Raw genomic sequence first — 56,112 nt, forward strand, 5'->3', positions numbered from 1 at the left:
CCAAATAAAATGTGGCTCACATTTTCAAACAGAGGGGGGGGGGGTTCTCTCCTGAGTAGCCTCGTTTCACTGGCAAAAATTAAACCTAGTGTTCAGCGAAATAACAACACAATGTCAAATACAGGTAGCCTAGTCAAATAATTAACATCCAATCACGTTAACCGTTACTCTCTCGCGGGAATTCCACTAACGGTCCATATGTAGCCAAACGTAGCTGCTGCTCATTCCGTTTGCTCGAAAATTGATGAATGGTTAAAAAAAAGTAAGGCCAAAGAGACACATACCAGCTCTACTACCAGTAGGTGCAGGTGTAGTACTCCTACTACCAACAGTACTACACCTGCACCTGTCGACGACACAAGTTGTTCTGCTTCCACGAGCACATCCAATGCTAGCATCAGTAATTCTACATTTGTTGTTAGCCCAGCTAGCATGGACACTGACAGTTGTGAATCTGATGCAGCCGAAGAGCTACTTACTGCCCCCTTACCCGGGAAAGCACCGAACAACAGACAGAGTTGGACCATCGAAAGGTTCTTATATGATGAGAACTACATTGATTTGGGGTTCACTTACACTACCGTTCAAAAGTTTGAGGTCACTTATGAAGGTCCTTGTTTCTGAAAGAAAAACACTTTTTTTTGTCCATTTTAAAATAACATAAAATTGATCAGAAACTAGCTGTAGCTGGAAACGGCAGATTTTTTATGGAATATCTACATAGGCATACAGAGGCCCATTTATCAGCAACCAGTACTCCTGTGTTCCAATGGCACGTTGCTAATCCAAGTTTATCACAGACAGAGATGCAAAGAAAAAGCCATATGTCAGACTGGCCAATAAAAAGAAAAGATTAAGATGGGCAAAAGAACACAGACACTGGACAGAGGAACTCCCGGAGTCGCCTCTTCACTGTTGACGTTGAGACTGGTGTTTTGCGGGTACTATTTAAGGAAGCTGCCAGTTGAGGACTTGTGAGGCGTCTGTTTCTCAAACTAGACACTCTAATGTACTTGTCCTCTTGCTCAGTTGTGCACCGGGGCCTCCCACTCCTCTTTCTATTCTGGTTAGTGCCAGTTTGCGCTGTTCTGTGAAGGGAGTAGTACACAGCGTTGTATGAGATTTTTTGTTTCTTGCAATTTCTCACATCGAATAGCCTTCATTTCTCAGAACAAGAATAGACTGACGAGTTTCAGAAGATAGTTATTTGTTTTGAGCCTGTAAAAAAACACAAATGCTGATGCTCCAGATCCTCAACTAGTTTAAAGAAGGGCATTTTTATTGCTTCTTTAATCAGGACAACAGTTTTCAGCTGTGCTAACATAATTGCAAAAGGGTTTTCTAATAATCAATTATCCTTTTTAAAATGATTAACTTGGATTAGCTATTACAACGTGGCATCGGAACACAGGAGTGATGGTTGTTAATAATGGGCCTATGTACGCCTATGTAGATATTCCAGCTACAATAGTCATTTACAACATTAACATTGTCTACACTGTGTTGCTGATCAATTTGATGTTATTTTAATGGACCAAAAAAATAGCTTTTCTTTCAAAAACAAGGACATTTCTAAGTGGCCCCAAACTTTTGAAAGGTAGTGTATATTTGGAGTAGTGCCTTTCCTCAGCCACGGTGTGTTTTATGTGCAAAAGTACTATCTCACAAGTCGATGAAACCTTCACTCATGCGCAGACATATAGAAGCAAAACATACCAATTTGAAAAATAAGCCACGGGATTTTTTTTTGCAATAATGAAGATTGCTTTTGAGTAGTAAGACATGTATAAAAGCAACAATAATACCATTAATGAGAAGGGGCTAGAAGCGTCTTGTATGGTGAGTTACCGAGTGGCAAGGACAGGCAAGCCCCAAACTATTGTGGAGGACTTAATTCTTCCTGCTGCCGTGGATATGGCTGGGACAATTCTGGAGGAACTATAGACAATGCCCTCATCAAACCACACTGCTTCACGATACATCAGTGACATGGCAGGAGATGTTTTGAAACAATTACTGCTTCGCTTAAAAGCCAGGGAATTCTATGCGTTACAGCTGGATGAGTCAACAGACGTGGCGGGCCTGGCACAGCTCCTGGTATACGTCTGTTACGTTTATGGGGGGTCAATTAAGCAAACCACTTGAAACCAGGACAATAGGAGAGAATATTTTGGACAGCTTTGTGACATCAAATGGACTTTGGTGGTCAAGATGTGTCGGTATCTGTACTGATGGCACAAAAGCCATGACAGTGAGACATAGTGGAGTGGTAATGCACGTGCAAGCAGTTGCTCCCGACGCCACTTGGGTACACTGTACATCCACAAGAGACTCTTGCTGCCAAGGGAATGTCTGACAGCTTGAAAGACATTTTGGACAATACAAGTGAAAATGGTTAACTGTGTTATTAAAGCAAGGCCCCTGAACACTCATGTATTTTCTGCACTATGCAACTATACGGACAACGACCATGTAATGCTTTTACAACATACAGAATCACGCTGGTTTTCACAGGGCAAAGTATTGACATGTTTTTTCGAATTGAGAGACGAGCTTAAAGTTCTTACTGACCATCATTTTCACTTGTCTGGCAGCTTGCATGATGACAAGTTTCTCACACGACTGGCCTATCTGGGTGATATTTTTTCTCGCTCAATGATCTGAATCTAGGATTACAGGGATTCTCTACAACTATATTCAATGTGCGGGACAAAATTGTGGCTATGATTAAGAAGTTGGAGCTCTTCTCTCTCTGCATTAACAAGGACAACACACAGGTCTTTCCATCATTGTATGATTTTGTGTGCAAATTAACTCAAGTTTACGGACAAGGTCAAATGTGATATAGCGAAGCACCTGAATGAGTTGTTTGCACAATTACGCAGGTACTTTCCTGAAACGGATGACACAAACAACTGGATTTGTTATCCCTTTCATGCCCTGCCTTCAGTCCACTTACCCATATCTGAACAAGAGAGCCTCATCGAAATTGCAACAAGCGGTTCTGTGAAAATTGTAATTTAATCAGAAGCCACTGCCAGATTTCTGGATTGGGCTGCGCTCAGAGTATCCTGCCTTGGCAAATCGCGCTGTTAAGACACTGATGCCCTTTGCAACCACGTACCTATGTGAGAGTGGATTCTCGGCTCTCACTAGCATGAAAACTAAATACAGGCACAGACTGTGTGTGGAAAATTGTTGTGAAATTGTTAAAAAATTTGATTTGAAATGATTTAAGACTGAGACTCTCCAATACAACCCAACATTGCAGAGTTACGTGCATCCTTTCAAGCACACCCTTCTCATTAACTTGTGATGAGTTATTCACAATTTTTGATGAACAAATAAGGTTTTATATGTAAGATGATTCAATAAAGAGCAAAATGATTGATTATTATTATTATTTGTGCCCGGGTCCTATAAGAGCTCTTTGTCACTTCCCACGAGCCAGGTTGTGACAAAAACTCCCACTCATTGTTATGTTTAAATGTATCATATAGTATGTGTGGCAGGCTTACAATTATGGCAAAAAAAAACATCATTTGAGAGTGCGCTGACCTTGACGCTAGAGGGGGTATGCAGCTGGAGGTTGAATGTTTGAAGGGGTACAGGACTATAAAAAGTTTGGGAACCACTGACCTACACCATTGCTTTATGCTATATGAATAACATGACATCTCAATCCTGGTTCCTGTTAAGTCACTGCCCGCTGGGCACAGACGTCAGTTCAACATCTAGTTTTGATATATATTTGGTTGAGTTGTCAACTAATGTGAATTCAATGTGAAACCTTCACTGTCATTGTGTTTAGGTTTGGTGAAAATAATACTACATTTTCTTACAATTGACAACTTTTTTCAAATCCAATCAGTTTTCCCCATTGATTCATTGATAGAATTTTTTTGTTGGAATGACATGGAAACAATGTTGATTGAACCAGTTTTTGCCCAGTGTGTGTGTTACGTGAGAATGCATTTACTTATGTACACTCATTCCCTTTAATGATTATCATTCACATGTCCCCATTTCAACTCAGCAATGTTTTTGGAGGTGAGCATTTTATTCTGATCTACATCAGCAGGGACTCTAGTTCTATCAGATGACTGACTGCTTGAGAAAAGTGAGGGGGAACTCATACGACCACATCCCTGTCAGCACAACTCAGGTAAGTGTAAAGTGCCTCCGCCACAACTCCTCTACCCTTCATCCCAGGGTACTTTCCATTTGGCCAACTTTTAAAAGGCTGCTTCTGATACCACAGCCAGTCAACACTTCGAGGAACTTACAGTTGAATTCTTGCCAGTGAATACAGACTTGAAGACAGTGAGAATGTCCCTCCCCTACAGCCAGATCAAAAGAGATGCACAGTCTGCATGGTAAATGGTAGACCACAGGGCATCGAGGAAACACAGGAAGCACTGCCGTGTAACTTCCTTCACCAACATAACACACAGCACTGTGGGAACTATGGAGTGTCCCTTCTAGTGAACCTGACATGCTATTATTATTTGTTGTATTTCTTGTGACTCCTTACAGTATGCGGTTGTTCTGGTCAATAACACTTTGTCATGTCCTGGTGTATACTGTATATAACGCATATGGTAACAATACAGGAAAGAATCAAATAATTGCACATTCATGCACTGAAATTGGATGCAGGATGTTGATGCAGTCATCATGTTTCAAGAGAATCTCTTTTATTTTGTCTGTGCCACACAGGAAATGCTGCATGGCTTAGTTTAGGAAAGTCCCCTTTATTCTAGCTAAATACATATTTCTTTATAACTGAAGTCCACATAAACACTTTGGTTCATAACAAGTTTAAACCATTTTCAACCAACCCAGAGAAAATAGCATATGGATCATATGGAACCATTTGTCAACAAAAGTTACAATCTGAAAAACCTTCCAAACTCAAAATATTTTGCTTTCAAAGGAGTAATTTACAGCAAATCATTCCAAAAATGAGGCCTACTAAATAACTTTGACACTTGAATTCTTGCAAGGAGCCATAAGTCTGGGTGGTATCAACAATGCCATACTGGGTTGTTCACATTGAAAATATTAGTTGTTTATTCATGTATTTCGAATTCCATAGTTAGTTCTCTTGCATTTGTGTCAGATATTATACCATTCTCAATCTCACTTGCCCAGCCCACCACTATGAAGAGCATGATTTCCATCACTTATCAATGTATAGGGAACAGGAGAGTTTGGAGGCAACTGTCAAAATACCAGGGTTGCATTCAAGAAATCTTTTGAAACTGTTCACCCTGGACACTTTGAAATAGTTTGTAACATCCATAGACAGACATTCAATCTGGTCTTCTGTCTGTGTCACAGGATCACAAAGGCTGATGGTGATAGTAGAAATCAAGTCACTGTAATGGACACATTGTGCAACCTTATGTGAAATAACAACCGTGAACACTGCAAAACATTGTACATCTGGTAGCTAAACAGCTATGACTTGAATGCAACCCAGAACAAAGCAACCACCTGCCAGACATCTTTAAAAAATATGTATTTACAGTAATTCTGTGATAACATTAAACTGTTTTTATACAATCTGATAAGTCTGCAGTGATTCGTTTTCAGTATGTTGATCTACTGTATTACCATGTCAGTTTTATTTGTGACAAAAAAAAAACCATTCCAAATTATAATGTGAAGTTCCTTCATCAAGTAATCGACCAAATCTTCTGTATCTCCTAGTTAGGTTCTCAAATAGAAATATTTATATCAAAAGTTATACAGCACAATTCTCACCATTTCCTTTACAAGACCTTTGATTAGTGAACATTAAATGATTCACAAATTGGAATGGAACAAACAATGGTGTTGGCCGTGCTAAACAAACATGAACGAACGACAAATCAAAACCGCTTCATAGGCACAACTTAAATAAAGGCATTTGTGAAATTGTCATATCTAATATGGCGCTTATGTTCAGTATCAATAGGCATTAAAACATAAATGCTATGACCACTTATTTACAAACGGCTAAAATCTCTTGACAGATTCATGCTTTACTTCACAACCTGAATGTGTCTTTAAAGTGCATGCAACAATAAGCAGTTTTACTGAGTTGAATCATTGTGATAAAATACACACCTTGATCAAACTGATGCCAATAAATCCTAAATACTGAACAATGGAACATAAATATCTTAATTGTTTAAAAAAGTGAAGGACTATATTCTTTAGCTCAATATGGAATTAAGTAAAAGCTCTCCATAAAACTGTGTACATACATCTGACACCGTCCCCATACCCTCGTTTTAGCTCACAGTATTCACATCCAGTATTATTCACATTCTCTGAGAAGAAAGATGAAGCCGCTAAACATCACGGTGTAGTCCGCAGCTCACATTCCACAATGCCCCTCCATGTGACATACGCATTAAGCATTATATGAACATGGTTAATACTTAAACATATCAAAGTGCTCATTTTTACTAAAATTTCCTGAATTTTATACCAAAAGGAGCTGTGATGGCATGGAGGAAAGAGTCAGTTCTTATTTTTGATAAGAATTAGTTTCTTGGTTTGTCTTGGTTTAATCTTGTGTTTTGAATTAATCTTGTTTTATTTTCCCCCTTTTTTAAATTGCACAAAAGTAGTTCCCCTGGCACATGACAGCACTATGCTGTAATGTGGTATCTAAAAGACTAGAGAGAGAAAAAGAGAGAGAGAGAGTTATCCAGCGTTGTCACTGTGGAGGTTGACGATGGTCAAGTCGACAGTGAAACCGTGCAAGCACGTGTCTACACCATACACCAGAAGCGAAGAGTCCTCCACACACACATCCATTTTCATCTGTCGTCCTCCTTGGGGAAGTCCAGTGATCCTAAGCTCCCAAACCCCAGCTTAGCGCTCTCTGCATCGAAAGCGTCCATCTCCCTCTCTTGCCGTTCAAACAGGTGCTTGATCCTTTCAGTGCGTTCCTTCTGAAGTGAGGCCAGCTCCTCTTCAATCTGAATCCACAATTGTTGAATATTAAACAATAAAATAAGTGAAGTGGTCAGTTTAAAGAGTCTGTGTTACTTATAAAATAATCAAAACATACCTTTTGTTCCAGGTGGGCCCTGCGCAAGGAGACTTCCTGCTCCAGCTTCTGCAGCTCCCGCTCGTGTTGGGCTTCTGTCTGGGCCTTGGTCTTGTTCTGGTAGGCATCCAGGAGCTCCATCTCCTGCTGCAGCTGCTGCTTCAATGCCTGGCACTCTCCTTGCTGCTCCTCCTCCAGACGCATCTGGAGGACCACAGAGACGAGAGCGAGAGGGGTTAAAAATACATGTAAATAAAGTAGCCTTGCACGAGCTGGAACAACTCAGAGGAGCAAAAGCTTATCTCCTGTTTCTGAAGCGTGAGGCAGCTTGATGTGCAAATACACCACTGGGCAGGACACTAGTATATCGCAGGGCCTTAACCCAATCCATCTCCTTAATGCTGAGTGACAAGCAGACTCATCAGGTCCAATTTATTTGGTCCTTCGGTATGACTCGGCCGGGGATCGACCTTCCCATCTCAAGTCGGACACTCTAACCACAAGGCCACCGAGTTGGCAAAAAATGTAATGCATGTCCCAGCAGAGATTATGTGACTGTTTGGAGGTTCAGGGTAAGTCCCCTTACCGCTTGTGAGGCCATCATCTCGTTGATGCTCTGCTCGTACTGCTCGGCCAGCACGGCGAGCTTGCGTGTCTGCTCCTCCTTCAGTGACTTTAGGATGGCTTTGTGCTCACTCTTAGGAGAGACCTCAAGCTGATGGTTCCTCAGGGATTTGTACTGCTTGTTCTGCACCTTACACGTGTCCTGGAACTGTTTCTTGATCTGCATCTCCAACATCTCCAGAAGGACAAATGGAAAGAAAAATTGTAAGAAATATACAGTAAGAAACAATCATTTTGCCAGTTTTGGGTGCCGGCTGAGCTTCAGTCTGACCAGGGGTACAACTTTAACTAAAGGGTCTTTGCCTAGATGTACAGGTGTACTAGATGTACCAAATTTACAGTGCAACAGCTGCAGTATAGATTCTATGCACCTTGAGGTTCCGGGGCTGCTGCCTCTGCTCTAGGGCGTGCTTCCTGTGCAGCTCTCTCTGCCGCCGGCCGTTGTACTCCTCCTGGTTCTCCAACTCGGTCTGGTGCTGCAGGCGGATCAGCTCAACACGGAGCCTCTGCAGTGTCTGCAGCTGCCTGCGCTCCAGCTCCTGAGTGGACTCGTCCTGTCGGATCATCAGGGCCTGCTCCATCTCCTTCTGGGTCTTCTTCTTATTCAGCTCCTGGGACGGGACATATTCTTCATCTTTCCATTGCATTTTAAATATACAGTTCTTCAGATTTGTACAGTGCAATTTAGGCCATTTAACAAAAGAGGTTGAGATTATTATTTTACCAGGAACTATGAGGCAAAGTTGAAGAAAGCAATCATACAACAGACTGATAAAGAAGGGATATAAAAGCACACATCTATCAGCATCATGGACCCTGCATGTTCCTGTTAGCTAACTAAATCTCAGAGAGCAACTGTACCTCTCTCATTTGCTCGTGTTCAAATTCGTGCCTCCTGACCAGTGTCCTCCGTTTCATGGCCCGGCAACTTCTGTCATAGACCAGCCTCTGCTGGTCAAGGAGATGGGCCTCATCATCAGCCTGTGAGCGCTGCACCGTCTCCTTGTGCCTGGACAGACGCTCCTGCTTCTCCTCCTTGGGTGTACTGGGGTCCTCATTCATCTCCTGCAACACCCAGACAAGAACCAGGGCTTAGTGGGTCATGGGGCGGCAGGGTAGCCTAGTGGTTCAAATCCCCGAGCTGACAAGGTACAAATCTGTCGTTCTGCCCCTGAACAGGCAGTTAACCCACTGTTCCTAGGCCGTCATTGAAAATATGAATTTGTTCTTAACTGACTTGCCTAGTTATATAAAGGTAAAATTAAAAATTAAATGGAGAAAATGAATGGAATGCATGGAAAATGCAAACAATTTCACACAAACAAAGAGGAAACATTTGTTAATGATTCATACATTTACCTCTTTGATCTTCTCTTTACAGAGCCTGTACTCTCTCTTCTGGTTGTCTAAGAAGGTGGTCAGCTCCTTCTTTTGCTGGGCAATGATCTGTTGCTGGATCCTCTTCTCCTCTGCTGTAGCTGCCTTTAACTGTACGGGAACATATTAAATGTTCCAGAATTAAAGGTTTATCACCTCCCTTCCATGTTCTGTTTAAAATTCTGACATTATGCTGAAATGGCAAAATTCTAAGGATGCTATCTAATCAAGGAGTTTGAACATATTCAGTTTACACCTCATTCATACCAATCAGGACCTACTGTCCTACCAGGCGACAGTACATCATTCACCTCTTTGTCTGTGTGAACGGCGTGACGTTTGGCCAGTCTCTCCAGTTCTATGTAAGTGTTGTTGGCGTGGGTCTCCACTTCTTTCTGCAACCGGAGCCTAAGCTCATCCATCTCCGCCTTCAGCCTGTTCTCCAGGGCGATCAGCTGCTTCTGGTGCTGCCGCCGCATGCGCTTATAACCAGACATCTGCTCCCGCAGCTCAGAGTCCTGCTCATGCTCCTGGATCTACCTGGTGACCTGGACACAGGGGTCAGGGGTCGGAGGCCACAGAGAGAACGGTCAGGGGTGAAAAGCAAGAGGGCCTGTGAAGGAAGACGACTGTAAAATTAAAATGTACTGTATCGTTCAACATGGACGAGTATCCTAGTCATACTCAGTAATAGACCTTAAAATACAGTAGAACAATGTTCTTTGTGAATCTGAAACATAACTTAGCATATTTTAGTCTTTGCAAGAATACCTTAAATGGAATAGAGAGTCCTCACAAGGACTATATACAGTACACCTAAAGCTAACTAGTATTTATTTGGTTCTATGTATTGGTTCTCTGAATTTCACCCTTGATGTAGTATAACTAAATTAATTCCAGAATATACCAAATATAATCTGCGTTCTAGTCCAACACATGTAAACTTCAATCAATTATAACTAAAGATGGCCTCTATGACCACCTATCACAAATCCTGTCATAAATTTGACAATCGCACACCATTGTTAATTGGTGGACATTCCTGGGGATTATTAGCTACAGTATCTGTGGATAGCATTTTCCAGGGCAGGAAATAATGCACACTGTTCCTCTTCACTGATTGATCATTGCTGCTTGGCTCAGATTTCATGCTAGTAACATAGCACATGCATCATCAATTATGGTTGCTACATACATGAACATAAAGAGGGTGCCTTGAACGTCAATGTGGTGTTCCTCATGCTAATATATCTGTCACGTACATACTGTATATGTAGCCACAAATGGAGCGGTATGAGCCTGGTTTGCAGGCCTACTATTGAATGGTAAAGGTACAGCTTGTAAATAAATAACTAAAACACTTGAAATCATGACGAACCGATAGCGAAAGAGATTTGATAGAAATCCAAACGATTACACACATATAAAAGCACAGGCATAGGGGGAAAACGGAGGATTGAAAAAATGGCACTTATTAACGGGATCCGGTTGCCATGACTACAGATGTGCAGCTGAAAGGACGGAGAGCGAGAAACCCCCCCCCCCCCCTTGTTTCTTATGCAAACAACGGGGAGAGGGAGCCTGCCTACCAAAGATGCTGATGATTTGATGGTGGCAAAGCATTCACAGATCTTGCAGTCGAGAGCCCGGCTCTTGTGAGAAGAAGTAGGCCGCAGCTCTGGCCTGGCGTCCCTGTGCACAGCCTCATCCCTCACGCAAGCATGGTCCTGCAGGGGGGGAGGAAAAGGAGGAGAGAGAGGGGGTGGGCGCTTCCCAGGCCCTCTGTGCTCGCTGTTGCTGCTGCTATCGCTGCCGTGTCTCCCAGCATCCAGCACACATCCTGCTTTAAATGCATCCTTCCCCTGCGTGGTCCCTCGCTACTGCCTGCAGCTCCTCGCTAGAAATGAACAGGGCATCGCAGAGTGATAGCGGGCCCCGCCAGGAAGGCAGCAGCTGAAGGCAGTCCTTGTCTCTGGCGTCTCCACTTCCTGAGGAGGAGGAACCAAATGGATCCGGTGGAAAAGGGTGAAATATACAACGCCTATAACATACAATCAGGGCAAAAAGAAGAGGAGGGGAATTATAAAGAGAGATTGTTGCATTCCTCCCGAACTCAAAATCAAATAAAAAGATTATGGGCAGTATTCCTTTTCTTCTATTCCCATGATGACATGAAATGTTAGGTGATCTGTGAAACAATGTAAATCAAACAGAGATCCATCCAAGGCATATTTCCCCTCTGACGATACTAATCAGCTAGATATTTATTATATATTCCAATTAATTTTCAGTCAAAATACATTGTGCTCTTTCTTAGATGGTTGTTTCTAGTGCCTTCTATTGATCTCTCCAGCTCTTTCACGAGCCATCTTTCACACTCCCACTTTTTTTTTTAAAGAGACACTGCAATGTTTCACATACTTGATGGAAGCTGTACAACGATTCTTTAAATTCATTATATGGTGTGGCTTCCTTAATTTAATAGAATGTTGTTGATTCTTGGTACAGATTTGTAAACATTTCTGAATAAACAACAAGGTCATTATAAAAGTCATACAATAGTAGTATTGTAAAAACTACTTCAAACGAATACTAGTTCAAAGGACTGTCTATAGGTAACCTGCTGTACAGAACTTGATTACCCTTTACAATAACTTGAATAAATCAAATCAAATTTTATTTGTCACATACACATGGTTAGCAGATGTTAATGCAAGTGTAGCGAAATGCTTGTGCTTCTAGTTCCGACAATGCAGTAATAACCAACGAGTAATCTAGCTAACAATTCCAAAACTACTACCTTATACACACAAGTGTAAAGGGGATAAAGAATATGTACATAAAGATATATGAATGAGTGATGGTACAGAGCGGCATAGGCAAGATGCAGTAGATGGTATCGAGTACAGTATATACATATGAGATGAGTATGTAAACAAAGTGGCATAGTTTAAAGTGGCTAGTGATACATGTATTACATAAAGATGCAGTAGATGATATAGAGTACAGTATATACGTATACATATGAGATAAATAATGTAGGGTATGTAAACATTATATTAAGTAGCATTGTTTAAAGTGGCTAGTGATATATTATATAGCCATTATAAATGTTTATATGTGTTTTGTAAATTACTATGCATGCCATAATTGCTTCTGAATTGTAATTATGTTTATACATGCTTAAAATGTTTACAAATAATGGCATTGTAATTCATTAATAGGTACGCTGTTTGTAAATATGTATATTATTTGTTAAAGCTGCAATATGTAACCTTTTGGGCAACCTGACCAAATTCACATAGAAATTAGAGTTATACAGTGCATTCGGAAAGTATTCAGATTCCTTGACTTTTTCCACATTGTGTTACGTTAGCCTTATTCTCATCATTCTACACACAATACCCTATAATGACAAACTAAAAACAGTTTTTTTGAAATTGTAGCAAATGTATTAAATGTAAAAAAGCAAATACCACATTTACAGAAGTATTCAGACCCTTTAGTCAGTACCTAGTTGAAGCATCCTTGGCAGCGATTACAGCCTCAAGTCTTCTTGGGTATGAGAGGGAGATTCTCCCATTCTACTCTGCAGATCCTCTCAACCTCTGTCAGGTTGGATGGGGAGCGTCCCTGCACAGTTATTTTCAGGTCTCTCCAGAGATGTTAGATTGGGTTCAAGTCCAGGCTCTGTCTGGGCAACTCAATGACATTCAGAGACTTGTCACGAAGCCACTCCTGTGTTGTCTTGGCTATGTGCTTAGAGTTGTTGTCTGTTGGAAGGTGAACCTTCGCCCCCAGTCTGAGATCCTGAGCGCTCTAGAGCAGGTTTTCATCAAGGAAATCTCTGTGCTTTGCTCCGTTCATCTTCCCCTCGATCCTGACTAGTCTCCCAGTCCCTGCCGCTGAAAAACATCCCCACAGCATGATGCTGTCACCACCATGCTTCACCGTAGGGATGGTGCCAGGTTTCTTCCAGATGTGACGCTTGACATTCAAACCAAATAATTCAATCTCGGCTTCATCAGACCAGAGAATCTTGTTTCTCGTGGTCTGCAAGTCCTTTAGGTGTTTTTTGGCAAACTCCAAGCGGGCTGTCATGTTCCTTTTACTGAGGAGTGGCTTCCGTCTGGCCGCTCTAGCATAAAGGACTGATTTGTGGAGTGCTGGAGAGATGGTTGTCCTTCTGGAAGGTTCTCCCATCTCCATAGAGGAACTCTGGAGCTCTGTCAGAGTGACCATCGGGTTCTTGGTCACCTCGCTGACCAAGGCCCTTCTCCCCCGATTGTTAAGTTTGGCCGGGCGGCCAGCTCAAGGAAGAGTCTTGGTGGTTCCAAACTTCTTCCATTTAAGAATGATGGAGGCCAATGTGTTCTTGGGGATCTTCAATGCTGCAGACATTTGTTGGTACCCTTCCCCAGATCTGTCACACAATCCTGTCTCTGAGCTCTACGGACGATTCCTTCGACCTCATGGCTTGGTTTTTTGCTCTGACATGCATTATCAACTGTGGGACCTCATATAGACAGGTGTGTGTCTTTCCAAATCAAATGTCCAATCATTTTAATTTACCACAGAGGCACTCCAATCAAGTTGTAAAAACATCTCAAGGAGGATCAATGGAAACAGGATGCACCTGAGCTCAATTTCGAGTCTGAATACTTATAAGGTACAGTGGCAAGAAAAGGTATGTGAACCCTTTGTAAATACCTGGATTTTGCCATAAATCGGTCATAAAATGTGTTCTGATCTTTATCTAGATCACAACAATAGACCAACAGTCTGCTTAAAATAACAACACACAAACGCGTATTTTCTTCTGTTGAAGACATTCTGTTGTTGATTTACTTCTGTGTTTTGGGTCGTTGTTCTGTTGCATCACCCAACTTCTGTTACACTTCAATTGGTGGACAGCCTAACATTCTCTTGCAAAATGTCTTGATAAACTTGGGAATTCATTTATCTGTCGATGATAGCAAGCTGTCCAGGCCCTAAGGCAGCAAAGCAGCCCCAATCTATGATGCTCCATCCACCATACATTATAGTTTGGATGAATTTTTGATGTTGGTGTGCTGTGCCTTTTTTTCTCCTCACATAGTGTTATGTGTTCCTTCCAAACGACTCAACTTTAGTTGCATATATCCACAGAATATTTTGCCAGTAATGCTGTGGAACATCCAGGTGCTCTTTTGCGAACATCAGATGTGCAGCAGTGTCCTTCCATGAACAACATTCGTGTTTAGTGTTTTACGTATTGTAGACTCGTCAACAGAGATGTTGGCATGTTCCAGAGATTTCTATGTCTTTAGCTGACACACCAGGATTCTTCTTAACCTCGTTGAGCATTCCCTAGGAGTGGCATTTTGAGCCTGTAATCAAACCCACAAATGCTGATGTTCCAGATACTCAACTAGTCTAAAGAAGGCCAGTGTCATTGCTTCTTTAAATCAGGACAACAGTTTTCAGCTGTTCTAACATAATTGCAACAGGGTTTTCTAATGATCAATTAGCCTTTTTAAAACGATTAACTTGGATTAGCTAGCACAACGTGCCATTGGAACACAGGAGGGATGGTTGCTGATATTGGGCCTCTGTACGCCTATGTAGATATTCCATAAAGAAATCAGCTGTTTCCAGCTACAATAGTCCTTTACAACATTAACAATGTCTACACTGTATTTCTGATGAATTTTATGTTATTTTAATGGACAACAAATGTGCTTTTCTTTCAAAAACAAGTGACCCCAAACTTTTGAATGGTAGTGTGTATATATGTATGTGTATGTGTGTATACAGTGCCTTGCGAAAGTATTCGGCCCTCTTGAACTTTGCGACCTTTTGCCACATTTCAGGCTTCAAACATAAAGATATAAAACTGTATTTTTTTGTGAAGAATCAAGAATAGAATGGCCAAGTCAAAGTCCAGACCTGAATCCAATCGAGAATCTGTGGAAAGAACTGAAAACTGCTGTTCACAAATGCTCTCCATCCAACCTCACTGAGCTCAAGCTGTTTTGCAAGGAGGAATGGGAAAAAATGTCAGTCTCTCGATGTGCAAAACTGATAGAGACATACCCCAAGCGACTTACAGCTGTAATCGCAGCAAAAGGTGGCGCTACAAAGTATTAACTTAAGGGGGCTGAATAATTTTGCACACCCAATTTTTCAGTTTTTGATTTGTTAAAAAAGTTTGAAATATCCAATAAATGTCGTTCCACTTCATGATTGTGTCCCACTTGTTGTTGATTATTCACAAAAAAATACAGTTTTATATCTTTATGTTTGAAGCCTGAAATGTGGCAAAAGGTCGCAAAGTTCAAGGGGGCCGAATACTTTCGCAAGGCACTGTATTTAGCCCAGTGCTTTCTGTGGTGTTGGGGCAGCCAGCAGAAAACACGAAGCGTAGGGGGTGGTAATGTTCTCTAGTCGCACTGTGATTGGCTCAGTGTTCTGTCACTCATGGGGGCACTACGTCACCGCAAAATCTACGGGAAGAACTCCAAAATTCAAGCCCCTTGGGTGCTGCCATAGAGTTACATTAGAAATGCCCATCCATGAATGCTTAGTCATTGACCACTGATAAAATCACATATCTACAGTAGCTTTGATTGGACTGATCGTGTCAACATCATAGTTTGAAAATCTTAGCTAGCAAGCTGTCAGTCATCATCATGAATCAAGTCGACAATCAACTTGCAAATCCTTTTAAGTCCTTGTCATATGAAGAGAAAGTATAGATAAAACATGTCGGTGCTCATCGGCCATTGAACATAAACATTACACAACAAGTTGGAAATCGCAAATTCAACAATGGGTGGTTTGGAAGGAATCAGTGGCTAACTCCAAGCATCGTAAAGCAATCACTAGCAGCACAATTCAGTGGAGTGGATGTGTGGTCCAAGTCTGAGTTTTAAGGGTCTCTTTTCCAAGCTTTAAAGGATAAACATTCAACATTGGCCATTCTGTCAATCCAGCATGACTTCTGCCACTTTCAAAGCAAATGGAAACTTGGAACTGGGAAATCTCAGACTTCAGTGAGTTCAAGACAAGTGTGAATTCCAAGTCGGGAACTCTGTCCTTTTTCAAGAGCTCCTACCTGAAGATCACAAACGTCATGATTCAACCTTATTGTTCCCAGTTGTCTTGAAATCACCATAAATCCACAGAATGCCAGACTTCGATGACAATGCATGATGACAACATTTGCCCTAGAAGGACCACCGCGCCACCTTCCTGTTCAAGTGAGCACAGCACAACAAGGTGAGTCCAATAATGTATTGTATGCTGCTGCATAAATGATGTAATTTGCCAGGGAGATATGTATACTGTAGCTAAGAAATGAATACAAAGTGTATGTTGTGTAGTAAACTGTTAGTAGCCCATATGACTCATCCAAATAATTTGATCCCTTTTCCCCTACTGTTCTGACTTGGTGGTGCACATGTAGCATATAGCCTGTTTTAGAGAAATGTCATCATAAAATATTGTAAAACCTTTCTTTGTCTGCTTTTTTAAATTAATTAATTAAAACTTTATTTAACAAGGCAAGTCAGTTAAGAACAAGTTCTTATTTACAATGACGGCCTACCAAAAGGCTTCCTGCATGGACGGGGGCCTGGAATAAAAAATAAATAAAATATAAATATAGGACAAAACACACATCACAACAAGAGAGACAACTCAGGACTACATAACGAGAGACCTAAGATAACAACATAGCCAGGCAGAGACACATGACCACAGCATGTTAGCAACACAACGTAACAACATGGTAGCAACACAACATGGTAGCAGCACAAAACAAGGAACAAACATTATTGGGCACGGACAACAGCACAAAGGGAAAGAAGGTAGAGACAACAATACATCACACAAAGCAGCCACAACTGTCAGTAAGAGTATGCCCCCTTTATTTATCCTACGGTTCGGACTTGGTGTACAGGGAGAATACAGTAAGAACGATCCATGTTCTGAATTCTGTCACTGTACATTTCAAAAGTGCTGAACAAATAGTTATATTGACTACATCCGTCCTAGCTCGCTCATTAATGTCTTAATCATGTCTTAATGTCTCGTTATCCCCTTATGCCATAGTTTGTACCCCTTATGCCATAGTTTGTACATCTTAATTGTCAGTAGAAACCACATTTGTTTAACGTAAGTTAGCCATATCAGCTATGTTTTTTTAAAAGGCAGTAAATGAGGCTGAATTAACTGTTTCACTGCCAGACCAGGCTCCTCTGATGGCCATGTGTAGCATTGGTAAGGTGTTGGGATTGCTGTTGGGACAGCATTATGTAGGCCCTAACAGTTTGTGGACACCGTTTGTCATCGCTATAGTCCAATAAATGTATTGTTTAGTGTTGTGTAGTGGCTTTGCTGGCATGCCCCACCAAGATTTACATGCTAAAATCGCCACTGCAGCTGTATGACCCAGTGTGGTTGCATAAATCTAGCATGAGATTTAAATGGTTCTTATGGCTCAAATAAAATAAAATGTATTCATATAGCCCTTCTTACATCAGCTGATTTTTTTAAAAATTACCTTTATTTAACTAGGCAAGTCAGTTAAGAACAAATTCTTATTTTCAATGATGGCCTAGGAACAATAGGTTAAGTGTCTGTTCAGGGGCAGAACAACAGATTTGTACCTTGTCAGCTCAGGGGTTTGAACTTGCAACCTTCCAGTTACTAGGTCAACGCGCTAACCACTAGGCTACCCTGCCACTAAGCTACTTTGATATCTCAAAGTGCTGTACATAAACCCGGCTTAAAACCCCAAACAGCAAGCAATGCAGGTGTAGAAGCACGGTGGCTAGGAAAAACTCCCTAGAAAGGCAAAAACCTAGGAAGAAACCTATAGAGGAACCAGACTATATGGGGTGGCCAGTCCACTTCTGGCTGTGCCGGGTGGAGATTATAACAGAACATGGCCAAGCTGTTCAAATGTTCATAAATGACCAGCATGGTCAAATAATAATAATAATAATAATATCACAGTAGTTGTCAAGGGTGCAGCAAGTCAGCACCTCAGGAGTAAATGTCAGTTGGCTTTTCATAGCCGATCATTAAGAGTATCTCTACCGCTCCTGCTATCTCTAGAGAGTTGAAAACAGCAGGTCTGGGACAGGTAGCACGTCCGGTGAACAGGTCAGGGTTCCATAGCCGCAGGCAGAACAATTGAAACTGGAGCAGCAGCATGGCCAGGTGGACTGGGGCCAGCAAGGAGTCATCATGCCAGGTAGTCCTGAGGCATGGTCCTAGGGCTCAGGTCCTCCGAGAGAGAGAAAGAAAGAGAGAATTAGAGAGAGCATACTTAAATTCACACAGGACACCAGATAAGACAGGAGAAGTACTCCAGATTTAACAAACTGACCCTAGCCCCACGACACAAACTACTGCAGCATAAATACTGGAGGCTGAGACAGGAGGGGTCAGGAGACACTGTGGCCCCGGACAGGGCCAAACAGGAAGGATATAACCCCACCCACTTTGCCAAAGCACAGCCCCCACACCACTAGTGGGATATCTTCAACCACCAACGTACCATCCTGAGACAAGGCCGAGTATAGCCCACGAAGATCTCCGCCACGGCACAACCCAAGGGGGGGCGCCAACCCAGTCAGGAAGATCACGTCAGTGACTCAACCCACTCAAGTGACGCACTCCTCCTAGGAACGGCATGAAAGAGCACTAGTAAGCCAGTGACTCAGCCCCTGTAATAGGGTTAGAGGCAGAGAATCCCAGTGGAGAGAGGGGAACTGGCCAGGCAGAGACAGCAAGGGCGGTTCATTGCTCCAGAGCCTTTCCGTTCACCTTCACACTCCTGGGCCAGACTACACTCAATCATATGACCCACTGAAGAGATGAGTCTTCAGTAAAGACTTAAAGGTTGAGACCGAGTCTGTGTCTCTCACATGGGTAGGCAGGCCATTCCATAAAACTTTAGCTCTATAGGAGAAAGCCCTGCCTCCAGCTGTTTGCTTAGAAATTCTAGGGACAATTAGGAGGCCTGCGTCTTGTGACCGTAGCGTACGTGTAGGTATGTATGGCAGGACCAAATCGGAAAGATAGGTAGGAGCAAGCCCATGTAATGCTTTATAGGTTAGCAGTAAAACCTTGAAATCAGCCCTTGCCTTAACAGGAAGCCAGTGTAGGGAGGCTAGCACTGGAGTAATTTGATAAAAAAAATGTGGTTCCAGTCAGGATTCTAGCAGCTGTGTTTAGCACCAACTGAAGTTTATTTAGTGCTTTATCCGGGTAGCCGGAAAGTAGAGCATTGCAGTAGTCTAACCTAGAAGTAACAAAAGCATGGATTAATTTTTCTGCATCATTTTTGGACAGAAAGTTTCTGAATTTTGCAATGTTACGTAGATGGAAAAAAGCTGTCCTTGAAACAGTCTTGATATGTTCGTCAAAAGAGAGATCAGGGTCCAGAGTAACGCTGAGGTCCTTCACAGTTTTATTTGAGACGACTGTACAACCATCAAGATTAATTGTCAGATTCAACAGAAGATCTCTTTGATTCTTGGGACCTAGAACAAGCATCTCTGTTTTGTCCAAGTTTAAAAGTAGAACGTTTGCAGCCATCCACTTCCTTATGTCTGAAACACAGGCTTCTAGTGAGGGCAATTTTGGGGCTTCACCATGTTTCATTGAAATGTACAGTTGTGTGTCATCCACATAGCAGTGAAAGTTAACATTATGTTTTCAAATGACATCCCCAAGAGGTCAAATAATAGTGAAAACAATAGTGGTCCTAAAATGGAACCTTGAGGAACACCGAAATGTACAGCTGATTTGTCAGAGGATCATTGTACCAGAAACTTAGAACCTATCACTGACCATGGATGAAGGTGTACTACAAGATCAAGCATTTTCTGGAGAGTGTTACAACGGTGAAAGAACTGGCTAACATGAAATAAGACTTAGCAAAATGCAAAGCGAATTTTGCCAAGGCTGAGGCGAGGAAGAAGGTGATTGAGGAAAAGACGGTATCTCTTCTGCAAGAGAAGAATGACTTGCAACTCCAAGTAGCATCTTTGAGTGAGCCTTTCTCATAGAACACAATCATTAGCTGAGGCACATTTCAAAATGTTTTAAAGATACCGTTGCATCAATTCATTGATATTGTGTCATTAAATAAACTGTACATGTACTCTTGTTACGACAGCAGGAATCTGAGAATCTCACAGATGCTGAGGAGAGATGTGAGGGACTATTCAAGAGTATGATCCAGCTTGAGGCCAAACTCAAAGAGACAACGGAGAGACTGGAGGATGAGGAGGAAATTAATGTTGAGCTGACTACCAAGAAGAAGAAGCTGGAGGATGAGTGCTCCGAGCTCAAGAAAGACATTGATGACTTAGAGCTCACTCTGGCTAAAGTGGAGAAGAAGAAACATGGAACAGAAAACAAGGTATGACATAATAGATTATATTGTTTCATTGTAAATTTAACCTGCTTATGTGAATGGAATGATGAAAATGACATTTTGATTTGGTATCAACACAGTTCGACTCTCGTTCACTTTAACCTGGTTAAAAATCTGACAGAGGAGATGGCCTCTCAAGATGAGAGCATTGGCAAGCTAACCAATGAGAAAAAGCCCTCCAAGAGGCACATCCGCAGACCCTGGTGGATCTCCAGGCAGAGGACGACAAAGTTAACACTGACTATAAATCCAAGACCAAGCTTGAGCATCAAGTGGATGATGTGAGTTTAGATTTTGATCAAATAACTGTAATAAAACCGTCTCAGAATTACATTTAACAAATATGTTCTCTAATTGTATAGCTTGAGGGTTTTCTGGAGCAAGAGAAGAAGCTCCACATGGAAATTGAGAGAGCCTAGAGGAAGCTTGAGGGTGACCTAAAACTGGCCCAGGAATCCATGATGGATCTAGAGAATGACAAGCAGCAGTCAGAAGAGAAGATCAAAAAATGACATGGACTGCAATTTAATAAATAATCTACTGTATCAACATATACTTTTTATTATGATTCAGACTTAACTGTCAACATTGCCTATGTCTATAACAGGAAGGAATTTGAAACAAGACAGCTTCTAAGCAAGATTGAAGATGAGCAATCTTTGGGGTCTCAGCTACAGAAGAAAATCAAGGCGTTCTAGGTGTGAAGTATGCAGTTTAGAATGTATTTATTTTCATTCATAATTTATATATGTGTGAAAGGTGGACTCAATTGCATTAACCTTTTCATCTTAGGCCTGTATTGAGGAACTGGAAGAAGAGATTGAGGATGTGCTGCCCACGCTAAGGTTGAAAAGCAGAGAGCTGATCTTTCCAGGGAACCTGAAAAGATCGGTGAGAGGTTTGAAGAGGCTGGTGGTGCAACTGCTGCTCAAATTGAGATGAACAAGAAGCGTGAGGATGAGTTCCAGATGCTGCGCTGGGACTTTGAGGAATCCACCCTGAAGCATGAAGATACCGCTGCTGCTCTCCACAAGAAGCAGGCTGACAGCGTAGCAGAGCTGGGAGAGCAGATGTACAACCTTCAGAGCATCAAGCAGAAGCTTGAGAAGGAGAAGAATGAATACAAAATGGAGATTGATGATCTCGCATGTTACAGTGTCATAGAGGCCACCAATTAATATGAATGTAATTTCAATCAAGAACGATGTGCATTTACACCAGGTGAATATAGCCAGCAGCTTGAATAGAAATAAGCTGACCAGAGGGAAGCAGACACACTCAGCCGATTGAGGAGGTGAAGAGACACATTGAGGAGGTGAAGGTAAAAGGACCTGTTATTACAAACAATCAATTCATACATTTTCATTTGTAACTTTATTATAACCAATTACTTGTTTTTCATTCTTAAAGGCTAAACCCTAGCCCATTGTTTGTAATCAGCCAGCCATGACTGTGATATGCTGAGGGAGCAGTTTGAGGATGAACAGGAGGCCAAGGCTGTGCTGCAGTGTGTAATGGCCAAGGCCAACAGTGAGGTAGCTCAGTGGAGAACCAAGTATGACACTGATGCAATCCAGCGTACTGAAGAGCTCGAGGTGGCAAAGTGTGTTCAAAAGTAACAACTAATACAGTATGTACCTCTTTTTCTGATATTTGTTCTCAGTTTCTCATTGCATAAATGTCATGTTAAAAAGGAAAAAGCTTGCCACCCATCTGCAGGAGGCTGAGGAACAAATTGAAGCTCTGTACTCCAAGTGTGCTTCTCTGGAGAAGACCAAACAGAGACTCCGGTGAGAGGTAGAGGACCTCATGGTTGATGTGGAGAGCGCTAATGCCATGGCTGCCAACCTTGATAAGAAGCAGAGGAACTTTGACAAGCTAGAAAGGGAGAAAGCATATCAATACAAAGAGATGAGTGTAATGAGATACAATGACAGATAATTATATTTCTTGATCATAATAGTGTAAGTTAGTCACATTGTACATTTTTGCAGGTTCTGGCAGAGTGGAAACAGGAGTATAAGGAAGTACAGACAGAGCTGGAGTGATCTCAGGAAGAGATTCTCTCTATGAGCAGGCTCTGGATCAGCTGGAGACCCTGAAATGTGAGAACAAGAACTTGCAGTATAGTGGTTCAATTAATGTTCAGGCAAGAGAGCAATTAGCCAAAGAAATCTGTAAAACAGTTCACACATCACATATTTAGAGGAAGTTTTAAAAGCAGAAGTTGAATGACATTAATGCTGTTATAACCCCAGCCTTTTGGACCATTCTGGACAATTCCACTTAATGTAGTATTCACCCTTTTCTAACTGCTAATAAATCCAGAAATATATGGAGCCACATATAATTTGAAAAAGCATAAATGTAAGATTAAATATTAGCCTTTAAAACGTTCCTAGGTCCATCCTACACACAATAATGTACAAGTTATACTTTAAAAAATGTAATCCAAAATAAATGTTTCCTCCGTAGACATCCAGATATATTTTTTATTGAGATATTCTTTCTCTTTCCCCAATAGATCAACAGTGTCAAACATAGCAACACCAAAAGGTTCAGGATTGGGTGAATAGCTCCGATTTTACAGAAATGTATGTGTGCATGTCGCAATTCTGGGTGTTGTTGGCCTGCTTCCTTTTTAGTAGCTAGCTAGACATTGATATTCAAGAAGGCATGTGTAAATGATAACAGGGATGTTTTATACTGTTATAGCTTGAATCCGTGTGATTCCAATTGTGTAAAGATCAGAGGCGTCATGCCAGTAAAGGGCACCAGTGCGCGTGTCCCCTCAGATTTGTCTGGTTTTTCAGACGTTAAATTAATTAAAATGTTTAATTAACTGGATTTTTAATCCCACTTTTTATCATAATTATTTATAATAAGATCTGTCAGCTGTGTTTTGTGGAGGGGGCACATTGACTGGACCAGACAGAGAGCACCCAAAACCCTATTCTACCTATTAGGTGGTTCATTCCAAGGTGCACCACACAGCAAATGCTAGGCAAGACGCTAGATACTCTAGTGCATGCAGACAGTATCGTCAGTGGAGGAGGAGAGAGTGTCGAGTGACACACAGCGTTTTAATAAAGTTAGAGTGGTTTGTCTGACTATTTTAGCTGGCATCCCTGCTAGCATTGTTGCTTTAGAAAATACAAAAATTGCTTTAATTCTTGGGTTATGACACTATATGCCAGTGTGGCAGTTGTACTAAACTCCAAAGGCAAAAGTTCTTAAAGAATAAATGTGCATCATTAATTTAAATTGAACAGGTAAAAAGGTATAGTTAGATAAATAAAATAAAATGTTTGACATGGCATTATGATTATGGCTCCAGATTACAGGAAGTATGTTTCAGGTGTTTGAAAAATGTAAAATTCTACGACCTAAAGACTTATCCCAAAAACTATTTTTTTTCTCCAAAATGTAGGTGGTACAGGGGGTTATAGCAAGTTTTAATGTGTCTAGTTGAATCAATATTTTTGACCAAAATGCCTTTGTCACACCCTGACCAGAGTTTACTTTGTATATTTCTATGTTTTGGTTGGTCAGGGTGTGAGCTGAGTGGGCATTCTATGTTACATGTCTAGTTTGTCTAGTTCTATGTTTGGCCTGATATGGTTCTCAATCAGAGGCAGGTATTCGTCATTGTCTCTGATTGGGAACCATATTTAGGTAGCCTGTTTGGTGTTGGGGTTTTGTGGGTGATTGTCCTTAGTGTCCTTGTTCCTGTCTATGCGTTAGTTTACACAAGTATAGGCTGTTTCGGTTTTCGTTACGTTTTTGTTGTGTTTAGTGTGTTTTTTTTTCATTAAACATGAATCGCAATCGACACGCTGCATTTTGGTCCGACTCGCCTTCTCACCAAGAAAACCGTGACACTTTCTATGCATCTGCAGAGAAGATCTCAGACCAGACTGAACAGATAAGAAAAACTGGAAAGAGCATTCATGAGCCAGAAAAGGCCAAGAATACTGCAGAGCCTGAGAAGGCAGAGATCCAGACTACTCTGGAGGAAGCTGAGGTTAGGAGTTATATGCATGAATAGGCCCAGTAAGCTTAGTCAAAAAAATTATATATTTGTTTGTAATACATAGGAACCTCGAACATGATAAATCCAAGATTCCTCGTTTCCAGCTGGAGCTCAACCAGGACAAGGGTGAAGTCGACAGAAAGCTTGCAAAAGAGGATGAGGATCAGATCAAGAGGAACAACCAGATGGTGATTAACCCATGCAGAGCAATCTGGACCATGAGAGTCAAGAAGAAGGAGGGAGACCTCAATGAGATTGAGATTCAGATGAGTCATGCCAACCACCAAGCTGCTGAGGCCCAGAAACAGCAAAGGTACTTCCAGGGACAACTCAAAGACAAGGTAAGCTTTTTGATCAACATTTGTTTACAAAGTCAATCACTTAATGACTTCCCCACGTTTCAAATCATATTGGTCACATACGTGATTAACAGATGTTATTGCGGGTGTCGCGAAATGCTTGTGCTTCTAGCGCCAACAAGTAATATCTACACAACATATACACACATCTAAGTAGGAATGAATTGAGACTATATACATATGGACGAGCGCTGTCAGAGCGGAACGGACTAAGATACTGTAGAATAGAATACAGTATATACATATGATGAGTAATGCAAGATGTAAACATTATTAAAGTGACCAGTGTTCCATTCCTTAATGGGCAGTGATTTCTAGTCTATGCTTATAGACAGCAGCCTCTGATTGTTCCATAACATCTTTATTATTAGGATGCCAAACTGCACCTTGATGAAGCAATCAGAGGACAGGATGACATGAAGGAGCAGGCAGCCATGGTGGAGCGCAGGAACGCCCTGATGTTGGCTGAGATTGAGGAGCTGAGGGCTGCTCTGGAGCAGACAGAGGCCACCAAGTGGCAAAGCAAGAGCTGGTGGATGCCAGTGAACAGATTGGACTGCTGCTCTCAGGTAGTAATTTAATTTATACCTTTTGTTGACGTTTTATCCTAATTTTGATGAACTTGTTCTTTACATCATTTGTCTTGAAGACAATTCTTCTGAGCACCAAGAAAAAGCTTGCGGTTACTTGGTTTCAGGTCCAAGGTGAGGTGGAAGACACTGTTCACGAAGTCAGAAATGCAGAGGAGAAGGCTAAGGCCATCACTGATGGGAGTCAAATTAAATATGTATTAGTTAACTAAAACTTTTCTATTAACAAATGTCACAAACCAAGCTGCATTGATGAGCTGAAGAAGCAGGACACCAGCACTCACCTGGAGAGGATGAAGAATAACCTGAAGGTAACAGTCAAGGACCTGCAAGTCTGTCCGGGTGGGAAGTTAATGATTTAATTATTGGTAACAGGCGCTAACATTTGGAAGGGGATAGCTATACAGTATATGTACATAATGAGCAGAATTCTAATCAAAATATCAATTCCTAAATCAAAGTGCGTGAACTGGAGTCTTGCCTGGTAGGTGGAGCAGATACTATTAAAAGTGTAAAGGTGTCTGCAAATGTGAGGAGTGAAGGAGCTCACCTACCAGGTAAATTAATTGTCTGTGTTGAACAAAATGGCTAGAAAATGATTTGACTCTCAGCATCTAAAATAAAACCAATGTCACACATACCTCAAACTGAGGACAAGAATGTTACCAGGCTGTAGGATTTGGTGGACAAGCTGCAGTTGAAGGGTAAGGCCTACAAGAGGCAGGCTGAGGAAGCGGTAAGTCACTTAAAAGCAAATTGATCTCCAATTATTCTACAAAACATGGTAAACCTGAACTGTACCACCCTTAGCCTTCCAATTACAACTTTCTTATTGTTCTTTCAGGAAGAACAAGCCACTCACCTGGCAAAGTTCAGGAAGGTGCAGCATGGACTGGAGGAAGCTAAGGAGTGTGCTGACATCAGAGTCCCAGCTGAGAGCCAATAGTTGTGACTCTGGAAAGGTAATTTTGACACTACATTCTGTTTAATGGAAAGGTTCCTATTTTACATTTTATTCCATTATCCAAAGACGAGTGAGCAAGGAACAAGTTCCTGATGCCTTTGTGTTTCATATAATGTGAAAGTGTATTAAACCGTTAATTCCACCAGTATTATTCGTTTTGCATGAAACTCCCTCTTAACATCCCAAGGGGTTTATTTCCATTTGTGGAAATTAATCTGGTTGTTTGTATGATTAATTTGTGTTTCCAGGAAACAAAAGCTGAATAAAGTAGTGTTCATCAACTATGCTACTGAAGTCTTCTCAAAACTGCTCATACAATGATTGTCATTGTGAAAGTTTGTGCATTGATTAAAATTAAACAATCTCTGCAGTTGTTAATTCTTTAACAAATGAATGTATTTCTAAATATATTTTCAACCAAAAATAGTTATACATGCATTTGACCTACCTTGCCCTCAGGAATTGATTCATCACGCTTGACTGAAGCACCAAAAAACAATGGGAATCCTAAATGTGATAACATAACAGAATCACAATATAACATATCAATTCATGCAATATATCAATTTGACAAAAAGGCAATAATGACATACATAAAATGACGATTCTGATGTGGCCTACGTACAGTTTCAGTGGACACTGGGCAAAATCATCTCAACTCATGTGATGTGTAGGTCTACCAATGTCCAGACACTCATGCAGATACTCAAGACATTCAAAGTGTATTTTGCTAGTCACTTCCCTGACCAAGGCCCTTCTCCCCTAATTATTCAGTTTGGCCCGGGAGGCCAGCTCTAGGAAGAATCTTGGTGGTTCCAAACATCTTCCATTTAAGAATGATGGAGGCCACTGTTTTCTTGGGGATCTTCAAAAAATATTTTGTTAACCTTCCCCAGGTCTGTACCTCGACACAATCCTGTCTCAGAGCTCTACAGACAATTCCTTCGACTTCATGGCTTTTGCTCTGACATGCACGGTCAACTGTGACACCTTATATAAACAGGTGTGTGCCTATCTAAATCATGTCCAATCAACTGAATTTACCACAGGTGGACTCCAATAAGGTGTAGAAACATCTCAAAGATGATCAATGGAAACAGGATGCACCTGAGCTCAATTTCGAGTCTCATGGCAAAGGATTTGAATACTTATGTAAATGTATTTCTGTTTCTTTAAAAAAAAAAAGTGCAAACATTTATAAAAACCTTGAGTTGTCATAATGGGTATTGTGTAGATTTATGAGAAATGTTTAATTGAATGAATTTTAGAATAAGGCTGTGAGGTAACAAAATGTGAAAATGTCGACGTTTCTTTATGCTTTCTGAATGCACTGTACTGTCAGCAACAAACCTATTCACCATACCTAAAATATTATCTGGCCTAGTCACAATGTAAACTAAACTTATTGTGAGTTGCAAGCTTGCTGTACTGGACTAGACTGAAATCTGCTACCTAACCCAATTTACATGGGGGCTCAGTGGGCATGCGTGTGTCATGGATTCTGACAAATTGGTAAACGCTTGCAGTCCATACAAGTGCATTATGCATAACAATAATTATTTATGGCTGTATTGGATAGAGTAATCTGCCTATCGTGGTCAGAGAGGAAGAAGAGAGGCCCAACTCTGTGGAAATCTGTTTCCTTTCAGCAGGAGGTGTTTTTTTTCGTTGTTTTACCCACCAAGCAAGGAGTTTTTGTGTGGAAGTCAATGAGAGTGTCGAATTTGGTCCCCCAAAAATGTATGGCTTATTTGCTAGGTGCGGTTTATTTGATCGAATAGATGTTTTGTAATGCTTATTAAGTTTTGAGTATACTGATATAAGTAGGACACGTGACATCCCGGCAACGTTGTCTTGTGATGGCTATGCATATTTTACAATAATGAGATGTATCCACCAATCCAAAGAAAGGATAGGCGGGAGCTAGACAGCCCTCTGTGCCGCTTTGTGGACAACAACTCCCATTGTTAGGGCAGAGAGACATGTATCTTGTCACTATATACATAATCTTTGTTGCAGTGTAGTAGGCCTGTGAGCAGTAGTGTCGTGGTGCCTGGAGAATCAAATCAAATCAAACTTTGTCACATGCGCCGAATACAAGTGTAGACCTTACCGTGAAATGCTTACTTACAAGACCTTAAACAACAGTGCAGTTCAAGAAGAGTTAAGAAAATATTTACCAAATAAACTAAAGTAAAAAATTTAAAAAGTAACACAATAAAATAACTAACGATTCTATATACAGGGAGTACCGGTACCCGAGTCAATGTGCAAGGGTACAGGTTAGTCCAGGTAATTGTGGGTATACTCTCATTTTCATTTCATTTAGGGGGACAACATAGTTAATGTGCTCTGCAGGGAGTCAGTCACCCTCTTGATCTGCTACATCTCATCCTTCTCAGCAAGCTTCCTATCGACGTCACCTTTTGCTTAATTGAGCTCTAGCCTGGATATGTTTACTATTTCCTATTTCATTTGGAAACAGATTAGGCCTGAGACACTTGAAATATAGAGCAGATTATCTGGGATTTGGACATCTGGACATTTGACAAAATTCAAGTGGGAGTTGGAGTGGGCTATCACAGTGCATACTTCAGTCTACAGTATCGTACAGCTGTCAACATAAAATTATAGCCTAAGACAAGTGTTCCATATCATCACACACCAAACTATTTCTGTGACACAAGTGGAAAATCGTATTTGGATAATGCAACAGAATATCCTTGCAGGTGGCAGTGTTGAAAAGTCATATAATACGATTTATTTAAAATATCACTTTACTTATTACGTTGGTGTATTTACGAAACATTCTACTGCACTGATAGTAACATACGCACTTCACTGCACCTCCTATAACACCTGCAAATCTGTGTACGCGACCAATACATTTTGATTTGATTCATGTTCGTAGGGCTTCTTAGGCCTACATAAAGTATGAAAAATATTGTAACCTATAATATTGTACATTTAACTGGAACTCATATCCTAAGAAAAACAATAGTTTATTCAGCCTGTTCAAAGTGTGCTGCTAATTTAGTTGTCACCTCTCCCTGTGGTCTTTCTGAGTTGAGTTTATCCTTACAGTACACATCACTCATCTCCCACATTAGTCCTTTGTTTTTGGTAGCCCTCATTGTCCATGATGAAAAACCCTGTCATAGCCACTGGAATAGTTATTTAAATAGTACAACTTCTCATTAAACCATAATCAGTGAGCGTCTGTTTTTATTATTTATTTATTTTTTACCCCTTTTTCTCCCCAATTTCGTGGTATCCAATTGGTAGTTACAGTCTTGTCTCATCACTGCAACTCCCGTACAGACTCGGGAGAGGCGAAGATCGAGAGCCATGCGTCCTCCGAAACATAACCCAACCAAGCCGCACTGCTTCATTACGCAATGCGCACTTAATCCGGAAGCCAGCCGCACCAATGTGTGGAAGGAAACACCGTACATCTGGTGACCGTGTCAGCGTGCACTGCGCCCGGCCCACCACAGGAGTCGCAGGTGCGCAATGGGACAAGGACATCTCTGCCGGCCAAACCCTCCCCTAACCCAGACGGCACTGGGCCAAGTGTGCGCTGCACCATGGGTCTCCCGGTCGCGGTCGGCTGTGACAGAGCCTGGACTCCAACCCAGAATCTCTAGAGGCACAGCTAGCACTGCGATGCAGTGCCTTAGACCACTGCACCACTCGGGAGGCCTATGAGCGTCTCTTATTTCAAATCCCATGCTAAGCACAACTAATTACTCCCAGACCAGGGAAGGAGGTCAATGCCTATGGAATTAAAATCACTTATGCACACGTGATATATCAAGCCCAGTGAATACCATGTGGCGTTACTGTAAATAAGTCATATTCACAAATCAAGGGGTGACTGAAAATATTACAGATTGTGACTCTTATTAATTCATTTGAGGAAACCATGTCTCACCATCAATCATATTTGTCCTGTTTCCATTTTCATATCATGTCAACACATTTTGTCAAGTACCATGGATAGGAAAGTAGGATGGGTGGTGTTAATGACTAACTCATTTAGTTCTGTAACTGGGAAGATCTTGAAATCTCTACCACATGGGATCAGTTATTGGAGCTGTTTTTAATAGCCTGTGAGACATGAGGAGGAGAATTTAGACTGGGTAACAAGGCTCCCATGCCTCTCATGTTCTACTGCTTTGCCAGTAGTGCTGCACCAAATGCCAACACCCTCAGCCCCATTTAAACATCCCTCTCACACCACCACTCTAAAGGTTGCATGGCCATTTAAAGCATTTGATATTCATTTTATTGGCTGGGAACACAGTAAGGAAAGTAATTGAAAGTGGTGTTACCCTGGCTGTATTCCATCAAAGGAGACCTTGATGTTTTCTACTTAAAGTAACTTGACACTGGGAAAAACACCAAGCAGAATATGTTTTCTTAAATGATACCTTCTTTTGGTTAATAAAATATGTTCTTACATACATACAGTGCCTTCAGAAAGTATTCAGGCCCCTTTTACTTTTTCCACTAGGACTAGTTTCCTGTGATGCCCCAAACATAGGATTGTCTTGTTCAAGCTCGACTTCGCTTCTGGACACAAGTCTCACCTGAGGTAAATCATCAAATTTATAGTAGGCCAAATGTATATCCAATAGGGCCAGGACGATACCATTTTTCGACAATTTTCAGACAATTCGCAAGTGGCTGAATCTCACTGGAGAAGTCATCCAAGCAAGGGAAACAGCGCCCCCTTGTCTCTGTATGTGTACCTCATGCATCTGATGCTGTCTGGAACAAAATACTGTAGTATGACATGTTGTCACCGTAGCATTTGACTGATTGATGCCAGCAAGCATTTGGCCTCCCTTGATATTTTTTTTAAAATATATAATTAGCCAAACTGTGGGTTGTCCTGGTGTAGCAAAACACCCCGCAAGAGAGGCCAGTTTGGATTTGGCTGCACACCAATCAAATCACATCGTAAGAAAAACGTCATCATTGTCAGAGAACATGTCTGTTTCTCGTCTGCTTGTATTGATGTCCTGCAGTAGCTAGCTTGCTAAATTGATCCTTTATTAGATTAAGCAGACTGTGTTTGTCTATTGTTGTGGCCATAGATGAAGATCAGATCAGATTTGATGACAAATTTATGCAGAAATCCAGGTATTTCCAAAGGGTTCATATACTTTTTCTTGCCACTGTATATATTTTAAAGTGTCACTGGACTCATCTGAAGGTTACCCATACAAATAAATGGAAGTATGGAGGTGGTTTTGTGGCAACAAAAAAAGGGGTTAAATATGTGTCCAAAAATATATTTCCTGAGTGTCACGGTCGTCCTCCTCTTCGTCTGAAGAGGAGAGGCGAGATGGATCAGAGGACCAATATGCGGCGTGGTAAGTGTCCATGGTAAATCTTTAATAACGAAAGACTGAACACTATACAAGAGAGTAACAAAAACAATAACCCAAATTCGACCGTGAAGCTACAAAATGAGACCTGTGCTAAAACAAGCCATCAACATAGACAATCACCCACAAACAAACAGTGCAACCCAGGCTACCTAAGTATGATTCTCAATCAGAGACAACTAATGACACCTGCCTCTGATTGAGAACCATACTAGGCCGAAAACATAGAACTGCCCCAAAACATAGAAAAACAAACATAGACTGCCCACCCAACTCACGCCCTGACCATACTACATAAATACAAAACAGAAATAAAGGTCAGAACGTGACACTGAGCTTTCTTATATCTCCTAGATATAGGACAGACACTTCAAACCTTAATTCTTATGATTTATTTTTTGCCATTCATGAATGTGTTATTCAATGCGTTTCTATGGTATATTGTAGTAATTTAATAATAATATATATATAATAATATAATATAATATATATTATATATAATAATATATATATTTATACTTACAGAGGACCTCAAATTTAAATAAAATGTAAAATCAATTGGCTTTATGATCATTGGTATGACCATCAGTAGTTTGTATACAAAGAGTTTAACAGCTTACATAAGAGCCCCCAACCCTCTCAATATGGGTAGTTTGCCATGGATTGTTAATTGCTTTTATTAAAAAAATATTACATTCATAAAAATAGTAATATTGAAATGTATGATTTGTAGAACTGTTTCAGCATTCTTAGAACTTCTTAGGGCTAGGCCCCTTTTTTCTCAATTTCCGCCTGAATGACATGCCCAAGGTAAACTGTATGTTGCTCAGGTCCTGAAGCCAGAATATGCATATAATTGGTACCATTGAAAACACATGGATGTTTGTAGAAATGTTAAAATAATGTAGGAGAATATAACACAATAGATATGGTAGGAGAAAATCCAAAGAAAAAACAACCAGAATTTTTTTTGTTGAGCGAGATCATGCTCTTACAATGGAAAGTATAGGGGCATACTGAATTCTAGCTCCCATAGGGTGTCAGCAGTCTATGTTCAAGGCTTGTAACTTCCAAAACGAATAAGAAATATCAGTTTTAGTAAAGGGACACAGTCTTGGAAATGTATGTTTGGGGGCGCCATGAAGACAAGACGCACCTGCTAAAATCGGTTTCCTATTGAACATACTTCTTTCCATAAGAAATATTATAGCTTGATAACATTTAAGGGTATCTGAGGAGTAAATAGAAACGTATTTTGACTTGTTGAAACAAAGTTTAGGGGTAGATTTTCGGATTTCTTTCTCTGCATGTTGAACGAGTGGATTACTCAAATCGATGGCGCAAAGTAAACAGACTTTTTGGGATATAAAGAAGAATTTTATCTAACAAAACGATACTACATGTTATAGCTGGGACCCTTTAGATGACAAATCGGAGGATGATTCAAGAAGTAAGTGAATATTTCATCGCTATTTGTGAATTTATGAAACCTGTGCCAGTGGAAAAATATTTTGATTTGGGGCACCGTCCTCAAACAATCACATGGCATGCTTTTGCTGTAATAGCTACTGTAAATCGAACAGTGCAGTTAAATTAACAAGTTTTCAACCAATATAAGACACTTGTATGTACCTAAATGTTTAATATCCATAATTTTTATGATTATTTATTTGAATTGCGCGCCCTCCAGCTTCACTGGAAGTTGTCCCGCTAGCAGGATGCCTAGCCCTACGCATGGTCATTTTTACTCCCAATTAACCTATCATTTGACAAATGAGAAAGTACATTTCATCAGTCTTGATGATTTCTGTTTATCTTGGTTTTGCTAGTTAAATCATGGGACATGATTAACCAACATGCATAGAAAAACCTGACAACCTTGTGGTTACAATGAGAGTAAATTAAGTTATAGGGTTTTAACAGCAATAGAAGCCACTATGTTTGTCATTTTGAATGACCAAGACCTAATACACAATCACATTTTTGTCAAAAGTTGTCAACACTGTCATTCACTTCTAAGCTTTACCCCAAGATTTATATCTAATTGTGATGGATCTCAACATCTGGACAACTGGATTCACTCTTTCCCCTCCTGCTCATGCTTGATCTGAATGGGGATGACCATGTCACTGGGGAGGATGGTGGTAGCTGAGCCTGGTAGAGGTGCTTCTACTAAGAGAACCCCTTCACCAGACAGAGATGAGCTGATGTGCTGCAAGTCCACACCAGGGGGCAGCCTTCAACAAACAAACAACAACAATTTGCTTACAACACAGACAGGCTACAATATGTTTACTGTGGTTCAAATGGCTGCATGTCATCTGTTTTAACAAATTTAATTAAACCGTGGGAAATTATTTAACGTCTCCTATAACAATCAACACAAAGACTTTCAATTGCACACATTATTTCATTACCGGGAGATGTCTTTGCCATAACATTGTGAGAGACCTTGTTTCCTATTCAACCATTACAACTTACTTGTTTTTCCTTATAAAGCACCTTGAGACTGATCCATGTTCGTCTTCCCTTTCATCATGTTGACCTTGAAATATGAGTTGAGAAAAATTATTGAAGTAATGGAATATGGAGCATGTGGACATCTTAACAACATTTCAACAGTAAATTGTCAAAGATATTTAACAATGGATGTTCCAAAACCATATTCCATTTTCTTTTTTTAACCAGAGAAATAATGTTCCTACCTGCAATCTCCAGGAAGCCCCCCTTGGTTTTGATTGATATCTCCTCTGGTGAGAAGTGATTAACATCCAGGGTGATCCTCCATCTGCCCTGTTCCATCCTGATCTCTGACACTCCTCCAGACAGTTGCCTCTGAAGCCTGGCTGAATTCTGGGGTGCCACTGCAGCAGGAAGAACAGTGCTGAGGCTGAAGAGGGGATAGTGTGTGTACCCTGGCCAGGAGGATGATGCCAATGTATTCCTAGCCCAATCTATCCAGCTCACATCGCCTGGATCCAGGAAAGGAGGGAGGCCAGAGTCCTTCTCCATGATCATGTGGCTAGGCTGTGTCCACTCACGGAAAGGATCCCAATTTACATCTCGGCGGAAAAGAGGACGGGGTAATACCTTGTTGTGGTCAGCCATGACTTCTGAATCACCTTCTGAGAGTGGTACTGGGGGGTGGAGCCTGTCTCCTCTCTTAGTTTCCCCTTGGCTAGCTAATGTTATTCGATCTCTATCTAATTACAATGGCTTAATGACTGGTTTATCCGGTTTAATGACTTAGACTCGCCATACAAAAGAGCAGCTATATTTTCCCCCAAAGAGTTCAGGAAGGCTGCCTCATAGTGGGATGGATTGCCCTGGACAAATCAGCATCACTCACAACATTTATATACCCAGCTGATCCATTCTAGCACCTATCAAGCAGTAAGTGTTATCCATGGGATGAGTTGATAGGCATGGTTGGAACAGTGGTGCTGCTCCTCTGTTGCCCTGAGACCTGCAGAGGATAACTCAAATTGTATTTATAGCGCAAATGGCAAGTAGTTGGTGGATGAATCCGGCAACAGCAACGATGGGGTTTATTCAATGATTGGCCTCTGCAGTCTTGTCATATACTGGTGCTCTTTGTCCTCTCCATAGTAATCTTATCGCTCTGCCATGTGCAGGGACAGCATGTACATTCACCACATAAACTGCTAAGCTACCCCTGAGCTACAGTATAAACAGGGGGGGGGTTACAGCCTCAAACTCCAAAACATTACCTTTCTGTTTGCACCACTGTTGGAGCTTTGGTATACTCAGATACCTAATATGTTCATAAGGTTATTTTGCAGTGACTTCCACTTCTATGTACATCTATGGGCATGTAACATTCACTCACTGTGGCTCCTACATCTGAGGGAGTGATGGAGTTCTAATAGACAGACTGACACTAGAGAGGAGGTGGAGAATTTTGATATGACGAGCCTGTAGGTCTGTCCTCTGGGTTTCCCTGCTTCAATGAATCTAATAAGCCTGCGCCAGTGTATCAGATGATCTAACATAATGTCAGCACCTCAAGCCCTCTCCATTCATTATGCTCAACTCCAGTCTCTTGGGTGAAGTTCTACTTGTTTATGTTTCTCTCCCACATAATCGATAACTCAATGTTATTTAACTAGGCAAGTCAGTGAAGAACAAATGATTTTTTACAATGACGGCCTACCCTGGCCAAACCCTCCCCTAACGTGGACCAATTGTGTGCCGCCCTATGGGACTCCCGATCGGTTGTGATACAGCCCAGGATCAAACCCGGGTCTGTAGTGACACCTCTAGCACTGCGATGCAGTGCCTTAGACCACTGCGCCACTCGGCCCCCTAAACTCCATTTTACATTTTAGTCATTTAGCAGATGCTCTTATCCAGAACGACTGACAGGAGCAATTAGGGTTAAGTGCCTTGCTCAAGTGTACATCGGCCAATTTTTTTCACCTAGTCGGCTTAGGGACACAAACCAGTAACCTGTCTGTTACATAAATAAAACATCTGTCATAAATAATTCAAACAATGAACCTCACACCTGACTCAATCAGTACCGTGAGTGTGCAGTGATGCCATTTATTAGTATGGTAGTGGAAGAGATATCATGAATTTCATTGCTGATATTATTACATGCCATACATTCATATTTTGCATTACAGAGTTAGAAGTGTGGATATATGCATGTCATTAGGTACAGTACTGTTTTAAATCAACAGGTATTGTGTTTTGCCATATAACCAGATACATTATGGTGCAATTAACTCTACTTTCACTATCAGCAGTAGAACACATGTTTATGTTTGCAACTCTAACCGTGAGACATATCTGAGTCCTTTATGCAAAAGTGGGTTACATACAAACATTTATGGAGTGTGTCTATTGAAGAATATAGCCTAGTACTGAAGTTTACTGAAAGGCTTTCTGTGAGATAGTCAAGGCTTTCTGTGATGCAGTCATTCTCTGTGCTGGTATTCTTAAACCAACTGTTCTATGGGTCCTGTAGAATGTCCATTAGAAAACCACCCTGATCTGATCTTGACCATCATCTGACACAGCAGATGCTGCAGTTTCTCTGAACAGAAAAATAAGAAGACATGTTTAACTGCTGTAGCATTGAGCTCACAACCTTGAAGGTACGTGTATAGTGTAAAAGGTGTATTTTTCTGAGGAAGTGTGTAAACAAAAATGTAAGGCACTATACCCTACCTTTTATGTTGTCTGCTGTTGATTATGAGTGTTACTATCATTAGGATTAATGCTAGTGCTCCAATAACTGAACCAACCACAATTCCCCTGAGATTATCTGCAAAACAAAGAGCATATACTGTAGTTTAAGTGTGGCATTAGAGGGAAAGATAAATCATTTTGTTGTGAGGGCTTTGAAATGCTTCCCTTTTCGATAAAGGAGGAGCGATTATCAGCTTGTCCACAGTCAAAAAGGAGAATGCAAACCTTTGATTTTCAGATACTCAATTTCATACCTATGTTATTCATGATGACGCACTGTAAATAATAGTATAGTGACTACAGCATCCTTCAGTATCACAACAGTACTTTAGCTAGCCTATGCTATGGATATTTAAAGAATTTTGTCAATTATACTGTATGTGATGATTCAAACTCAGTCTGGTCTCATTGCCATAGCAATATGCTCCCATATCTGTCCCTGCCAACTCATGTCAACGGTATTAGTGGAGGGGTTGTAAAAGGGGCTTAAACAAAGCACATGAATCGGTGGTGAAGTTATGATTTTTTTTATAATTTGGGGAAATCAAAAGAAGACAGGACACGCCGTACATAAAAAGCAACTGATTTCAAACATTAAGCATGGTAAAGTTGATGTGACCTCACTGGCAATACACCCATGATATTGATCCTCAGCCAATATTGATTTCATTTTGCAGTAACGTTTTAGTGATAATTTGTTACCAGAATTATAGAGCATTTTGCTGTTGATTTTATTGATCATTTTTACCAGAATTATAGGGCATTTTGCTGTTGATTTCAGTGATGATAAATACATTTTTACATTTACATTTTTGTCATTTAGCAGACACTCTTATTCAGAGCGACTTCCAGTAGTGAGTGCATGCTGTGGCGTACAGCAGGTCAACCACCAGGGGGAGACTTGTCGAGGCCTGGTGACAGACGGAGTATAGATCACGAGGCGATGACTCCATCTGCTGGACGTGCCAGGTCTCGACGGGCTCTCCTGCCAGGACTAATTGGGGCTGATTGGGGATTGGTGAGTAATCAAGGGCTGATTGCTCACCAGCTGTACAAGTCCCATAAAGCTGCCAGAAGGGCAGCACACTGGGGAGAGACTGGAGGAGGAACGGACTCCTGTATAGTTGGGGGCGGTAACAGGATAGGTTTTTTTTTTTTTTTTTTTTTTTTTTTTTTTTTTGATCACCACAGGATACAGCTAGACCCGGAGCCCAGAAGATGGTATCCTGGAGAGGGTCTCTTGGGGGAGACCTATTCTTTTGGACTATTATTTTAACAAATAGCTTTGAAACTGAGCTAATCCTACTCTGTCCGTGTCTGATCTGTGTAAATGTTTTGACCCAAACCCCCTGGTCTGCCACAATACATTTTCATACTGGTATTTCCTACATACCAGGAGCATATATCATGTTGCTGTTGATTTCAGCGATGATTCATACCAGTAGCATAGAATTTTGCTGTTGATTTCAGCTATGGTCCATACCAGCCACGCAGGTCGTGGTTTCACCAGACCATTGACCAGTCCCCAGGCATGTGTGCTCCTCTGACCCCCAGAGGACATAGCCAGAGTCACAGGACAGCTTCACCACAGCTCCCTGTAAATATCTGGTCCCCTCCTTCTTTCCATTTGTGGGTGGAGAAAGCCAGCCACAGGACACCACTGTAGAGAATGAGATAAGATGGGCATAATTTACCGCTATATTAATTCTATGACTAACGGTGCAAATGTGCTTATGTTCATTGTTTGTTATTTTGTTATACAGTAGGTTACCTACCTGGCTCTAGATCCTCCACTACAGACCTGTGGCTCTGAAAAGATACCCTGGTGGCATTGCCCATCTCCAGACTACGAGCCATCAGCGTATCATACCTACAATGCAAATATGATAAGATATTTCAAGCAATAAACAGAAGAGAACATTATGTCTCTTTAGCTATAAAAAAGTATAGTGTCTCAGTGTACTGTGTGTGATAACAGAAGATGGCAGATGTCTGGCTAGATTCCTCTGATCCATGCTTGTCGTACCTACAGTACAGAGAGCCCTCTCCAGAGCACAGCTCAGAGGCTTGGCTGCCGAGAGGATCATTTGGATCCTCAGGGATGGAAAACACTGGACGGAAACTGGCGTCGTGTTTTGGAGCATGGAGATATGAGTTCAACAAGTGTTCCGAATCGTACGTGAAGAGCGTGGACTCGTTCAATATAGCCCCTGGAAAATTTTAAGTAAAAGCATATTTTTACTGAGTAAAAAATGTATTGACTGCATTTGTTGTGCACATGACAACTGTGTGCAATTGCATTATGAGTACACTGAACCTTAGTTAGTGATTAACAATATCTCTGTAATCTGTCAGGAGAACATGTATGATATTAATTAGATGCAGACTTTGTATTTACTCACAGCTTGCCCCGAAATTAAACAGCCCCTCTGCATTGCCTTGATCAGACTCAGTCTGACCATCACTGGTAACCAGGTCATCTTTGGGATCACCGTTCATCTTTCCTAACAGTCCACGGGTAAAATCCTTAAACACCTCTGGTAGAAGCACTGTGGTTGTCATGGTTCCCCCTCTCAGTCTCAGTTCCACTCCAGCTCCAGAGGGGAACATGACAGTCACATTTGTAGGGTTGGGCGAAAATACAAACACACCTGGAAAATAAGTATGATAGATCCATATCTTAGAACTGCACATTTTTCTTATCTTATCTGGTTGACATTTTAGAAAATAGAATCTCCATTCTAGATTCTACATCCACATTTACAGCTCAGTGCAGACTTGGTGAATACTGATGTCAAACATTTGAACTTGAAATTAAAGTTGAATCATTCTCTTTACGCAGGGAAGCTAGGACTTTAAAGCAGTTGTTGTGTTAGTAATTTCACAAGGGCACAGACAGCCCTTATATCTCTTCATCAGTGAGCCAGCTCAGCCTTATCTCTGCAGCATTATCTCTCCACTGCATTGATTATTTTATGAAAACAATAGCTCTTCCATGAATCCAAAGGTCAATTAAAAAAGCCCAAGGTCTCACCCTTCAGATCCATCCAGCTCTGCTCAGAGAAGGAGAGGGAGGTTTGGTTCTGCAGCACCTGTAGGTGGTCTTGAGGGTTTCCGAGTCGCACCTCAATGATGTCAGAGGTCCCCTCTCTCATGGCAACCGCTGACAGCTTTGTTGCTTTCACCATGCTGCCTGTGAAATGAATGTTTATGAATAATAATCAATGTAAAAATAATTTCTTGATAATGAATTTCTTGTCCCTTTCATTCTAACTATAGGTTTTCTTAAAAACTCACCATTTGTCAGTATTACCGGCTCTGTTCTGCCCTGTATTGTCAGTTCCTTGCTTTCTGAGACCACAATGGTGTATTCCCCCTTTCCATTGAAGGAGTAACTGACGCCATCAAATGTTATGAAGTGGGGGTCTCCAAACACCACACCTAGTGATAAAAAATCCAATACCATTATTATAAATTATTCTAAGATGACATTGAAACGATAGTAAATAACAGAAAAAAATATGTACATTTTAGACACTGTATAATATTATTTTCAGACAGCTGTAATGTCGTGAATCAGACAGTCATACTATAGACCAGAGCCATTTTCTCACCTGCTTTTGGTACTTGGTAGGTCCTGCAGTCACTGGAGGGTCTGCGTTTGAAGTAGTAGTGACAGTTGTCAGACCACAGGCAGCAGTAGTAGAAGCTGAGGACGTCGTAGAGCCAGTGGGAGAACCCAGGGACTCTGGGGGGCTTTACAAATGGGGGTGAGCCCCAGTCATGGGCTCTGTCTGGGGTACTCCCGCCAATGGAGTCATCTGTCAAAACCTGGGCCCCCGTGTGGTCATAGCAACACTGCTGTCCTGCTGCAAACTTGGGGCTGTCAACAGTGAACATGAAACACAGGATACAAATAGGCCTTGGGGACTCTTAATGACTGACAAATCATTAGATTGTTATGGGACTTACCTGGCTTGTATGGCCCGCACACAGTGCACACTTCCTGGGTGGTAGGTACACACACTCCCCTTCTCCATATCACAGCCATAATCTGTCTGTGGGTGAAAGGAAAAGCATCAATTAAAATGCACAAAGCAAACTGTATCATACTCCTTTCTTTTACTGGTATCTATCATACATGTAAAGCAATACTGTATGTATGCTATGCCTGCACTGTTGGGAGCACAAACATATTAGCCTTTACTGATCAAGGTACAGGTGTAGGATCTTAATTTGTGCCAGTTTATAGCAGGAAAATAATCCTGCAGCAACAGGAAATGTGAATTATGTGGATTGTGATTAATGGACATATTTATAGAGGTTGATACATTCAGCCGATGTGGGTAAGACCTTTAAACAGGTCAACATTGACAAGGCCGCAGAGCCTGACGGATTACCAGGATTTGTACTCTGAGCATGCGCTACCCAACTGGCAAGTGTCTTCACTGACATTTTCAACCTCTCCCTGTCTGAGTCTGTAATACAAACATGCTTCAAGCAAACCATCATAGTCCCTGTGCCCAAGAACACCAACGTAAAATGCTTAAATGACTACTGACCCGTAGCACTCACGTCTGTAGCCATAAAATGCTTTGAAAGACTGGTCATGGCTCACATCAACATCATTATCCCAAAAACCATAGACCCACTCCCATTTGCATACTGCACCAACAGACCCACAGATGATGCAATCTCTATTGCACTCCACACTACCCTTTCACACCTGGACAAAAGGAACACCTATGTGAGAATGCTATTCATTGACTATGCTGATCCCCAACACGGGCGAGTGCTCAGTCCCCTCCTGTACTCCCTGTTCACTCATGACTGCACGACCAGGGACGACTCATCAAATCAAATTTTATCAGTCATATGCGCTGAATACCACAGGTATTACAGGTATACCACAGGTATTACCTTACAGTGAAATGCTTACTTATGATCCCCTAACCAACAATGCAGTGTCAAAAAATAGGGATAAGAATAAGAGATAAAAGTAACAAGTAATTAAAGAGCGGCAGTAAAAAATAACAATATACAGTGCCTTGCGAAAGTATTCGGCCCCCTTGAACTTTGCAACCTTTTGCCACATTTCAGGCTTCAAACATAAAGATATAAAACTGTATTTTTTTGTGAAGAATCAACAACAAGTGGGACACAATCATGAAGTGGAACGACATTTATTGGATATTTCAAACTTTTTTAACAAATCAAAAACTGAAAAATTGGGCGTGCAAAATGATTCAGCCCCTTTACTTTCAGTGCAGCAAACTCTCTCCAGAAGTTCAGTGAGGATCTCTGAATGATCCAATGTTGACCTAAATGACTAATGATGATAAATACAATCCACCTGTGTGTATTCAAGTCTCCGTATAAATGCACCTGCACTGTGATAGTCTCAGAGGTCCGTCAAAAGCGCAGAGAGCATCCTGAAGAACAAGGAACACACCAGGCACGTCCGAGATACTGTTGTGAAGAAGTTTAAAGCCGGATTTGGATACAAAAAGTTTTCCCAAGCTTTAAACATCCCAAGGAGCACTGTACAAGCGATAATATTGAAATTGAAGGAGTATCAGACCACTGCAAATCTACCAATACCTGGCCGTCCCTCTAAACTTTCAACTCATACAAGGAGAAGACTGATCAGAGATGCAGCCAAGAGGCCCATGATCACTCTGGATGAACTGCAGAGATCTACAGCTGAGGTGGGAGACTCTGTCCATAGGACAACAATCAGTCGTATATTGCACAAATTTGGCCTTTATGGAAGAGTGGCAAGAAGAAAGCCATTTCTTAAAGATATCCATAAAAAGTGTCGTTTAAAGTTTGCCACAAGCCACCTGGGAGACACACCATGTGGAAGAAGGTGCTCTGGTCAGATGAAACCAAAATTGAACTTTTTGGCAACAATGCAAAACGTTATGTTTGGCGTAAAAGCAACACAGCTCATCACCCTGAACACACCATGCCCACTGTCAAACATGGTGGTGGCAGCATCATGGTTTGGGCCTGCTTTTCTTCAGCAGGGACAGGGAAGATGGTTAAAATTGATGGGAAGATGGATGGAGCCAAATACAGGACCATTCTGGAAGAAAACCTGATGGAGTCTGCAAAAGACCTGAGACTGGGACGGAGATTTGTCTTCCAACAAGACAATGATCCAAAACATAAAGCAAAATCTACAATGGAATGGTTCAAAAATAAACATATCCAGGTGTTAGAATGGCCAAGTCAAAGTCCAGACCTGAATCCAATTGAGAATCTGTGGAAAGAACTGAAAACTGCTGTTCACAAATGCTCTCCATCCAACCTCACTGAGCTCGAGCTCAGGAGGAATGGAGGAATGGGAAAAAAATTTCAGTCTCTCGATGTGCAAAACTGATAGAGACATACCCCAAGCGACTTACAGCTGTAATCGCAGCAAAAGGTGGCGCTACAAAGTAACTTAAGGGGGCTGAATAATTTTGCACGCCCAATTCTTCAGTTTTTGATTTGTTAAAAAAGTTTGAAATATCCAATAAATGTCGTTCCACTTCATGATTGTGTCCCACTTGTTGTTGATTCTTCACAAACAAATACAGTTTTATATCTTTATGTTTGAAGCCTGAAATGTGGCAAAAGGTCGCAAAGTTCAAGGGGGCCGAATACTTTCGCAAGGCACTGTATACAGAGGTGTGCCGGTACAGAGTCAATGTGCGGGGGCACCGGTTAGTTGAGGTAGTATGTACATGTAGGTAGAGTTAATATTAAAGTGACTATGCATAGATGACAACAGAGAGTGGCAGGGGTGTGGAGAGGGGAGGGGAGGCAATGCAAATAGTCTGGGTAGTCATTTGACTAGATGTTCAGGACTCTTATGGCTTGGGGGTAGAAGCTGTTTAGAAGCCTCTTGGACCTAGATTTGGCGCTCCGGTACAGCTTGCCGTGTGGTAGCAGAGAGAACAGTCTATGACTAGGGTTGTGGAGTCTTTGACAATTATTAGGGCCTTCCTCTGACACCGCCTGGTATAGAGGTCCTGGATGGCAGGAAGCTTGGCCCCAGTGATGTACTGGGCCGTTCACACTACCCTCTGTAGTGCCTTGCGGTCAGAGGCCGAGCAGTTGCCATACCAGGCAGTTATGTAACCATGCTTTCGATGGTGCAGCTGTAGAACCTTTTGAGGATCTGAGGACCCATGCCAAATCTTTTCAGTCTCCTGAGGGGGAATAGGTTTTGTCGTGCCCCCTTCACGACTGTCATGGTGTGCTTGGACCATGTTTGTTTGTTGGTGATGTGGACACCAAGAATCTTGAAGCTCTCAACCTGCTCCACTGCAGCCCCGTTGATGAGAATGGGGGCGTGCTCAGTCCTCTTTTACCTGTAGTTGACTAGAATACTTTTTGCATTGCCCCCCCCCACCATCTTCTTTGCTGCTGCTACTCTCTTTTATTATCTATGCACAGTCACTTTAATAACTCTACCTACATGTACATATTACCTCCATTACGTCGACACCGGTGCCCCCGCACATTGACTCTGTACCGGTACCCCCTGCATATAGCCCCGTTATTGTTATTTACTGAAGCTCTTAATTATTTGTTATTATTTTCTTACTTTTTTGGGGGGTTATATTTTCTTAAAACTGCACTGTTGGTTAAGGTCTTGTAAGTAAGTATTTCACTGTTATATTCGGTGCATGTGACAAGTACAGTTTGATTTGATTTGAAACTTCAGAAGCGTTTTTAAACCTCAAATACGTGGACAGTTCTCCTGCAACATGGTGATCAAATTAAGATCCTACATCTATACCATAGTTTACTGCTTTGACTTACATGAAACCTCCCAGTGTCTGCTCTAGCCTGAGCCAGTGTGCATGGACAGTCAATAATTTCAGAGAGGAAGTCTGGCAGTGTCTCCTCCAGCTGGTCCCAGGCTTTACACTTATCCAGTGCCCAGACGGCTGAGTCCTGCCTGAACTTGTCCTCCAGATGCCAGGCTAGAGCATGGTCCTCTGTCCACACTGCCTGGACATTCCTATAGGACATTCATATCACGGTGACAGTTTATCTGTATGACTATGTCTGCATACACTGATGGAGCCTACTCAACTTATTTGCTCAACTTTATGTTGAACAATAACTTTATTTTCTTCATTTTCAGCCAACATGTATGTGGTTGATGACTAGGTAGCTAACACAGTTACAACAACATGTATGTGGTTTATGACTAGGTAGCTAACGCAGTTACAACAACATGTATGTGGTTTATGACTAGGTAGCTAACGCAGTTACAACATGTATGTGGTTTATGACTAGGTAGCTAACGCAGTTACAACAACATGTATGTGGTTTATGACTAGGTAGCTAACGCAGTTACAACAACATGTATGTGGTTTATGACTAGGTAGCTAACGCAGTTACAACAACATGTATGTGGTTTATGACTAGGTAGCTAACGCAGTTACAACAACATGTATGTGGTTGATGACTAGGTAGCTAACGCAGTTACAACAACATGTATGTGGTTGATGACTAGGTAGCTAACGCAGTTACAACAACATGTATGTGGTTGATGACTAGGTAGCTAACGCAGTTACAACAACATGTATGTGGTTGATGACTAGGTAGCTAACGCAGTTACAACAACATGTATGTGGTTGATGACTAGGTAGCTAACGCAGTTACAACAACATGTATGTGGTTTATGACTAGGTAGCTAACGCAGTTACAACAACATGTATGTGGTTGATGACTAGGTAGCTAACGCAGTTACAACAACATGTATGTGGTTGATGACTAGGTAGCTAACGCAGTTACAACAACATGTATGTGGTTTATGACTAGGTAGCTAACGCAGTTACAACAACATGTATGTGGTTTATGACTAGGTAGCTAACGCAGTTACAACAACATGTATGTGGTTGATGACTAGGTAGCTAACGCAGTTACAACAACATGTATGTGGTTGATGACTAGGTAGCTAACGCAGTTACAACATGTATATGGTTTATGACTAGGTAGCTAACGCAGTTACAACAACATGTATGTGGTTTATGACTAGGTAGCTAACGCAGTTACAACAACATGTATGTGGTTGATGACTAGGTAGCTAACGCAGTTACAACAACATGTATGTGGTTTATGACTAGGTAGCTAACGCAGTTACAACAACATGTATGTGGTTTATGACTAGGTAGCTAACGCAGTTACAACAACATGTACACACACCTCCGTTCAAAAGTTTGGGGTCACTTAGAAATGTCCTTGTTTTTGAAAGAAAAGCACATTTTTTGTCTATTAAAATAACATCAAATATGGCCTCCAGTGGTTAGGGGCGCTGTACTGCAGTGCCAGCTGTGCCACCAGAGACTCTGGGTTCGCGCCCAGGCTCTGTCGTAACCGACCGCGACCGGGAGGTCCGTGGGGCGATGCACAATTGGCCTAGCGACGTCCTGGTTAAGGAGGGTTTGGCCGGCAGGGAAATCCTTGTCTCATCGCTAACCAAGGTTGCCAGGTGCCAGCTGGCTTCTGGGTCGGATGGCGCTGTGTTAAGAAGCAGTGCGGCTTGGTTGGGTTGTGTATCGGAGGACGCATGACTTTCAACCTTCGTATTTCCCGAGCCCGTACGGGAGTTGTGGCGATGAGACAAGATAGTAGCTACAAAACAATTGGATACCTCGAAATTGGGGAGAAAAAGGGGTAAAAAAAATATTATAATAAAATAAATAACATCAAATCGGAAATACAGTGTAGACATTGTTAATATTGTAAATGACTCTTGTAGCTGGAAATGGCACATTTGTAATAGAATATCTACATAGGCGTACAGAGGCCCATTATCAGCAACCATCACTCCTGTGATCCAATGGCACGTTGTGTTAGCTAATCCAAGTTTATCATTTTAAAAAGCTAATTGATCATTAGAAAACCCTTTTGCAAATATGTTAACACAGCTGAAAACTGTTGTCCTGATTAAAGAAGCAATAAAACGGTCCTTCTTTAGACTAGTTGAGTATCTGGATCATCAGCATTTGTGGGTTCGATTACAGGCTCAAAATGGCCAGAAACAAAGCACTTTCTTCTGAAACTCGTCAGTCTATTTTTGTTCTGAGAAATTAAAGCTATACCATGTGAGAATTTGCCAAGAAACTGAAGATCTCATACAACTCTGTGTACTACTCCCTAAACAGAACAGAGCAAACTGGCTCGAAGCAGAATAGAAAGAGGAGTGTGAGCCCCGGTGCACAACTGAGCAAGAGGACAAGTACATTAGAGTGTCTAGTTTGAGAAACAGACGCCTCACAAGTCCTCAACTGGCAGCTTCATTAAATAGTACCCGCAAAACACCAGTCTCAACGTCAACGTCAAATTGGCCAGTCTGTGATATGGCTTTTTCTTTGCAACTCTGCCTAGAAGGCCAGCATTCCGAAGTCGCCTCTTCACTGTTGACGTTGAGACTGGTGTTCAGCGGATACTATTTAATGAAGCTACCAGTTGAGGACTTGTGAGGAGTCTGTTTCTCAAACTAGACGCTCTAATGTACTTGTCCTCTTGCTCAGTTGTGCACCGGGGTTACCACTCCTATTTCTATTCTGGTTAGAGCCAGTTTTCTCTGTTCTGTGAAGGGAGTAGTACACAGAGTTGTACAAGATCTTCAGTTTCTTGGCAAATTGTCACATGGTATAGCTTTCAGAAACTGAAGATCTCGTACAACGCTCTTCACAGAACAGCACACACTGGCTGATCAAGACTCCCACAAGCTCCATGAACGCCCTCCAAACCTGGGACGTGAACTGGGGACCCCGATCAGAAACTATGTCCTCAGGCACCCCGTAGTGCTGGAAGACGTGTCTAAACAGGGCCACCGCAGTCTGTAGAGCCGTAGGGAGACCGGGCAAAGGGAAGAGACGGAAGGACTTAGAAAACCGATCCACAATGACCAGGATCATGGTGTTCCCCTGTGACGGAGGAAGATCGGTGAGGAAGTCCACCGACCAAGTCCGCTGTGGAACGGGGAGGGGCTGTAAATTCCCTCTAGGCAGGTGTCTAGGAGCCTTACACTGGGTGCACACCGAACAGGAGGAGACATAAACCCTCACGTCCTTGGCCAAGGTGGGCCATCAGTACTTCCCCCTAAGACCCCGCACCCAATCCCTGGATGACCAGAGGAGGGTAGCGTGTGGGCCCACTTGATCAATCTGTCGCGAACACCAAGCGGGACGTACCTCTGACCAGCTGGACATTGTGGTGGAGTAGGTTCTAACCGTGACGCCCGCTCAATGTCCGCATCCACCTCCCATTCCACCGGTGCCACCAGACAAGAAGCCGGAAGTATGGGGGTGGGATCGATGGACCGCTCCTCGGTATCATAGAGACGGGAGAGTGCGTCGTCGGCCTTAGCGTTACGGGAACCTGGTCTATATGAGATGGTGAAACGAAATCTGGTGAAAAACATCGCCCACCTTGCCTGGCGAGGATTCAGTCTCCTAGCCCCCCGGATGTACTCCAGATTACGGTGGTCAGTCCAGATGAGAAAAGAGTGTTGCGCCCCCTCAAGCCAATGTCTCCACACCTTCAGAGCCTTTACCACAGCCAGCAAATCCCAGTCCCCCACATTAGAGTTTCGCTCCGCCAGACTGAGCTTCCTCGAATAAGAAAGCGCAAGGGCGAAGCATCAGTGACGTGCCCGAGCGCTGTGATAGCACGGCTCCAACACCAGCCTCGGACACGTCCACCTCCACTATGAATGCCAAAGTGGGGTCCGGATGAGGGGATACGGGAGCATCGGTAAACAAAGCCTTCAGACGGCTAAAAGCTCTGCCCGCCTCCTTCTCGGCCTTGACGTACAAGTCATGCTCCAACAGTCGCCCAAGTACCATGCACACCAGTAACACATGGGCGGCGCTTGTGGCGGAATACATCAGAATGTCATCGATATAAACCACTACACCCTGCCCGTGCAGGTCCCTGAGAATCTTGTCTACAAAGGATTGGAAGACGGCTGGAGCATTTTTCAACCCATACGGCATGACGAGGTACTCATAATGGCCAGATGTGGTACTAAACGCGGTCTTCCACTCATCTCCCTCCCAGATACGCACCAAGTTATACGAGCTCCTGAGATCCAGTTTTATGAAGAAGCGTGCTCCGTGAAATGACTCCACCGCCGTGGCGATGAGAGGTAACTGAACCCCACTGTGATGGAATTTAGACCTCTATAGTCAATGCACGGACGCAGACCTCCCTCCTTCACAAAAAATAAACTTGAGGAGGCGTGGAGGGCCGAATGTACCCCTGTCCCAGAGCTTCGGTGACATATGTCTTCATAGCCACCGTCTCCTCCTGTGACAGGGGATACACGTGACTCCTGGGAAGTGCGACGTTTACCTGGAGGTTTATCGCACAATCCTCTCGTCGATGAGGTGGTAATTGGGTCGCACTCTTTTTACAGAAAGCGATAGCCAAATTGCCATAATTGGGAATGTGCACGGTGGAGACTTGGTCCGGACTCTCCACGTCGTTGCACCGATGGAAACTCCCACACACCTACCTGAGCACACCTCTGACCACACCTTTAGAGCCCCCTGTTTCCTACGAAATTTGGGGATTGTGATAAGCTAACCAGGGAATTCCCAGCACCACTGGAAACGCAGGAGAATCAATGAGGAAGAGACTAATCCACTCCACATGACCCCCCTGCGTCACCATGTCCAGTGGAACTTTGGCCTCCCTGACCAGCGCTGACCCTAATGGTCGACTATCTAGGGCGTGCACGGGGAAGGGTTGGTCCATCTGAACCATTGGAATCCCTAATTTAAAACGTATTATGGGCTGAGATCCCGTTAACGGGATTGATATGACAACAGCCAGTGAAAGTGCCAAATTCAAAACAACAGAAATCTCATAATTAAAATTCCTCAAACAGCTTATACCATTTTAAAGGTATTCTTGTTGTTAATCGCACGACAGTGTCCGATTTTAAATAGGCTTTACAGCGAAAGCACCACAAACGATTATGTTAGGTCAGAGCCAAGTCACAGAAAAACACAGACATTTTTCCAGCCAAAGAGTGGAGTCACAAAAATCAGAAATAGAGAGAGAATTAATCACTAACCTTTGATGATCTTCATCAGATGATACTCATAGGACTTCATGTTACACAATACATGTATGTTTTGTTCGATAAAGTTCATATTTATATTAAAAAAATCTCAGTATACATTGGCGTGTTATGTTCAGTAGTGAGCCACATAAATTTACAGAAATACTCATTAGAAATGTTGATGAAAATTCAAGTGCTATACATGGAACTTTAGATACACTTCTCCTTAATGCAACAGCTGTGTCAGATTTCAAAAAAGCTTTACGGAAAAAGCAAACCATGCAATAATCTGAGTACGTCACTCAGAGACCCAACAAGCCAAAAATATATCCGCCATATTGTGCAGTCAACAGAAGTCAGAAATAACATAAATATTCACTTAATATTCATTTAAATCTTCAATAATGTTCCAACTGGAAAATTCCTTGTCTGTAGAATAGCAATGGAGTGCGAGCTACCTCTCATGTGAATGCGCGTGACCAGCTCGTGGCAATCTGCCAGACCACTGACTCAAAGAGCCCTTATGAGCCCCTCCTTTACAGTAGAAGCCTCAAACAAGTTTCTAAAGACGGTTGACATCTAGTGGAAGCCTTGGGAAGTACAACATGACCAATATCCCACTGTATCTTCAATAGGGAATGAGTTGAAAATCGACCAACCTCAGATTTCCCAGTTACTGGTTGGATTTTTTCTCAGGTTTTTGCCTGCCATATGAGTTCTGTTATACTCACAGACATCATTAAAACAGTGTTAGAAACTTCAGAGTGTTTTCTATCCAAATATACTAATAATATGCATAAATTAGCAACTGGGACTGAGGAGCAGGCAGTTTACTCTGGGCACCTTATTCATCCAAGCTACTCAATACTGCCCCCAGCCATAAGAAGTTAAGCGCGAACCCGCGGTCCATAAAATTCCCCGCTGCGCCTCAATCTACTAGCGCCTTATGATGGGAATGGGGGGAAAACTCAGGAAAATAAATCAACACATACATATGACCAGGGAGCTCTGGGTGAGCCTGGTGCTGATTCATCTGGGGTGCCCGAGCAGTGCTCTGCCTGCCCTCTCGACTCCCAGACGAGCTCCTCCAGCACCGGTCGGCAGTGTGCCCTCTCCGACCACAACTGGTGCAGGAGGAGGCTCCTCTTCCGGTCGCCCTAGCTGCAGCACCCCCTAACTCCATTGGTGTCGGAGTGGGAGTGCTGGGGGATGGAACGGACAGAACCCGATCTGGACTTCCGCGAGCAGCCAGCAAGTTGTCCAGTGAGGGTGGTGTCTCAACAAGCTAGCTCCCTGCGGACGTCCTCCCGCAGGCTGCACCTATAGTGGTCCATCAGGGCCCTGTCATTCCACCCCGCACCGGCGGCCAGGGTCCGAAACTCCAGCGCGAAGTCGCTCCACGTCGCCTGCCTCAGATGAAACAGACGTTCACCCGCCGTTCGGCCCTGCGGTGGGTGGTCGAACACAGCTCGGAAGCGGTGGGTGAACTCTGGGTAATGATCCCTTGCCGAGTCTGGACCCTCCCAGACCGCATTGGCCCACTCCAGGGCTTTGCCCGACAGGCAGGAGACGAGGACGTTGACACTCTCTCCTCCCGAAGGAGTCAGGTGAACGGTTGCCAGGTAAAGCTCCAGCTGGAGCAGGAACCCCTTGCACCCGGCAGCTGTCACATCGTACTCCCTCGGGAGCGCGAGCCGAATCCTGCTGGGTCCGGATGCCGCAGGAGAAGGTGGTGGTGCAGGCTGGAGAGTTGCTGAAGACGGGGTAGGGAGGCCGCTCCTCTCACATCTCTCCATTCTCGCCATCACTTGATCCATAGCCGTCCCCAGACGGTGTAAAACGGAGGTATGCTGGAGGACACTCTCCTCCATGGACGGGGAGGGCGCGTCCGCTCCTGCTGACTCCATGATTTTTCAGTGCGGGATTCTTTCAATATCTCCCTGGAGAAGTGGGTGTGGAGTCAGGTGCAGGAGAGCAAGAATTCCAAGAAGGGCGTTTTATTACTGTCCACCAACAAAACAGGTACAGGACCACAAAAGCAGCCCCTAGAAAACAGGAACGCAGTCTAGTCGAAAATGGAGGAACACAGTCCTCTGACTAAACTAACTTGTGGGAAAAAGTCAAGTGAAATAAACCTGCTTAACAGGGAAAAACGCAACCCAAGCCAACGACAGTAACACAAACAATCCTGCACAAAACCTAGCGGGTAGGGCGAGATTAAATACCCCACTGATTAGCCTAAACTAGACACAGGTGAACACAAGACAGACAAAACCAAACGAAAATGAAAAGGGATCGGTGGCAGCTACTAGGCCGGCGACGATGACCGCCGAGCGCTGCCCGTACTGGGAGAGGAGCCACCTTCAGTGGAAGTCGTGACACTTATACTTGAGTCATTTTCTATTAAGGTATCTTTACTTTTAGTAGGACAATTGGGTACTTTTTCCACCACTGGTAGGTTGTGCTGCAAAAAATGCTGTATGCTATTTTTGTTATCAGTTTAAATGTGAGTGTGTCGAGTCTTTTGCCGTACCATGTTCCATCTGGGTGAGTACTGGGGCTGATGCGTAGACAGCCGACCTCCCAGTCTGAGAAGGGCTTCCCTGCTGTCTTGGGCACAAATCTGAAGGCACCACTGTTAGGCTGGTCCCTCCCAAGAGAGTACAGGTACTCCCATTTACCCTGCCAGGACTCTGAGTAGGGATCCCCTATGACATGAAACATCCATGAGTATCCTTGGAATGCCAAAAATCCAGAAATTTCTATCCCTAACTGTACATTTTTTTGACAAGATAGAACTGCCAAAGGGGGCGGAGTTGCAATCTACTGCAGATATAGCCTGCAGAGTTCTGTCATACTATCTACGTCTGTGCCCAAATAATTTGAGCTTCTGCTTTTAAAAATCCACCTTTCCAGAAACAACCGCCAAACATCCCCTCTTAAAATTGACCATCCTGCCGATCCTTGACTTCAGAGATGTCATTTACAAAATAGCCCCCAACACTCTACTCAGCAAACTGGATGTAGTCTGTCACAGTGCCATCATTTTTATCACCAAAGCCCCATATGCTACCCACCACTGCGATCTGTGTGCTCTCGTTGGCTGGCCCTCACTACATATCCATCGCCAAACCCACTGGCTCCAGGTCATCTATCAGTCTTTGCTAGGTAAAGCCCCGCCTTATCTCAGCTCGCTGGTCACCATAGCAACACCGACCCGTAGCACATGCTCCAGCAGGTATATTGCACTGGTCATCCCCAAAGCCAAAACTTTCTTTGGCCACCTTTTCTTCCAGTTCTCTGCTGCCAATGACTGGAACGAATTGCAAAACCTCTGAAGCTGGAGTTTTATATCTCCCTCTCTAACTTTAAGCATCAGCTGTCTGAGCCTGTACTGTACCTGTACACAGGCAATCTGTAAATAGCACACCCGACTGCCTCATCCCCATATTATTACTTACCCTCTTGCTCTTTTGCACCTCATTCTCTCTACTTGCACATCATCATCTGCACATCACTCCAGTATCATTGCTAAATTGTAATTATTTTCACCTCTAGGGCCTATTTATTTCCTACCTCCCTACTCTTCTACATTTGCACACACTGTACATATATTTTTATTTTATTTTGTGTTATTGACTGTACGTTTGTTTATATGTAACTCTGTGTTGTTGTTTTTGTCGCACTGCTTTGCTTTATCTTGGCCAGGTCGCAGTTGTAAATGAGAACCTACCTGGTTAGATAAAGGTGAAATGTAAAAAAAATGCACTGACAGCAAATGGTAAGATGTTGGCAGGACTTAGCTGTTACTCACCTTTCTCCATGTATCCCCAGAGCTCTATGTTGACCTTTTCTGCTCTGACCTGTGAGGTGTTCCATGTCATGTCCAACGGGCCTCCAACTTTTGGGGTGCCGTAGTACTGCCACTGGGTTGCGTTGATTATAGTAGCTTTGAAACTGGGATCTAACTTTCCAGGATGGACTGTAGATTAAAAAACACAAACGGAGTATCAATGCATTTCACTGTAAATTGGTAAGAAAGGGGTATTGACATTTTAAATAAGTGTATCTGGTCGGATTTTGTGATAAATAGCTGCCATATATCAGTGTTGCACAGGGTTTCCCTACCTGATAACCAAGCTCCATGTCTGCTGAAGGTTGTACCATTGTCTGTAGAGATCTGAAAAGGAACCAACCCTGTTTCATACAGTAGAGGTGATATGCAGTGGCCTCTACTGTCTGTGTCCACATAGCCCACCGTTTTGATTTCATCATTGAACCTTCAATTAGAAAGACAGTTTTCAGTAGCTTTAATATGCATATCTACCAGCCATACATTCACAGAACTTAGAATGTAAACTCAGCAATATGTTAGGTAAGTTAAGTGAAATAAGTATTTTGAATCTACCTGCAGATTATTTGGGAGCTCTCATTAAAAGTTGCTTTGAGGACAATAAAGTCAGTTCCACCAAATATTGATCCGGAATATGGAGTGACATCGACACAGTACTCCCCATAGTCCGCACAGCAGTTATCGAGGGATACACAAGTGGCATGGCAAGAACAGGATTCTAATTTGCCACCACATTTTCCTTCACATGACTGTCCTGTAACAAAAATATAAAATTACATGTGAAATGAGAGTGGAGAAAAATAAAGTGTGGTGTTACAGTATAACACAACCAGTGGTGTAAAGTACTTCAGTAAAAATACTTAAAAGTACTACTTAAGTCATTCTTTGGGGTATCTGTACTTTACTATTTATATTTTTAACTTCTTGTACTTTTACTTCACTAGATTCCTTAAGAAAATATTGTACTTTTTACTTCATACATTTTCTTTGACGTCCAAAAGTACACTTACATTTTGAATGCTTAGCAGCACAGGAAAATGGTCCAATTCATGCACTTATCAACAGAATATCCTTGGTCATCCCTACTGCCACTGATCTGGTGGACTCACTAGACACACAGGCTTCGTTTGTAAATTATGTCTGAATGTTTGAGTGTGCCCCTGGCTATCCGTAAACTTTAAAAATCTAAATAATTGTGGCATCTTGTTTGCTTAATATAAGGAATTTGAATATACTTAAGTATATTTTAGCAATTACATTTACTTTTGATACTTTTGATATATTTTAAACCAAATACTCAGACTTTTACTCAAGTAGAATTTTACTGGGTGACTTTTACTTTTACTTGAGTCATTTTCAATTAAGGTATCTTTACTTTTACTCAAGTATGACAATTGGGTACTTTTTTCACCACTGAACACAACTACCAACCAAAAACCTTGAGCTGCAACATATTTTTTCCTTTTCAAGTCGCATGTGGAACCACCATTAATAGATTTAGTATGACAAAGTTTCCACTACCTACCAGATATCCTGCTACTGGAAACAAAACAGATGAAAATCACAGCCAAGTAAGAGGCTCTTCCCATCCTGATGTTTGACTGTTTGTTTACCAACAGTCTGTCCTTGATACTGTACTATGCAATGTACAGAGAGGCTTCCAGCTAGCTGCAATTACTAGATTTTTACCAATATGAGTTACGGGTTGTGCTCAACAGTCCGGTGTCACATAACCTTTCGGTAACTAACATTTACAGGCATCTTTGTTGAGAAATGGTAGCAAAGGTCATTGTGATTACACAGTTCTGCATGCTTGTCCTCAGTTGACTAATTCACTCAACAGTGTTTGTGTATTTTGGACCCTATTTTCACAGTTGAGTAATAAGGCTGTATGTTGGGCGTGGGTGGCTCTACCTGCCATACAGATTAAAAACCTCACAAAAGAAAAAATATCAGCACCTTGAACTGTGAGTGAGCTGATGAAGAATATCATTACAAACTGTGGAGGTTACAAGTAATTCCCTTTTTCCATGGTAATGCATTAATTACACACCACAGTGAGAATAATACATTCTTCTATTGGCCTGTGTTAACTCAAGTTATTCACAATTTCTCATTATAAATACGGTTGAT

General features: G+C 42.1%; 3 protein-coding genes and 1 pseudogene across 5 annotated transcripts; 1 reads left to right on the plus strand and 3 right to left on the minus strand.

Annotated features, from left to right (window-relative positions):
* Positions 1-4,675: 4,675 nt before the first annotated feature.
* Positions 4,676-11,433, minus strand: LOC110537177 (serine/threonine-protein kinase TAO3). Of its 2 annotated transcripts, XM_036937183.2 has the most exons (8): positions 10,639-11,433; positions 9,361-9,597; positions 9,032-9,160; positions 8,534-8,737; positions 8,044-8,283; positions 7,635-7,847; positions 7,070-7,252; positions 4,676-6,977 (listed from the first exon to the last, which is right to left on the minus strand). In XM_036937183.2, exons 2-8 carry the CDS (start codon positions 9,544-9,546, stop codon positions 6,816-6,818), a joined length of 1,317 nt encoding a protein of 438 aa, XP_036793078.2. In that variant the 5' UTR covers positions 9,547-9,597; positions 10,639-11,433; the 3' UTR covers positions 4,676-6,815. The 2 variants fall into 2 exon arrangements, with proteins under 2 accessions (XP_036793078.2, XP_036793079.2); XM_036937184.2 differs by lacking the exon at positions 10,639-11,433 and having other exon boundaries at positions 9,361-9,636.
* Positions 11,434-19,896: 8,463 nt separating this feature from the next.
* Positions 19,897-26,437, plus strand: LOC110536816 (myosin heavy chain, skeletal muscle-like; annotated as a pseudogene).
* A 6,035-nt stretch (positions 26,438-32,472) lies between these two features.
* LOC110539130 (heat shock protein beta-1) lies at positions 32,473-35,054 on the minus strand. The gene is made up of 3 exons (XM_021626099.3): positions 34,531-35,054; positions 34,307-34,370; positions 32,473-34,062 (listed from the first exon to the last, which is right to left on the minus strand). Exons 1-3 carry the CDS (start codon positions 34,931-34,933, stop codon positions 33,903-33,905), a joined length of 627 nt encoding a protein of 208 aa, XP_021481774.3. The 5' UTR covers positions 34,934-35,054; the 3' UTR covers positions 32,473-33,902.
* Positions 35,055-36,366: 1,312 nt separating this feature from the next.
* Positions 36,367-55,827, minus strand: LOC110537178 (sushi domain-containing protein 2). Of its 2 annotated transcripts, none has more exons than XR_002475585.3 (16): positions 55,505-55,827; positions 54,535-54,733; positions 54,255-54,406; positions 53,941-54,108; positions 52,660-52,834; positions 44,858-45,059; positions 41,015-41,100; positions 40,657-40,925; positions 40,340-40,483; positions 40,077-40,235; positions 39,445-39,693; positions 39,069-39,252; positions 38,818-38,912; positions 38,482-38,702; positions 37,022-37,118; positions 36,367-36,887 (listed from the first exon to the last, which is right to left on the minus strand). XR_002475585.3 is itself a non-coding variant. In XM_021623017.3 (16 exons), the coding sequence occupies exons 1-16, from the start codon at positions 55,566-55,568 to the stop codon at positions 36,827-36,829; spliced, it is 2,481 nt and encodes an 826-aa protein (XP_021478692.1). In that variant the 5' UTR covers positions 55,569-55,827; the 3' UTR covers positions 36,367-36,826. The 2 variants fall into 2 exon arrangements, 1 of the variants encoding a protein (XP_021478692.1); XM_021623017.3 differs by having other exon boundaries at positions 38,526-38,702.
* Positions 55,828-56,112: the final 285 nt, after the last annotated feature.

Source organism: Oncorhynchus mykiss, chromosome 12 (genome assembly GCF_057628025.1).
Source record: "Oncorhynchus mykiss isolate SJ-2025 chromosome 12, ASM5762802v1, whole genome shotgun sequence".
Lineage (NCBI taxonomy): Eukaryota > Metazoa > Chordata > Actinopteri > Salmoniformes > Salmonidae > Oncorhynchus > Oncorhynchus mykiss.

Coding starts and splice junctions, on each gene's coding strand:
- LOC110537177 (XM_036937183.2), bottom strand. CDS start 9,546: ATGTCTGGTTATAAGCGCATGCGGCGGCAGCACCAGAAGCAGCTGATC. Junction 9,161..9,360: donor CCGTTCACACAGACAAAGAG/GTGAATGATGTA, acceptor GTTCCCGTACAG/TTAAAGGCAGCTACAGCAGA. Junction 7,848..8,043: donor AGCAGCCCCGGAACCTCAAG/GTGCATAGAATC, acceptor GTCCTTCTGGAG/ATGTTGGAGATGCAGATCAA.
- LOC110539130 (XM_021626099.3), bottom strand. CDS start 34,933: ATGGCTGACCACAACAAGGTATTACCCCGTCCTCTTTTCCGCCGAGAT. Junction 34,371..34,530: donor GGGCTTCCTGGAGATTGCAG/GTAGGAACATTA, acceptor TCATATTTCAAG/GTCAACATGATGAAAGGGAA. Junction 34,063..34,306: donor TGCTTTATAAGGAAAAACAA/GTAAGTTGTAAT, acceptor TGTTTGTTGAAG/GCTGCCCCCTGGTGTGGACT.
- LOC110537178 (XM_021623017.3), bottom strand. CDS start 55,568: ATGGGAAGAGCCTCTTACTTGGCTGTGATTTTCATCTGTTTTGTTTCC. Junction 54,109..54,254: donor ACATGGAGCTTGGTTATCAG/GTAGGGAAACCC, acceptor TTTAATCTACAG/TCCATCCTGGAAAGTTAGAT. Junction 45,060..52,659: donor ACTCACCCAGATGGAACATG/GTACGGCAAAAG, acceptor AATGTCCTATAG/GAATGTCCAGGCAGTGTGGA.